Source organism: Ranitomeya imitator, chromosome 5 (genome assembly GCF_032444005.1).
Source record: "Ranitomeya imitator isolate aRanImi1 chromosome 5, aRanImi1.pri, whole genome shotgun sequence".
NCBI classification, from domain to species: domain Eukaryota; kingdom Metazoa; phylum Chordata; class Amphibia; order Anura; family Dendrobatidae; genus Ranitomeya; species Ranitomeya imitator.
Window position 1 is genome coordinate 337549309 of NC_091286.1, and position 72089 is coordinate 337621397.

General features: G+C 47.8%; 2 protein-coding genes across 2 annotated transcripts; both read right to left on the reverse strand.

The window, feature by feature from the left end:
- Window positions 1–4779: 4779 nt before the first annotated feature.
- Window positions 4780–34458, reverse strand: SMIM8 (small integral membrane protein 8). Its single transcript, XM_069726393.1, has 3 exons — window positions 34376–34458; window positions 30320–30517; window positions 4780–6294 (listed from the first exon to the last, which is right to left on the reverse strand). Exons 2-3 carry the CDS (start codon window positions 30455–30457, stop codon window positions 6136–6138), a joined length of 297 nt encoding a protein of 98 aa, XP_069582494.1. The 5' UTR covers window positions 30458–30517; window positions 34376–34458; the 3' UTR covers window positions 4780–6135.
- On the reverse strand, window positions 18578–20094 carry LOC138637587 (lamina-associated polypeptide 2, isoforms alpha/zeta-like). Its single transcript, XM_069726392.1, has 2 exons — window positions 19903–20094; window positions 18578–19813 (listed from the first exon to the last, which is right to left on the reverse strand). The coding sequence occupies exons 1-2, from the start codon at window positions 20092–20094 to the stop codon at window positions 18578–18580; spliced, it is 1428 nt and encodes a 475-aa protein (XP_069582493.1).
- Window positions 34459–72089: the final 37631 nt, after the last annotated feature.

Consider the following 72089-nt stretch of genomic DNA (forward strand, 5'->3'; position numbering starts at 1 on the left):
CTCTCGAATGAGTCATATTAGGGGTTGTATTTTGTAGGACGATTTAGCCTTATTTATACATTTTTTTTTACATATGACTTTTTGTTTGCTTTTTAATCTTTTGTGTCAGTTTGATGAAAAACGCCATTTTTGGTATTTACAGTATTCGCTGTATTGAATAAATAACATGCCCGTTTTATAGATCAGGTTGTTTCGGTCGGGGTGATACCAGATATGTGTAGTTTTATTTATCTTTGTTTTAACAGAAATGCTTCATTTTTAGTGTCAAAACAGCATTGCGTCATTTTTTTGCATTTTTTTTTTAAAACAAACACAAAGAATTGCAGTTGCATAAGTCACTGGCAGAGGTAATCTGGGTCTGCTAGGACCCAGCAGTGATGCCTTCCGACACTTGACAATACATTACATAGCCCATGAAATAGAAGGCAGAAGCGTTTACTTCTGTCTTCTCCCCTCCGCCGGGTCCTTGGCTGTGTCTTACTGTTCGAGACGGAACCTGCTAGATTGCAGGACCAGGACCTTTAAGCACTGTAGAAAGGCTTATTTTTTTGCATGACCAGATATTTTTTTTTCAATGGTTTTTTGGTATGAATGGTTGCTTAATTTTCATTACAATTCTTAGGAGAAATGCACTAAATAAACAGCAATTCTAATTTTTCTCATTCTTCACTATTCAATATAAACATGCACCAGGTCAATTTAGTACTGCGTATTAATGATGTGTAATAAGGCGGCGTGGCTCACAGGACTTTCTGTTCGCATGGTATTTTGTTTGTCCTGTATCTACCTTGTGAGTCCATCCCTTGGTAAAGACCATAAAATTAAAACTAAGTAAAAAAAAAAAGCCAGTGTTCTCTGGAACTGTGCGGTGGATTAAAAAAAACAGCCCAGAATATTCAGCAGAGCAGCGAGAATAAATTGTCATTGTTGACAGGTCCTCTAATTGACATGTAACTTTATCCTGATGCTCAATACGATAATGACAATACACAATTTAATAAAGTTTGTATTAGTGGGAGGTTACCATTTTTGTGAAGCAGGATGAACACACACAACTCTGTCACTGTTTTCCTAATATTAGTGATGTTTTATAGTGCAGAATAAATAATGATATAGTGTTATGCTATGCATTACCGGAGTAGGTCTGGTACCAGCACACACAGATTAATCGGCTTCTGCAGATGATTGCACTGTACTGAAGCATGACGTACATATCAGTAATGACGCCAGTCAGGGTCCATCCAGTGGGCGTGGCCTTACTCCATACACATGTATTGAGCAAGACCGCACCCCATCTAGGGATGTGACCATCTAGTGCGTATGGCCGACTAGAGGACGCAGCCTCGCTTCATACAAGTATATGGAAGCGAGGCTGTGTCCACTGGCCAGGAGAATGTATGACTCATACATACCCTCCGGTCCCAGGTTACAAACCACCGAAGCTGGGGGGGGGGGAATCATAAATCTTCAGTCACAGAGTGACTGTAGACTTATTGATTTGGACCAAATAACCCCTATGAAATGATTGACCCAGCCTTTAAGCACCAAGCAGCAGGACTTCGTTACAACAATCATTCTGTGCTGACAGAGACTGTTTAGGTGCACCTTCCTATTTACGCCACCCCCTCTATTTTGATTGACAGCTCTGGCTTTATAGAACCAGAGAAGGCCAGAGAGCGATGGAAAACAAGGAGGTGGAAGGGTGCACTGAACTCCTTGGCCACGCCAAATGTGCACTGAGCGCCTGTACTTGGTATGAAAAGTCATTCTGTGCTGATAAGCTCCATTAAATGGAATCTCTTGTACTGTGGATGGAGAAACTTTTGTACTATAAGACAATTTTATTTTCAAATTACTTCAAAAGTATACTTTTATGACTGCCGCAAAAACATGTTGAAATCCATTGCTGCTCCTACATCACTTTGTAATAATGCAGACATATCAATGATTAAGCAATGTTTTTTTGCATTATTATAAGTTATTGACATCTGAAACATATTATATCTGATAAGCGTACATTTACTAGCATGCAACAAAATCTCCAAAAATTATGTATTTGTCGGATTATAAGACACACTTTTTTCCTCCCAAAATGTGGAGGAAAATGGGTGCATCTTATAGTCCAGATATATTGGCTGTGGTGGGGAGGTGGGGGAGTGATATCGGAGGAGCAGCGGGTCACAGAGGCAGGAGCCGGTGGCTCCGCCTAACTCCTGTGCCTGCTGCTAAAGAGAAATGAATATACACTGCATTCCATGCCCATGGGCGTGGAGGGCAATGAATATTCATTTCATCCTGGCATGATTTATTCCATCTCCTTGCTGGTATGATTGGCCCCATCTCAGTCCTGGTATCCATGGCCCTATCAGAAAAGATTTAAAAAAACAAAACAAAAACCTTTACTCTTTCCTTGACCTTCCTCCGTTCCCTCTCAGTCACAGCATCCTGCTCCAATGCCAGCAGCTGCTTAATGCTTGTAAGCAGTGCATGGCAGGGACATCATGCCAGTCAATCGTACCAGGAACGGGATGGGGCCAATCAATCATATCAGAATAAGAATGGGACCATGAATACCAGGAATGGGATGGAGCCATGCATACCAGAATAAGGATGGGGCCATGCATACCAGGATAGGGATGAGGGGACCATATTTACCAGGATAGTTGATCTTAAGTACAGAATTTACCACATTTTTTGCTTCAGTTTTTTTCTCCCAATTTCCTCCTATAAAACAAAGATTCATCTAAGGCTATGTGCACACGTTGCGGATTGGCCGCTGCGGATTCACAGCAGTTTTCCATGAGTTTACAGTACCATGTAAACCTATGGAAAACAAAATCCGCAGTGTACAGGTCCTTCTCAAAAAATTAGCATATAGTGTTAAATTTCATTATTTACCATAATGTAATGATTACAATTAAACTTTCATATATTATAGATTCATTATCCACCAACTGAAATTTGTCAGGTCTTTTATTGTTTTAATACTGATGATTTTGGCATACAACTCCTGATAACCCAAAAAACCTGTCTCAATAAATTAGCATATTTCACCCATCCAATCAAATAAAAGTGTTTTTTAATAACAAACAAAAAAACCAACAAATAATAATGTTTAGTTATGCACTCAATACTTGGTCGGGAATCCTTTGGCAGAAATGACTGCTTCAATGCGGCGTGGCATGGAGGCAATCAGCCTGTGACACTGCTGAGATGTTATGGAGGCCCAGGATGCTTCAATAGCGGCCTTAAGCTCATCCAGAGTGTTGGGTCTTGCGTCTCTCAACTTTCTCTTCACAATATCTCACAGATTCTCTATGGGGTTCAGGTCAGGAGAGTTGGCAGGCCAATTGAGCACAGTAATACCATGGTCAGTAAACCATTTACCAGTGGTTTTGGCACTGTGAGCAGGTGCCAGGTCGTGCTGAAAAATGAAATCTTCATCTCCATAAAGCATTTCAGCCGATGGAAGCATGAAGTGCTCCAAAATCTCCTGATAGCTAGCTGCATTGACCCTGCCCTTGATGAAACACAGTGGACCAACACCAGCAGCTGACATGGCACCCCACACCATCACTGACTGTGGGTACTTGACACTGGACTTCAGGCATTTTGGCATTTCCTTCTCCCCAGTCTTCCTCCAGACTCTGGCACCTTGATTTCCGAATGACATGCAAAATTTGCTTTCATCAGAAAAAAGTACTTGGGACCACTTAGCAACAGTCCAGTGCTGCTTCTCTGTAGCTCAAAAGTGGCTTTACCTGGGGAATGCGGCACCTGTAGCCCATTTCCTGCACACGCCTGTGCACGGTGGCTCTGGATGTTTCCACACCAGACTCAGTCCACTGCTTCCTCAGGTTCCCCAAGGTCTGGAATCGGTCCTTCTCCACAATCTTCCTCAGGGTCCGGTCTCCTCTTCTCGTTGTACAGCGTTTTCTGCCACATTGTTTCCTTCCAACAGACTTACCATTGAGGTGCCTTGATACAGCACTCTGGGAACAGCCTATTTGTTGAGAAATTTCTTTCTGGATCTTACCCTCTTGCTTGAGGGTGTCAATGATGGCCTTCTTGACATCTGTCAGGTCGCTAGTCTTACCCATGATGGGGGTTTTGAGTAATGAACCAGGCAGGGAGTTTATAAAAGCCTCAGGTATCTTTTGCATGTGTTTAGAGTTAATTAGTTGATTCAGAAGATTAGGGTAATAGGTCGTTTAGAGAACCTTTTCTTGATATGCTAATTTATTGAGACAGGTTTTTTGGGTTATCAGGAGTTGTATGCCAAAATCATCAGTATTAAAACAATAAAAGACCTGACAAATTTCAGTTGGTGGATAATGAATCTATAATATATGAAAGTTTAATTGTAATCATTACATTATGGTAAATAATGAAATTTAACACTATATGCTAATTTTTTGAGAAGGACCTGTACATGCTGTGGAAAAAAACGTGCGGAAATGCTTCGGCGTTTATTCCGCAGCATGTCAATTCTTTGTGCGGATTCCGCAGCGGTTTACACCTGCTTCTCCATAGGAAACGGCAAGTGGAATCCGCACAAATACTGTGGATTTCCTGCAGATTTACTAAAATCAGTACGGAAAAATCCACACACCTTTCCGCAACATGTGCACATACCCTTATGGTCCTGTGCGTCTTGTAGTCTGAAAAATACGGTACATCTTCCAAAATCTTTACGTTGATCACACATTATTCTCACAATAAATGTATTAATCTCCCTGATACGCTTTATTAATTAAAAGAACTGTACTGAAATCAAAACACAGTCAAATAAAACATGATTTATTACATTTAATACGCTTTTCCAGAACTTCCCTAATATATTAACAGTTTAGAATAAATTTTGTTCTCTTTGATCAAATCTTTCATTTGCCTGTAGGAAAAAAAACTAAACATTTTATAGATGACAAACATTTGTGATTAGAGATGAGCGAATATGTTCAGAAAACATTCGCCAAATCAGAATTTGCCATATTTGTGCCGATTTTATGTTTGACGATTGTTTCCAAACATATTCGCTCATCTGTATTCCCACTGACTCGAATGGAGTTCGGCTAATATTGCAAATAGAGCGATTGTAATTTGTACCGAATATTGAAATATTCGCTCATCTCTAGTTGTGATAAAAAGCGGGATGTCCGGCTTTTGCATCCATCGTATAAGCATAAAAATGCCTAGTTCACAGCAGTAAGATACCTAAAGGTACCGTCACACATAACGATATCGTTAACGATATCGTTGCTTTTTGTGACGTAGCAACGAAATCGTTATGTGTGACAGCGACCAACGATCAGGCCCCTGCTGGGAGATCGTTGGTCGCTGGGGAAAGTCCAGGACTTTATTTTGTCGCTGGATCTCCCGCTGACATCACTGAATCGGCGTGTGTGACACCGATCCAGCGATGTGTTCACTGGTAACCAGGGTAAACATCGGGTTACTAAGCGCAGGGCCGCGCTTAGTAACCTGATGTTTACTCTGGTTACTAATGTAAAAGTAAAAAAAAAAAACACTACATACTTACCTTCCTGTCGCGTCCCCCGGCCTCAGCTTCAGGATCGTTGGTCGCTGGAGAGCTGTCTGTGTGACAGGTCTCCAGCGACCAAACAGCGACGCTGCAGCGATCGGGATCGTTGTCTAGATCGCTGCAGCATCGCTTAATGTGACGGTACCTTTAGTCTAGGTTCACACTTCACATCTGCAGCATTTTGCCTCTGTTGCAAATTACTTCTTCCAGAGACCGATTTTTGCATTGTCTGGATATGTTAAGGACTTGTTCACACAATGCAACTTGTGACAGTTTCCTGTGCACTGTAAGTTCAAGTGTTAACACAGCTTACAATTATATGATTGGGTTATTTTATAGGGTAACAACCATATAATTCAAAAGTCAAAACAGAGCACGTTACGCTCAAGTGTCCTATTCAGAGAAAAGTAGCAAAAATCTTCCCCATGCATGATTTTATCTTCGCCATTGAATGCCGGGACAATGTCTGCATTTTGCAGATACGATTTGCTCTCTTTATAATGTTTCTTAGGTTTTATAGCATTATTGCTTGCCGCTTATGACAAAACTTGCTAAATATTGTCGAGAAGGAGCCAATAGGGAATTCTAGTGATTCAATCCCACTTGGATGCTTTTCTTCTGGTGTATCTGTTTCCTTCACTGTCAACGGCTTCATACACTTCTCTCTTATTTTCCTCTGTTGCATGTAAATAGGCAATATAGGCAACACACGCTGTAATCGAAAAAAGTCCAAATGCCATAACTGGTTTGTTCTGCAAAATAGAGAAAAAAAACAAAATAAAATGTAAATATGTAATTTATTCAGGCTAAAATGAAAGGGTTATTCTCAAGTGATCTCCTGAGCAGCATCGCTTTTAGCACACGCTTGATGGCTCAGTCGGGGCTTACGTCCGAAACCCCCACGAAACAGGATTCGGATGTATGCAGTGACGGCGGCATTGACTGTAATGGTGCTGACAAAGGAAATGTGCACTCTGTTGTGCATAATTTTCGGGTGTGTACGTCTACTAGAGGCAGACACTCAGACGCAATCTACTAAGTCTGAGTATCCACCTCCAGTAGGCGTACACGCCTGAAAATGATGCACAACAGAGAGCATGTTTGCTCTGTCAGCACCATTGTAGCCTATGCCCCTGTCGGCACATAAGTCCAAATCCAGTTTTGCAGAAATTGATAAAAACAGCTAGTACACAGATGTGAGGGGCGGGGGGGGGGGGGGGGAATGAGTAGATACCTGCTGTATAGAAATAAATGGGGCAGAGAGAGCTGAAAGGTATTTTAAGATTTAACTCCTTTCCTAAAATGTAACTACTAAGCATACTCTGCCATGGCCCAGGCAGACACTGGTGGTGAAGCTCTGTGGAAACCAGCTGTACACTGTGAAACATAAAAGCTCTCACTAAAAAAGAATGACAGATGAAAAAAACAAATACATTTGCAAGTTTATTTTCTTGCAGTCTAACTAATTAAAGCAATTTATTAACTTGAGAATACTCTGTTAAAAAGGAACAGGTGAAAAGTAGTGACCAGTTTTTGCTCTCATTTCATTCCCAATGCTCTTCCTAGTATCTCACAAATTTCAAATCTACCACATGGTTCCAGAGATATGAGCTTTTTTTCATTAAGTGCAAATTCTTACTTTCTTTATCAAGGGAGCATGGCTTGAAGAGTAATTATACAGAGCATTCAACAGCCACGCCCCCAAAGAATCTGTACGCCAAGTAAAGACCATAACAATTAGCACCAACCAGAAAGGCCTACAATTCTGAGACCATATGGTATCCAGGAAGTATTGTTTCTCCTTGCGGAGATTGACATGCTAAGCATGCCGAGATGAGGAGACTTAAAGCCGCAATGCTCCTCTGGGAAATATGCTAATTATGCAAATTGTCTCTTCAGCGAGGAAGAGAACTAGAATTCTAGTGCCACCTATTGGAAAGTAGCAATCCTATAAGTCAATGTTGACCCTTTAAGTAGCCTTGTCATTGAGACCATATGGTGGAATTCAATGAGAAAAGTGCAATACTCAGCGGTGTGAATGAAATGAGAGCAAAATCTGTCTTTTTACCTGCGGCACGTGTTTTTTTCCCTTCCCTTCTAACAAGTGTCATCACCTTTTTGTTTTTTTCTGTAGATATAGCTGTATGTGGACCTGTATTTAGACAAGCCTACAACCTGGAGTGATCCTCAGCCTACTGAACCACTGCCGCACAACCAGCTCTACCCTCTCCTAGTGTATCCTCACCCACCCCCTGCAGACTGAGCCCTCGCGGGCAAGGTCCTCCCTCCTTCTGTACCTGTTAGTGCCTTGTTTTTTGCTCAAGGTTATTCTATTTGTCTACATTTGCCCCCTTTTTCACATGTAAAGCGCCATGGAATAAATGGCACTATAAAAAAAATGTATAATAATAATAATAATAGAGGGACGAGATACAGCTTTCAAATGACACCATTAATTTTACCATACAATGTACTGGAAAATGAGAAAGAAAAATTCCAAGTGTGGTGAAACTGCAAAAAAAAAAAAAACTCTCAGTAGTGACATTGTTTTTGGGGGTTTTTGTTTTAATGCCATACATTGTGTGGTGAAAACAAACTGGTATCATGATTCACCATGTCAGTACAATTACGGAGATACCAAACCAGATAGATACACAGGATATATATTAACACATATTTGCCGAGTTACGACTGAAAAAAAAAATGCAATTCACTCTACGCATCTAATCCCAGCGCGTCACACACTCTGTGCATCTAATCCCAGTGCGTCACACACTGTACATCTAGCCACAGCGCATCACACACTCTGTATATCTAAAACAAGCGCGTCACATACTCTGTCCATCTAATCCCAGCGCATCATACTCTGTACATCTAGCCACAGCGCATCACACACTCTGTATATCTAATCCAAGCGCATCACACACTCTGTATATCTAATCCAAGCGCGTCACATACTCTGTCCATCTAATCCCAGCGCATCATACTCTGTACATCTAGCCACAGCGCATCACACACTCTGTATATCTAATCCAAGCGCATCACACACTCTGTATATCTAATCCAAGCGCGTCACATACTCTGTCCATCTAATCCCAGCGCATCATACTCTGTACATCTAGCCACAGCGCATCACACACTCTGTATATCTAATCCAAGCGTGTCACACACTCTGTATATCTAATCCAAGCGCGTCACATACTCTGTCCATCTAATCCCAGCGCATCATACTCTGTACATCTAGCCACAGCGCATCACACACTCTGTATATCTAATCCAAGCGTGTCACACACTCTGTATATCTAATCCAAGCGCATCACACACTCTGTATATCTAAAACAAGCGCGTCACATACTCTGTCCATCTAATCCCAGCGCATCATACTCTGTACATCTAGCCACAGCGCATCACACACTCTGTATATCTAATCCAAGCGTGTCACACACTCTGTATATCTAATCCAAGCGCATCACACACTCTGTATATCTAAAACAAGCGCGTCACATACTCTGTCCATCTAATCCCAGCGCATCATACTCTGTACATCTAGCCACAGCGCTTCACACACTTTGTGCTTCTAATCCCAGTGCATCACACACTCTGTACATCTAATCCCAGCTCATCACATACTCTGTGCATCTAATCCCAGTGCATCACACACTCTGTACATCTAATCCCAGCGCGTCATACACTCTACATACCTAATCCCAGGGTGTGATACACTCCACATATCTGCGGTAATTCCACGGCGTGATACATTGCACGTATCTAATTCCAGCATATGGCATAGCGAACAGCATAAACAAACAGATTGGCGCTGCCAGCCGTCCTCGGTGACACTGCTCAAATCAGTATCACTATGAGGTCACGATCAAAATGGCTCTGCACAGCGATCCTAAACATAATCCCCCCTTATCCTTTTACAAACGCCCAGATGGAAAGAGAAGTGACGTCACACACGTCAGCAGATCCTATCTACTACACTCGGTTTTCACAGAAAATATCAGCAGCTGCTCCCCCTAGTGTTTAAAAGTGAAAATTAAGAAAACTGTTTAAATTATTTTCATATTTTATACCATTTAAAAAATATATATTTTTACTTAAAATATTCATACTTTATAATAAAAATATTATACATACTTTTTAATTTAAAAAAAAAATGTGGATGACACATTCACTTAAAATAAATTTAAAGTCTTGAAATTTTCACACTGGCTACAAAGTCTCATACTAGACTTATGCTTCCTGGGTTTTTTTTTTGCAGCAGCAACATGGACATAAAAAGCAATAGACCGCATCCAACCTACATACTTACCGTATATACTCGAGTATAAGCCGAGAATTTCAGCCTCTTTTTTTTGGCTGAAATTGCCCCTCTCGGCTTATACTCGAGTCATTCCCAGAGGTCAGCAGGAGAGGGGGAGCAGGGGCTGTCTAATAATACTCATCTGCTCCTGGCGCGGTCCCTGCACGTCCCTGGTTCTTCGGGCGCTGACAACTTCTTCCTGTACTGAGCGGTCACATGGTACCGCTCATTACAGTAATGAATATGGACCTGGCTCCACTCCCATAGGGGTGGTTTAAAAGTACACAGGAGTAAAAAAAACCCGGCCACCACCTGTGTCAAAAAAGTATAGTGGAACCACTAGAAGAGCAAAAGAAGCATTCACCGAACATGAATCAGACCAAAAAGGAAAAGGATGACAGGGAATATTTAAATATATTACTATTATTATTGTGTAGCAACAGCCAGAAATCAGTAAAATATAAGGATAAAAATACTATGTATAATTTATATCAAAGAATATTTTCTTACGTGCACATACAAAACATATCTATAATATAACGCTGGGAGCGTCACTCTGTCCGAAGCCTTTATAGACTGCGCAGGCGCAAGCGCCGGCGCAGTCTGGCCCCCACAGAGTGACGCTCCCAGGAGATCGCGGTATGCGTAAACACTGAAAGCATACCGCGATCTCCACCGGAGAGTCAGGGACCGCCAGGAGGGTAAGTATATTCACCTTTCCCCGTTCCAGCGCTGCGTGCGGCTCCGTCTCCCGGCTCCTCTGCTGTGACAGTTCAGAGGGCGCGATGACGCGCTTAATGCGCGCCGGCGCCGCCCTCTGACTTACCAGTCACAGGCAGAGGAGCCGGAGTGTGTCTTCAAGAAAATGGCGCCGGAAAGCGCGGACTGCGCAGGCGCCGATTCCTGCTGCCGGAATCGGCGCCTGCGCAGTCCGCGCTTTCCGGCGCCATTTTCTTGAAGACACACCTGCAGTGGAGCCGGACGATAGGTGAGTATGGTATTTTTTTTTTTTTTTATATGGCAGCAGCATACGGGGGCATACACACTGGAGCTTCTTATGGGGGGCATATCATGCAATGGTGGCGCAGGATGGGAGCAGCACATGACAGAACGGGAGCAGGATGGCAGCAGCACATGACAGAACAGGCGCAGGATGGCAGCAGCACATGACAGAACGGGCGCAGGATGGCAGCAGCACATGACAACGGGCGCAGGATGGCAGCAGCACATGACAGAACGGGCGCAGGATGGCAGCAGCACATGACAACGGGCGCAGGATGGCAGCAGCACATGACAGAACGGGCGCAGGATGGCAGCAGCACATGACAGAACGGGCGCAGGATGGCAGCAGCACATGACAGAACGGGGGCGCAGGATGGGAGCAGCACATGACAGAACGGGCGCAGGATGGGAGCAGCACATGACAGAACGGGCGCAGGATGGCAGCAGCACATGACAGAACGGGCGCAGGATGGCAGCAGCACATGACAGAACGGGCGCAGGATGGCAGCAGCACATGACAGAACGGGCGCAGGATGGCAGCAGCACATGACAGAACGGGCGCAGGATGGCAGCAGCACATGACAGAACGGGGGCGCAGGATGGGAGCAGCACATGACAGAACGGGCGCAGGATGGGAGCAGCACATGACAGAACGGGCGCAGGATGGGAGCAGCACATGACAGAACGGGCGCAGGATGGCAGCAGCACATGACAGAACGGGTGCAGGATGGGAGCAGCACATGACAGAACGGGCGCAGGATGGCAGCAGCACATGACAGAACGGGCGCAGGATGGGAGCAGCACATGACAGAACGGGGCGCAGGATGGGAGCAGCACATGATAGAACGGGAGCGCAGGATGGGAGCAGCACATGACAGAACGGGGGCGCAGGATGGGAGCAGCACATGACAGAACGGAGGCGCAGGATGGAGCAGCACATGACAGAATGGGGGCGCAGGATGGAGCAGCACATGACAGGATGGGGACGCAGGATGGAGCAGCAGGATGGAGCAGCACATGACAGGATGGGGGCGCAGGATGGGGGCAGCACATGACAGGATGGGGACGCAGGATGGAGCACCACATACCAGGATGGAGACCATATACCAATATAAATGCTCGCCACCCGGGCGTAGAACGGGTTCAATAGCTAGTAAGTATATAATACTATAGGCAGGTCACAAAGTATATATGAATATGTGAGCTGGATACCCCAATAAGTAAAAGAATTGTATCCAAGTATAAAAGCCGAGATCATATGTAAAAAAAAAAATTATAGGAGATGACTTCCTATGTGGATACTATATGTAGAATTCACATGCAGGCATTGCTGGCCAAAAAGTGCAAAGTGTAGGATAAATACAGTGTGAGAAGACCATATGGGAAAGTGCACTGTGCCAATATATAAGGGATAATATATTATGTGAAAACTCACATGTAAGCAATACTGACCAAAAGTGCAGAGTGTTAAATATATATAAAGGAAGGTATGCCAGGTATACCATGCACAATCTACATGGGAAAATTTGCTCAGTATTCATATGATCCAATGCTACTTACTATAAAAGCTGGGGGAGATATCTCCAGGACCGCCAAGTGTGTAAGGATGTGCACCCCGATGCGCGTTTCAGACCCAAAAGTTCACCCCTGACGAAGGAACTTTTGGGTCCGAAACGCGCGTCGGGGTGCACATCCTTACACACTTGGCGGTCCTAGAGATATCTCCCCCAGCTTTTATAGTAAGTAGCATTGGATCATATGAATACTGAGCAAATTTTCCCATGTAGATTGTGCATGGTATACCTGGCATACCTTCCTTTATATATATTTAACACTCTGCACTTTTGGTCAGTATTGCTTACATGTGAGTTTTCACATAATATATTATCCCTTATATATTAGCACAGTGCACTTTCCCATATGGTCTTCTCACACCGTATTTATCCTACACTTTGCACTTTTTGGCCAGCAATGCCTGCATGTGAATTCTACATATAGTATCCACATATATTATATATATACATAAATTATTATTATTTTTTATATATGTGTATGTATATATATATATATATATATATATATATATATATATATATATATATATATATATATACTCCCCCTTTTTTATATATATATATTTTGTATATACAGTATATACTCGAGTATAAGCCGAGATTTTCAGCCCAAATTTTTGGGCTGAAAGTGCCCCTCTCGGCTTATACTCGAGTCAAGGTGGGTGGCAGGGTCGGCGGGTGAGGGCGCTGAGGCATACTTACCTGCTTCCAGCGATCCTGACGCTCCCCCTGCCGTCCCACGGTCTTCGGTGCTGCAGTTCTTCCACTGTTCAGCGGTCACGTGGGACCGCTCATTAGAGAAATGAATAAGCGGCTCCACCTCCCATAGGGGTGGAGCCGCCTATTCATTTCTCTAATCAGCGGTGTCGGTGACCGCTGATAGAGGAAGAAGCTGCGGCACCGAAGACCAGCTGTCCGGGAAAAGGAGCCGGACGCCGGGAGCAGGTAAGTATCGCATATTTACCTGTCCGCGTTCCACCCGCCGGGCATCGCTCCATCTTCCCGGCGCCGCTCCATCTTCCCGGCGTCTATCTGCATTGACTGTGCAGGTCAGAGGGCGCGATGACGCATATAGTGTGCGCGGCGCCCTCTGCCTGATCAGTCAGAGCGGAGACACGCCGGGACCGGACGCTGGGAGCTGCAAGCAAGAGAGGTGAGTATGGCTTTTTTTTTTTTTTTATTGCAGCAGCAGCAGCAATGGCACAGATATATGTGGAGCATCTATGGGGAAATATGAACGATGCGGAGCACCATATGGGGTACAGCTATGGGGAAATATGAACGGTGCAGAGCACTATATGGCACAGCTATGGGGAAATATGAACGGTGCGGAGCACTATATGGCACAGCTATGGGGAAAAATGAACGGTGCAGAGCTCTATATGGCACAGCTATGGGGAAATATGAACGGTGCGGAGCACTATATGGCACAGCTATGGGGAAATATGAACGGTGCAGAGCACTATATGGCACAGCTATGGGGAAATATGAACGGTGCAGAGCACTATATGGCAGAGCTAAGGGGCAATATGAACGGTGCAGAGCACTATGTGGCACAGCTATGCGGAAATATGAACGGTGCAGAGCACTATATGGCAGAGCTATGGGGAAATATGAACGGTGCAGAGCACTATATGGCACAGCTATGGGGAAATATGAACGGTGCAGAGCACTATATGGCACAGCTATGGGGAAATATGAACGGTGCAGAGCACTATATGGCACAGCTATGGGGCAATAATGAACGGTGCAGAGCATTATATGGCACAGCTATGTGGCAATATGAACGGTGCAGAGCACTATATGGCAGAGCTATGGGGAAATATGAACGGTGCAGAGCACTATATGGCAGAGCTATGGGGAAATATGAACGGTGCAGAGCACTATATGGCACAGCTATGGGGAAATATGAACGGTGCAGAGCACTATATGGCAGAGCTATGGGGCAATATGAACGGTGCAGAGCACTATATGGCACAGCTATGGGGAAATATGAACGGTGCAGAGCACTATATGGCACAGCTATGGGGCAAGAATGATCTATTTTTATTTTTGAAATTCACCGGTAAATGCTGCATTTCCACCCTAGGCTTATACTCGAGTCAATAAGTTTTCCCAGTTTTTTGTGGCAAAATTAGGGGGGTCGGCTTATACTCGGGTCGGCTTATACTCGACTATATACGGTAAATTTTTTTTTTACATATGATCTCGGCTTTTATACTTAGATACAATTCTTTTACTTACTGGGGTATCCAGCTCACATATTCATATATACTTTGTGACCTGCCTATAGTATTATATACTTATATGTTTTGTATGTGCACGTAAGAAAATATTCTTTGATATAAATTATACATAGTATTTTTATCCTTATATTTTACTGATTTCTGGCTGTTGCTACACAATAATAAAAGTAATATGTTTAAATATTCCCTGTCATCCTTTTCCTTTTTGGTCTGATTCATATTCGGTGAATGCTTCTTTCCCATAGGGGTGGAGCCACATATTCATTACCGTAATGAGGAACAGGTGAATAGAGGGATTTTTGGTTCTTACCGTAAAATCTCTTTCTTGGAGCCTTCTTTAGGGGACACAGGTAACCATGGGTATATGCTGCTGTCGCTAGGAGGCTGACACTATGCAAATAAAGAAGAAATAGCTCCTCCCCGGCAGTATACACCCTCCGACAGGCACCAGGCAACTCAGTTGGTGCAAAAGCAGTAGTAGGAACAGGGAATATAAAACTCAACCTCTGTACCAACCTACAACAACGGCACGTTAGCCAACACGGTACAACTTCAAGGGAGGGTGCTGTGTCCCCCAATGAAGGCTCCAAGAAAGAGATTTTACGTTAAGAACCAAAAATACGTACGCTACTCACCTGGTAGCAGTGTTTTTTCAGGAGCCATGACAGCACAACGAGAGAGGGGATCCGCCCTTCAGGGACAGGAAACCTACAGACATAAAAAGGGCGGCACCTCTCTCCCACGTCAGTTGTTTCCAGAGCATGAGAGGACCACCTTGGTTAATAACACAGATGCAGTATATACATGAATACTTTTTATTATGCAAGTGAACATAAACTTTAACTCAAGATTAACAGGGTGTTGCATCCTCCAAAAATATAGGGTAGGGAATCTAAGGGTGCTGTCATGGCTCCTGAAAAAACACTGCTACCAGGTGAGTAGCGTACGTATTTATTCAGTCGCCATGACAGCACAACGAGAGACTTTCAGAGACGAAAGATTTAGGGGGGGATAATAGCTTCTAGCACTCTTCTCCCAAACGTAAGGTCTGAGGAACTACCCAGATCTAATCTGTAATGTCTAAGAAAGGTAGAAGGGGAAGACCATGTGGCCGCCTTACATATGTCTTCGATTGACACTTCTGACCTCTCCGCCCAGGAAGATGCCATGGCCCGCGTGGAGTGTGCCTTTATACCATCTGGAACTTCGTTGCCACCTGCGGTATAAGCGAGAGAGATTGCCTCCCTAATCCATCTGGCTAGAGTGTTTTTAGATACTCTAAGACCTTTCCTTACCCCTTGATAGGCTACAAATAAAGAGTTATCTTTTTTCCAGGAATCTGAAACTGTAATATATCTAAGGAGGCATCTCCTCACATCTAAGCAATGGAATTTACGTTCTTTATCGTTAGTAGGATTGGAGCAAAAGGAGGGAAGGACTACCTCCTGAACCCTGTGAAATTTAGACGCAACTTTAGGCAGATATAGGGGATCGGGTTTTAATATGACCCTATCCTCCCTAACTTGCATGTATGGTGGATGTCTGGAGAGTGCCTGCAGATCACTAACCCTCCTAGCAGATGTGAGAGCAACTAACAGGGCTGTTTTGATTGACAGGATCTTCACAGGAATAGTATCAATGGGCTCGAATGGGGCTTGCGTCAGGGCTGAGAGTACCAAATTCAGGTCCCATGGGACCAACCTTTGTTTAATAATTGGTCTAGACCTGGTGACTGCTTTAAAGAATCTAGCAATCCAGTGATTACTGGCTAAATTAAGATTATATAACGCTCCCAGCGCTGACACCTGAACTCTAAGAGTACTTGTGGCCAAGCCCATTTCCAGGCCTTTTTGAAAAAATTCAAGAACCTGGTTAATACATGGTTCTTGGTCAATTTGAGCCCCTGAAAAAGATAAAAATTTTCTCCATACTCTCACATAAATGCCCGTTGTAGATGGTTTTCTACTTTTAAGGAGAGTATTAACCAGATTCTGAGAGAATCCTTTCCCCCTCAGTAAGGACCTCTCAAGTTCCATGCCGCTAGGTGTAAGTTGGCTACTTGAGGATGGAGGATTGGTCCCTGGGAGAGCAGATCTGGTAGCTCTGGAAGAATCCATGGTTGGCAGACAGACATCTTTCTCAGCCAAGGAAACCAAGCCCTCTTGGGTCAAAATGGAGCTACCAAGATTACCCGGGCCTTGTCCTCCCGAATCTTCCTCAGGACTAGGAGAATTAGATTTAGAGGGGGAAAAGCATACGCGAGCCTGAAGTGCCAAGATATCAGCAGAGCGTCCACAGCGTATGGGTTGTCTTTTGGATTTAGGGAGCAGAATTGATGTAATTTTTTGTTCCCTCTGTTGGCAAAAAGGTCTATCTCCGGACAACCCCATAACTGGATGATCTGACTGAAAATGGCTGGATTTAACGACCACTCCCCCTGTCTGAGCATGTTGCGGCTTAGATAGTCGGCTTTGGTGTTGATACTTCCTTTTATATGAAGCGCCGTCAGGGAGAGAAGATGTACTTCGGCCACCTGAAAGATATGATTTGCGACCTCCATCAATGTACTGGATCGCGTGCCACCTTGACGATTAATGTAGGCCACAGTTACCCGATTGTCTGACAAAAGCCTGACGTGTCGACCCTGTAGGGGTACAAGGAATCTATTTAAGGCATGTTTTACTGCCAACAGTTCTTTCAAGTTGGAGGAAGAGTCCTGTTCAGACAGAGACCATAGTCCCTGAACCCAATCCTCCCCTAAGTGAGCCCCCCACCCTTTGGGGCTAGCGTCCGTAGTCAGCACCCTAGATATGTGATTTATCCAAGGGACCCCCCTGTGTAAATTCGAAGTGTGAGTCCACCAACCAAGCGAATGTACAGTCTCCGCAGAAAGTGTGAATTTACTGTCGAGGTGAGCATTTAGGCGACGGGAATTGTGTAACACGTCCCACTGTAAAGCCCTCGTGTGGAACTGTGCCCAGAGAACTGCCGGGATGCAGGACGTAAGAGAGCCCAAGATTGACATCGCACCCCTGACTGATACTAAGGGATTATTTATTGCCCTGGTGACCAAATGCTTAATCTTCGCAACTTTTGTGTCCGGCAGGCGACATTCCTGCTGACTAGAGTCTATAACATATCCCAGGAATTCTTGTACTTTTAGGGGCTGAAGGCGCGATTTTTTTATATTGATCATCCAGCCCAATTTGTGTAACGCATCCATAACTTTCTGTAGTTGGTCTGAGCAATGCGACTCAGAATGACCCACAATTAGCAAATCATCCAGGTACGGGACTATTAATATATCCTGTTCATGCAAGTGCGCCATAACCTCCACCATGATTTTTGTGAACACCCTGGGTGCAACTGCGACTCCGAACGGAAGTGCCTGATATTGAAAGTGTTCTACTGTGCCAGCTAGTGAGACCGCCACCCTAAGAAATCTCTGATGATCAATATGAATTGGTACATGGTAATAGGCGTCTTTGAGATCTAAGACAACCATAAAACAGTGGTGAAAGAGTAATTTTATTGCTGTCTTGACCGACTCCATTTTGAAGGAGGGTATGAACAGAAAATTATTCAGGCCTTTTAAATTAATAATGGTGCGATATGAACCATCAGGTTTTTTGACCAGGAACAGAGGGGAATAAAACCCCCTACCTTCCTCGCCTGCAGGGACTCTGACTAGAACATTCTTCTGTTGGAGCTCCCGGACCTCAGACTCTAGTGCCAACTGCTCTGTAGAGGAGGAACGAACAGGTGTTAACATAAATTTGTCCCGAGGAGTATGGTGGAAGTCTAAGGTTAGGCCTTTCTCCACAATGCCTAGAATCCATGGATTGTTTGTAATCTGCACCCAGGCTGGGTAGAAGGCCGAAAGCCTACCCCCCACCTGGTCCGCTAGTCATTGTGGTTTCTTAACCTCTCGTGAAGGATTAAACATAAATCCTCTACCCCTTCTTCTGCTGTTGTCATATCTAGTAGATTCTCTGTTGGAGTCTCTATATGGTCTTCTGCGGTTGGACCATCCTCTATTATAGTCCCGTCTGTAGAAGGGTCTTCCTAGGAAGGGAAAGCGTTTTTTACTATCCCCTGCTTTTTCCAATAGCTCGTCTAGGACTGGTCCGAACAAGTGAGCCCCTTCACAAGGAATGCTACATAATTTTGTTCTAGCTTGTAAGTCCCCTGGCCAGCATTTTATCCATAGTGCTCTCCTGGCTGCATTGGATAATGCCGAGGACCTGGCGGCCAACCTGACCGAATCTGCTGAAGCATCTGAGAGGAAGGCTGCGGCATCCTGGATTGTGGACATAGAGGACAATATTTCCGACCTAGGGACTTTATCTCTGAGCTGATCTTCGAGGTGACCCAACCAAACCATCAAGGATCGAGCGGTACAAGTGGCTGCAATGGCTGGCCTCAGAGACCCTGCTGAAGTCTCCCAAGCTCCCTTAAGGAAGATGTCGGCTTTCCTATCTAACGGGTCTTTCAAATTTCCCAAGTCGTCGAAGGGGAGAGACGACTTTTTGCATGCCTTAGCGACTGCCGCATCCAACTTCGGGACTTTATCCCATGAGGACGAAGCCGCTTCTTCAAAGGGATACCGTCTTTTAAAGGCTGGCGGAAGCGACCCCTTCCTTTCTGGTTTCTTCCATTCTTTTGAGATTAACGATTTGATCTTGTCAATCACTGGAAAGGCTCTTCGGGATTTTCGCTCAATACCCCTGAACATAACATCCTGAATGGAACATTCCGATTGGGTATCTTCTATCCCCATTGTGCTGTTAACTGCTTTGACCAGATGGTTAACCCTTTCTAGGGACAAACAGGCTCGAGCAGACTCCTGATCCTCAGAGGAGGAAGTGGACGGAAGAGACCCTGAGCTCAGCTCACCCGAATCCGAATCTACCTCAGATAAAGGGGATGACCTTTTAGCTTCTGCCCCCCGAGATTTGGATCTCTCGGCACCTTTAATTTCCTGTCTCACCATCTCTCTTATTGTAGAGGTTAGATCAGGCGCCTCCTCCTCCAGTAAACGTTGAATACATATTTTACATAACTTCCTCAAATGTCCATCTGGAAGCGGCTCTGCACATTCGGCACACTGCCTATGTTTGGCTTTGGACAAACTTTTCCTCCCCTGATAGAGGAAAAAAGACAAGGGGAACACAACCATCACTAAGTGGACTTTCACGAAGCTCACTTACCCCGTCCAGTAATGAGTGGTACCGTAGATGGGGGATCCTTCGAAGCCGGCAAATCTTTACGGGCTGAGGATTTTGGTATAGAGATCCGTGCCTCCTTAGCTCCACCAGCGCGGCTACTGCCACTAGACCGACGCTGGGAGCTTCTACGAGGCTTATCTGACAGCTGCTGCGGCTCCTGCTGCTGCTGGCTGGTAGTTCCTTCTGGCGACTCCATTATGGAATGGGTGAGGAACTCTGATTATCCCAGCTTGCCGCATTAAATACCCCCAAGGTACCGCCCCCGGATGGGAGCTAGCAGGGAATCCCAGGTGGCCATTAAACCGTCTGCCGCTGTGCTGCGCTACCCCTCCCTGAAGCCCAGACTGATCCCGCAGCTGGGCGCCGCCATTAGCCGGAGATGACGCTACTGCGCATGCCCAGCCGCGTCATCCGGCCGCGCCGCCCGCCGCGTCATCCGGACACGCCCCCTTCAGGATGCGGCGGCGGCGCCAAGCCGACACGCGGACCAGGACGCCAGCAAACCCCCCGGACCAATGCCGCGTCCCCGCCCGGACCAGCCATGACTCCCGGGACCCTGAGCAGCCAAGCACCTCCATAGGTATGTGCGGTTGCCTGAGAAGCTAGCCTACCAGAGGCTGCTTCCTCCTGCTGTCACCTACACCGCGAAGTGCCCCTGCCGTGTGGTGCTTCCTGCCCCCTGGACGGGCCGAGGTAGGGGACCCCCGCTACCTGTACCGGGCCGCCAGGAGTGGGGAGTCTTCTTACTTCGGCCCTCTTGTCAGGGCCTGTCTGCAAGAGGTTCCGCTGTCAGGGACAGGAAACCAAAACTGACGTGGGAGAGAGGTGCCGCCCTTTTTATGTCTGTAGGTTTCCTGTCCCTGAAGGGCGGATCCCCTCTCTCGTTGTGCTGTCATGGCGACTGAATAAATCCCTCTTTATTTCTCGCTTCATTGGGGGACACAGGTAACCATGGGACGTCAAAAAGCAGTCCCTAGGGTGGGATATTCTGCAGAAAAAAAAGGAGTTAGGTCGGCCGGTGAGAAACCGCTGCCTGCAGTATCTTCCTACCCAGGCTCGCGTCCGCAGAAGCCTGAGTATGCACCTTGTAGAATTTGACAAAGGTGTGAATGGATGACCACGTTACGGCCTTGCAAACCTGCGAGGCCGAAGCTTGGTGACGAACTGCCCAGGAAGCTCCCACAGCCTGGGTAGAGTGAGCCCTCACCCCCAAAGGGTGTCGCTTGTCGTGGACACGGTATGCCTCCAGAACCGCCGAACAGATCCAACGAGCAATTGTGGACTTTGAGGCGGGGAGCCCTTTTTCGACGCCCTTCCAAGACGATGAACAGAGGATCGGCCTGACAAAAGGAAGCAGTTCTGGAAAGATAGCCCTGACCACATTCAACTTGTGAAGAGATTTCTCCAAGGGATGAACTGGGGAAGGGCACAAGGAAGGGAGGACGATGTCCTCATTGATGTGAAAAGCAGAAACTACCTTTGGTAGAAAGGAAGGAACCGGTCGAAGAACCACCTTGTCCTTGTGCAGGATTAGAAAGGGAGAACGACAGGATGATGCCGCCGGCTCCGACACTCTTCTAATGGAGGTGATGACGACCAACAAGGCTACCTTCCAGGATAGAAGTGAAAAGCAAATGTCCTGAATCGGTTCAAAAGGCGCACGCTGGAGGGTGTCTAACACGAGGTTGAGATCCCAAGGCTCGACAGGAGCATGATAAGGGGGAGCTACATGAGCGACCCCCTGAATAAAGGTCCACACCTGAGGAAGGGAGGCCAGGTCTCTTTGAAAAAGGATGGAAAAAGCGGAAATCTGACCCTTCAAGGTTCTAAGGGAAAGTCCCGAATCGAGACCCGCTTGAAGGAAACTGAGAAGGGATGGAAGGGAAAAGGTCATAGGAAACAGACACTTGTACTGACACCACCGGAAAAAGGCCTTCCAACATCTGTGGTAGATATGCGAGGAGGCCGGTTTTTTCGCTCTTATCATAGTCTGGATGACACGGTGAGAAAAACCCGCGTCCTTCAGGACCGCGGCCTCAAGGGCCATACCATTAAATTCAGAGACCGAGAATTCGGGTGGAAGAGGGGCCCCTGCGAAAGAAGAACCGGACGATCCGGAAGTCTCCACGGAACGTCCGATAGCATGTTCACCAGTTCCGCATATCAGGCCCTGTGAGGCCAATCTGGAGCTACCAAGAGCACGGGGACCCCTTCCGACTTGATCTTTCTTATGACCCTTGGGATCAAGGGGAGGGGTGGAAACAGATATGGAACTGGAACTGGGCCCACGAGATCACGAGTGCGTCGCATCCGACAGCCATCGGATCCCGAGATCTGGAAACGTACTGGTAAACCTTATGGTTTGACCAGGAGGCCATTAAGTCGATGTCTGGAACGCCCCACCGCTGGCAAATCTGGCTGAAGATTGAGGGGAGGAGAGACCACTCGCCCGCCATGATGCCCTGGCACTTAGAAAGTCGGCTTCCCAATTGTCCACCCCTGGGATGTGAACGGCTGAATGAGAGGGAACGTGGCTCTCCGCCCAACGAAGAATTTTTGCCACTTCCGTCATGACTTGTCTGCTGCGAGTCCCTCCCTGATGGTTTATGTAAGCCACGGCTCTGGCTTTGTCCGACTGAATGCGGACCGGTTTTCCTGAGAGGAGAGACTCCCAGCGGATTGAGGGCTAGGAAGATGGCCCTGATTTCCAAGAGGTTGATAGGGAGGCACGCCTCCTGAGCAGTCAAGCAGCCGTGAGGTGGAGAAAAAACGCTCCCCAACCCTGGAGGCTGGCGTCGGTGGTGATAACTTGCCAGCGGGGAGGGAGAAATGACCTCCCGCGCAGAATGGAGGTGCACAGTGTCCACCAAGAGTGTCCACCCTGGGAGATAGGCGAAACGGGCGATTCAGGGAAAGTGGATTCCTGTCCCAGGCAGTCAGAAGGGCCAGCTGGAGGGGACGAGAGTGGAACTGGGCATAGGGGACCGCTTCCATAGAAGCGACCATTTTCCCCAGAACCCTCATGGCGAGGCAAAGGGACAGAGGGTTCAGGCCCTTTAGTGCTCTGACACCCCGACGAAGAGAAAGGAACTTCTCCTTGGGGAGGAAGACCTGAGCCTGAGAGGTGTCGAATTCCATGCCCAGGAACTCCAGACGCTGGGTTGGAATCAAGCTGGAGGCTCTGGCTGCAATCCCGACGGGATGAGCCCTTGATCGAGAGGTCGTTGAGGTATGGGATTACCAGAATCCCTTTTGAACGCAGAATGGCCATGACAGCTGCCATGACCTTCGTAAAGACCCTGGGAGCAGACGCCAGCCCGAAAGGGAGAGCCGTGAACTGGTAATGATGTTCTTGGATCGCGAACCGGAGGAACCTCTGATGCTGTACGCAAATCGGAACGTGTAGGTACGCATCCCGAATGTCCACGGAACACAGAAACTCTCCTGGTTCCATGGACACGACCACCGAGCATAGAGATTCTATTCTGAAGTGCCGAATCCGGAGATGGTGGTTCAATCGCTTGAGATCCAAAATTGGACGGAGAGAGCCGTCCTTTTTTGGAACCACAAACAGGTTCGAGTAAAAACCCGAAAACCGCTCGCGATAAGGGACCAGAACTACAACTCCTGAGGCGAGGAGCGAATTGACGACCCGGAGAAGCCCTGGGAGGTGGGAGGGCTGTTTGGGAGGACAAGATAGCAGGAAACGTCTTCCTGGGGGCGAAGAAAATTCTATCTTGTAGCCTGAAGTAACGATCTCCCTGACCCAGGCGTCGTCGACTACCGATAGCCAAACTCCTGAGAACAGAAGAAGCCAGCCTCCCACCCTGGAGGGATTTTCAGGTGGGGGCGACCCGTCATTTATTAGAAAAAATGTGGCCACGAGGTCGAGATGGTTTTGAGGGGTGGCTCTTAGCTCTCCAGCGCGGGGGAGGCCTGAAAGAAGGCTTCCTCCGGTCTCCTTGTGAGGAAGAGCAGTCCTGATTGGGGTTTCCTGCGGAGGTAAAGGACCGAAAGGGATGAATGGACTGGGGGCCCCTCCTGTTGAAGGAACGTTTAGGCTTGGACTGGGGTAAGGAGGTACTCTTACCACCCGTAGCGTCTGAGATCATTTGATCCAACTGCGTGCCGAAGAGTCTAGAACCCTGGAAGGGCAGACCAGTGAGGGATTTCTTTGAAGCAGGATCTGTGTTCCACACCTTTAGCCAAAGAACCCGACGAATGGCCACAATGTTACTGTTAGCCCTAGCCAAGCAGGCCGCATCAAGGGAGGCATTCATGCGATATTTACCCGCAAGAGAAATCTGATCCGCTAAATCAGACAGTCCTTCAGCAGGAGCAGAGGCCAAAATGCCTCTGCGCAGGGTTTTGGCCCAGGCTGACACAGCCTTGGCTACCCATGAAGAGGTGAAACTAGGACAGAAGGAGGCTCCAGAAGCCTCAAATGCCGATTTGGCTAATGCCTCGATTTGTCTGTCCGTGGGGTACTTAAGAGAAGCCGCGTCCGGAATAGACAGAACCGTCTGAGAGGATAGCCTGGACACAGGCGGGTCGACCTTAGGAGACTCAGACCATTTGCTGACAAGGTCGGAGTGAAAAGGGTATAAAACATCCAGCCGTTTCCTGCTAGGGAAATGCTTACCAGGGTTTTCCCAGTGTGTAGACGTAGTGTTGTCGAACTCCCTGTGAATAGGAAAAACCCTAGAGGGATGTTTAATCCTGAGAGCTTGCCTCATCCTCTTTAAAGTTCAAGCGTCTGAATAATAGCCGAGATAAGGCTATTGACCATATCCTGTGTTCCGGAAGTCTGATCTGCATCCGAGTCAGACTCCGACTGAGAGGTTAAGTCTAGACCCGACGTTCGCCTGCAAGGAGGGGGAACGGGCAGATAGGGGTATCCCGGTGTGGTCCGGGGAACTGGAAGCGGATCTAGATAGGGTCCTCTTTCTGTCTCTTTTGTCAAGTCTGCCTCTGTGAGGGTCTTGGACAGGTGCGAGCAAATCGCCGTGCGAGGCATTCGTGGCACTGGTGACATTAGAGAGAAGTGAGATACGTTCAAGTGCCTGGACCAGGGACTGAGACACCTTAGTCAGGTCTGACACTGATTGAGACCTTGCAACAGCCCAAACCAGGGGAGGGGGGGGTGCACTCATCCCGAGACCTAGGAGCTTCCCGAGGGACGGACATGATGGGAGGAACGCAGGACGGGCAGAAAGGAGAAGGCTGACCTGCGGCCCACTTTTTCTTACAGTGAGCGCAGGCGTAGTGGATGACTATAGTGGAATAGCCTGGAGTGGGGTCGGACATAGGTAGAGGTATTACCTTGTACAGGCGCGGAGAAGTACTGCCGGGAGGAGTAGAGCCCGAGAGAGCAGTAGCGCCGAGCCTACCAAAAAAAACAGTGACAGCCGCAGGAGTCTGCGTCCCCCAGGGATCCTTGTGTCCCACGCAATGCGACGAGACGCTGGCAGGAAGAGGAAGTCGGCCTGTGGAGAGCGGGAACGACGCGACGGAGGTGGGCGTGTACAAGCGCCGAAGGGGGGAGAAGGACGCCCCCGAGAGCGCTGAACTCAGGGAAAAATGTGGCCGCAGGTATGCAGGGCGGGACAATGTCGCAAGGGGGCGTGGTCAGCCGGGTGCCGAAAAGCCAGCTGTAGAAAGAAAAAAATGGCGCGCACAGGTTTGAAAAAGAAGGGGGAAGATTAAGGATGCCTGCTGTGCGGGCAAATGAAGCGACTGGGCGCAAGAATCACAGGTGACTCCGTAAAAAGCAAAGGCCCTCCTAAGAGATCGCTGGGGGAGGGGAAAGGGGGGTGTTTAAAAACCGCAAAGCGGCTTGCCTTGTCAAAGTGCACGACTCCGGTAACATCCCCGGTGCCCTTCAGGATGCAAATTGCTTTCACCATGTCTGTAGGCTGCGCGCTCACACTGACTGACAGTCCCTACTGGTCAAACTGTTACTAAATGTTGACTGAAGATTCCCAAACTGAGGTTGAGGAACACATCAGGAGCCCTTGTCTGAGGAGAGGGTCCTGGGATGAAGTCCTCCTTCCTGTGCCACTAACTCCGGCGCAGAAGACGGCGTCAACCCCTAAGCAGGGGGAGAGGGTCACTGGAAGTGACCGCCGTCTTCCTCTCAGCCCACTCCGAGGAGAGGGATGAGGAGGGAAAACGAGCAAGGACTGGCCACCGAAAAAGGTCACCCTGAACACCCGAAGGGGTGACAGGGGACGAAGTCCTGCCCAGCGGGTCCGAGAGGGTGCGATGTGGGTGAAACCACACTGCTGTCTCGGTCGCTCAAAGTGGGGAAAACAGGGTGAGACAAACTGCACCCTGTTCCCCTGAAGAAAGTATCTGAAAAAGAAAGGGGGAAATGATTAATAACACACAACAAATCCCTGCAAAAGAAATACGGATCTGGGGTTAGATTCAGGTCCGCCTCCTACACACACTAAGCAAAAACTGAGTTGCCTGGTGCCTGTTGGAGGGTGTATATTGCCGGGGAGGAGTTACTTCTTCTTTATTTGCATAGTGTCAGCCTCCTAGTGACAGCAGCATACACCCATGGTTACCTGTGTCCCCCAATGAAGCGAGAAAGAAATAGTAAATGCCGGGGGCCTGAGAGGTGAGTATGTGATTTTTTTTTTTTATCGCAGCAACAGCAAATGGGGCAAACGACTGTATGGAGCATCTTATGGGGCCATGTGCAGCATTATATGGGGCCATGTGCAGCATTATATGGGGCAAATATCTGTATGGGGCCATGTGCAGCATTATATGGGGCAAATATCTGTATGGAGCATCTTATGGGGCCATGTGCAGCATTATATGGGGCAAATATCTCTATGGGGCCATGTGCAGCATTATATGGGGCAAATATCTGTATGGGGCCATGTGCAGCATTATATGGGGCAAATATCTGTATGGAGCATCTTATGGGGCCATGTGCAGCATTATATGGGGCCATGTGCAGCATTATATGGGGCAAATATCTGTATGGGGCCATGTGCAGCATTATATGGGGCAAATATCTGTATGGAGCATCTTATGGGGCCATGTGCAGCATTATATGGGGCAAATATCTCTATGGAGCATCTTATGGGGCCATGTGCAGCGTTATATTGGGGCAAATATCTCTATGGAGCATCTTATGGGGCCATAATCAGCATTTGTGGAGCATTCTATGGGGAAAATGTCTGTATGGAGCATCTTATGGGGCCATAATCAACATTTGTGCAGCATTATATGGGACATATTTTAATATGGAGCATCTTATGGGGCCCATCATAAACTGTATGGAGCATTATATGGGGCTCCTGATTCAATATCGATATTCAAAAACACAACCTACTGATGTCTCAATTAATTTTACTTTTATTGGTACCTATTTTTATTTTTGAAATTTACCGGTAGCTGCTGCATTTTCCACCCTAGGCTTATACTCGAGTCATTAAGTTTTCCCAGTTTTTTGTAGCAAAATTAGGGGGGGGGGGTCGGCTTATACTCGGGTCGGCTTAGGGTATGTGCACACGATGCGGAAAACGCTGCAGATCCGCAGCAGTTTCCCATGAGTTTACATTACATTGTAAACTTATGGGAAACAAAAAACGCTGTGCACATGCTGCGGAAAAAAACGCGCGGAAACACAGCGGTTTACATTCCGCAGCATGTCACTTCTTTCTGCGGATTCCGCAGCGGTTTTACAGCTGCTCCTATAGAAAACAGCAGTTGTAAAACCGCAGTGAAATCCACAGAAAAACGCGGTAAATCCACGATAAATCTGCAGCAAAAACGCAGCGTTATTGCACTGCAGATTTATCAAATCCGCTGCAGAAAAATCCGCAGTGGACCAGAATATGTGTGCACATAGCCTGATACTCGAGTATATACAGTATATAGAAGCCATTTGTGCTCACAATGTGATTGTGAATGGAGGTGGGAGCAGGCGAGCTGTGACCATCATCTAATGGGGGGACAGCGATGATAATGTGTGCAAACTGTAAAGCGCTGCGGAATATGTTAGCGCTATATAAAAATAAAGATTATTATTATTAACCCCTTTCTGACCTCGGACGGGATAGTACGTCCGAGGTCAGAAGCCCCTCTTTGATGCAGGCTCCGGCGGTGAGCCCGCATCAAAGCCGGGACATGTCAGCTATTTTGAACAGCTGACATGTGCCCGTAATAGGCGCGGGCAGAATCGCGATCTGCCCGCACCTATTAACTAGTTAAATGCCGCTGTCAAACGCTGACAGCGGCATTTAACTACCGCATCCGGCCGGGCGGCCGGAAATGACGGCATCGCCGACCCCCGTCACATGATCGGAGGTCGGCGATGCTTGTACCTTGTAACCATAGAGGTCCTTGAGACCTCTATGGTTACTGATCGCCGGTAGCTGTGAGCGCCACCCTGTGGTCGGCGCTCACAGCACACCTGATTTTCTGCTACATAGCAGCGAACAGCAGATCGCTGCTATGTAGCAGAGGCGATCGAGTTGTGCCTGCTTCTAGCCTCCCATGGAGGCTATTGAAGCATGGCAAAAGTTAAAAAAAAAGTTAAAAAAAATGTGAAAAAAATAAAAAAAATATAAAAGTTTAAATCACCCCCCTTTCGCCCCAATCAAAATAAATCAATAAAAAAAATCAAATCTACACATATTTGGTATCGCCGCGTTCAGAATCGCCCGATCTATCAATTAAAAAAAAGCATTAACCTGATCGCTAAACGGCGTAGCGAGAAAAAAATTCGAAACGCCAGAATTACGTTTTTTTGGTCGCCACGACATTGCATTAAAATGCAATAACGGGCGATCAAAAGAACGTATCTGCACCAAAATGCTATAATTAAAAACATCATCTCGACACGCAAAAAATAAGCCCTCAACCAACCCCAGATTATGAAAAATGGAGACGCTACGAGTATCGGAAAATGGCGCAATTTATTTATTTTTTTTAAGGAAAGTTTGGAATTTTTTTTCACCACTTAGGTAAAAAATAACCTAGACAGGTTAGGTGTCGAACTCGTACTGACCTGGAGAATCATAATGTCAAGTCAGTTTTAGCATTGAGTGAACCTAGCAAAAAAGCCAAACAAAAAACAATTGTGGGACTGCACTTTTTTTGCACTTGGAATTTTTTTCCCGTTTTCTAGTACACGACATGGTAAAACCAATGATGTCGTTCAAAAGTACAACTCGTCCCGCAAAAAATAAGACCTCACATGGCCAAATTGACGGAAAAATAAAAAAGTTATGGCTCTGGGAAGGAGGGGAGTGAAAAACGAACACGGAAAAATGAAAAATCCCAAGGTCATGAAGGGGTTAATGTGAATGATGAATCCTGTGTCATCTACTGCGTATAGAGAGCGGATACCTGTATTGTAATGACAATCAGACAGATGAAAATGTAACTGTAAGAAGCAGGAAGTGCTGGTCTAATATTGGGCTTAGTGACCATTTAACAATGGCAAGATTTTAGTTTTTTAATATAGTGACATGTGAAATTAACCCCTTCCCGATATAAAACGTATATACGTCATGTCTCCTTCTTTGATGCAGGCTCCAGTGCTGAGCCCGCACTTTTCTGGCATACAACAGCTGATTTTAACAGCTGTCAAGTACCCACCCACGGCTGTTAACATGTTAAATTCCACTGTCAATCTCTGACAGCGGCATTTAACATGATTGAGCCAGAAGCGCGTCACTAGCTCTGCCCATTGGCTCCCAGGTCACATGACCGCGGGTCACTGATGAGTTGGCATGAAAACTTGGGGTCTGCAGGAGCCCCCTGTGGTTGTCATTGCAGATCTGCTATGAGCACTGCCCAGTAGCCGGTGTTCTGTTACACATAGCAGGGCTTAAGCACAAGCAATCATATGATCACAGCTTCAATTCTCCTAAGGAGACTTGAAGCAAGTTAAATAAAAAAGTTTTTAAAAATGCTAACTTTTTTTTTTAAATTATAATAAGTTCAAATCACCCCACTTTTGCCTAACTCAAAATGAAAAAATATGAAAAAAACACATATTATAGTATCGCTACGTTCAGTAACGCCCGATCTATCAAAATACAAAAATAATTAATCCGATCAGTAAACAGAGTAACAATTAAAAAAAAATTTAAAACACCAGAATCATTGTTTTTGGTTGCTGCAACATTGCAATAAAATCCAATAACGGGCGATCAAGATCAAATCTACCCCAAAATGGTATCAATAAAAACGTCAGCTCGGCACCAAAAAATAAGCCCTCACTCAGCCCGAGATCACAAAAAATGGAGACGCTACGGGTCTCGAAATACGGCGCCGTTCTTTCTTTAAGAAACTTTGGATTTTTTTTTTCACTACTTAAATAATAAAATTGGTAAGAACAGGCATGGATGTGGTATTACTGTACCAGAACCATAATCGAGACTATGCCTTACAGGTTTGATAAACAACTCTGGGTTCACGGCTCGGAACAGACTGGTCGTCTTCACCCCTCTAAATCCAGGTGTCCGATAGTCCTTGTCTTTGGGGACATCATCTTTAATGCCAGAAGGTTCAGAGGATGAGGAGGACATCTTCACGGGTAGAAATGGCAGCAGGTTCTGGGTCCTTCTGGGATATGGTTAACTTTTAGTCTGATTTAAAAACAAAATGAGAAAATTAGGCATTGGGGGGGGGGAATCAATTACCAGAACAAAACACAAAGACACTACATTGATAAACTAAAACAATACCGCCAGAAGACTAATAAACTTTCATAAACTGGTGATTTTGTTCACCACCAAAAACTAAATCTAGGGCTCGTCCAGACAAACACATTGTACTGATGTTTGCTGTCCGGAATCATCGGACACCGCACTGACCTATGTTATTCAACAGGCTGATCAGATCATGCAATATCCTCTTCCATATATTGGATAAGACGGCTAATCAAATCTATGGGGGTGTGAAAATTATATATAAAAAAATATTGGATCCCTAATGTATTCAATTTTGATTGGATCCGCAACCCCTCGCCCCTAGCAGCCATGAACGGAAGTACTGGATTAAGAAGAGTACGCTCCACCTGTGCTCCTGCTCAGATCCATGGGATTTCTGGAGTTTCCTAGCACCTTACACCCTCCATTTTTTAGGAAATGCTATGACGTAAGGCATCTTCACCTACTGCAGTACATTGCATTTGGAAGTTCCACGTAATTGGTTCAAGATGTGGTTTTAAGTTAGTGCCGTAGTTCGGTGGCAAAGTATGGCCCAACGTTAGCCATGAGTGAAAACATTAAAACCACTTAGGAAAAAAAAACTGGGATATCATTTATTATCTGGCGACAACAGCACCTGTCAAGTGGTGGGATATAATAGGGTTAGGGCTCATCCAGACAGGTTTGCAAATCGGCCTGAACACAGACAGCAAATGCCCAGACTGGCTGCGGGTGCCCCCATTCATTTCAATGCGGCTGTCAAGTTCAGGTCGGGAGACTAATCTGTGCGATGCGATACGCCTCTGTACAAAAAGATATCGCCGCTTCTGTAACAGTCAAAATATCAAATTAACACAATCAATAAATGCCAGAACGAGAAAAAACAAAACACCATAACTGTGGTTTACAGTCACCACTGCTCCCTAAAGAAAAATATAAAAAAGCCATCAAAATACAAAACGGTGACACAAAGCATTTTTGTTTTCACTCCATAAATAAAAAAGAAAAAAAAAGTTTGACAAAAGCAGTAATGCTGGAGAAACCAAATAAAAACAAAACCCAATAAACTGTCGGAATTGCATATTTTTCACCGCATTTGAGTTTTTTCCTCATTTTCCAGTACACTGTACAGTAAAACGATTGGTATAATTTAACCTCTTCATGACCTATGACATATAGGTACATCATAGGTCGTGTCCCGGCATTTGGTGCGCCTTTCAGCACTGAGCCCGCATCTTTTCAGGCACATGACAGCTGATTTGATTTTTTTTTTTTTTACAAACTTTGGATTTTTCTTTCACCGCTTAAATAAAAAAGAACCTAGACATGTTTGGTGTCTACGAAATCGTAATGACCTGGAGAATCATAGGGGCTGATCAGTTTTAGCATGTCGTGAACATACTAAAAAAGCAAAAAACATTTAAAAAAAAAAAATTGTGGAAATGCACTTTTTTTTGCAATTTCACCGCACTTTGAAATTTTTTCCCGTTTCCAGTACACTGTATGGTAAAACCAATGGTGTCGTTCAAAAGTACAACTCGTCCCGCAAAAAACAAGACCTCACATGGCCATATTGACAGAGAAAAAGTTATATAGCGTTGGGAAGAAATCATACTAGGTAAGTATAGCCTAACTATATAATTAATAAAAAAGTTTTATTTGACATGCACATGAGGGCACTTTGGTGCACACTTGGCTTGGCTATGACTTGGTGCACCGTCACACCCTTGTATTTGCTTAATAAAGTCAGTACCTCACGTTGACTGACTTGTCTCTAAAACCCAGAGTGAAAACTGTACCTCCAGCCTGCACTGTGACAATGGATGACTGCGGCGGCTCGCTCATAGTGTCAAGTGTGGATGGGCACACAATGGCTGCAGGCCAGACAGCTGTCTAGGGCCCCGCTCCTCCGCACACCACATGGTTGGTACCTGGCCCATAAGAGGGGACAGGCGCCGCCGCCCGCATTCAACTTACCAGCATCAAAGATGCCAATACAGTTGAAGGCAGTGATGGAGGCAGAGAGCATCAGATGGCGCACCCTCTCCCATCTCTGCCTCGGCGTGTGCCAGCAGTGGAGCCGATGAGACACTACAGAAGGCCGGGATCACACTTGTGAGAAACTCGCACGAGTCTTGCACCTCAATATCCGCCACTCGGACCGCTCCGCTGCATAGAAATACATGCAGCCACACACTCCGATCCGAGTGCTGGCGCCAGTGCTGGGTATTGAGATGCGAGTTTCTCGCAAGTGTGACCCCGGCTGAAGCCAGAGCAGCAGGGAAACCAGGAGAGGTAAGTAGTGTTTGTATATGCTGTACTATACTGTGTGTGGGGGGGGCTGCACTATACTGAGTGTGTGTTTGTGTGGGGGCTGAATTATACTGTGTGGGGGAGCTGCATTGTACTCTGTGTGTGGGGGGGGCTGAATTATACTGTGTGGGGGAGCTACATTGTACTCTGTGTGTGGGGGGGCTGAAATATACTGTGTGGGGGAGGCTGAATTATACTGTGGGGAAGCTGTATTGCACTCTGTGTGTGGGGGGCTGAATTATACTGTGTGGGGAAGCTGCATTGTACTCTGTGTATGGGGGGGCTGAATTATACTGTGTGGGGGAGCTGCATTGTACTCTGTGTATGGGGGGGCTGAATTATACTGTGTGGGGGAGGCTGAATTATACTGTGGGGAAGCTGTATTGTACTCTGTGTGTGGGGAAGCTGCATTGTACTCTGTGTGTGTGGGGGGGGCTGAATTATACTGTGTGGGGGAGCTACATTGTACTCTGTGTGGGGGGGCTGAAATATACTGTGTGGGGGAGGCTGAATTATACTGTGGGGAAGCTGTATTGTACTCTGTGTGTGGGGGGCTGAATTATACTGTGTGGGGAAGCTGCATTGTACTCTGTGTATGGGGGGGCTGAATTATACTGTGTGGGGGAGCTGCATTGTACTCTGAGGAGGGATGCATAATGCTCTATGATGGGACTACAGTATTCTTTATCAAGGACCACAGTCAGTGCATTATGCTATATGGGAGCTGCATTATACTGTATCGAGGACTATCTGTTCCCATCATTTTTACTCCGGCCGAGAAACAAGCGTCAAACAACTTCAATATTGTCAATCAGCCCATGTAAATACAACTGAAATGTTTCTGTGATTGTGCAATATGTGAGCATTTGGGGCCCCACTTTGTCTAAAACTGGCTCTGCTGCAGACATGCCCTGACGGCTGGCTGTGGCCGCCACTTGCTACACTTCCGGTTGTGAAACATCACTACACAGACGGCAACCATCGAAGCCTGCAAAGACACTATGAGCATGTGGCCGCGATCATCCGGTGACAGTGCGTAGACAAAAGGCACAGCGTTCACTCTGGGCTTCAGAGACAAGTCACTCACTGACTTTATTATGCAAATAGGAGGATGTGAAGGAGCACCCAGGCACAGGCCACGCCCAGGGTGCACCCAGACACAGGCCACGCCCAGGGTGCACCCAGGCACAGGCCACGCCCAGGGTGCACCCAGGCACAGGCCACGCCCAGGGTGCACCCTCACTGCATATCAAATAAAGTTTAGGGAGTTTGCCATTTTGGGAGTGACAGACTCGCATTAAACCTACGAATCGTCCTGTAGGAAACACAAGCCCTCAGATGTCTAGGTGGCTGTAAATACAAAACAATAAAGAAAAAAACGAAAGCACAGAAACTCAATATTGCCAGAGAGTGAATGGGTTAACGTAGCTTGGTAATGACAACCGCTGAGCTAATCCCTCACAGCAGCCCGTGCACTTGTACCATTACTGCAGAGAAGCCCCGGGCACGTTACATCCACCGTGTAGGGCTCCCGGGAGGTCACACGTCACGTGGTCACGCCGTGCAAACACCGGAAGTGTAGGAACCAGGGCTAACTGTGAAGTGCACAGCGACATCTTGTGGCTGGAGTGTGAACAGCATCTTACTCACTGATCTGGCAGGGAGAGTTCATGAGAAGTCCTGACTCTGGCCACCGGAGGGCGCTCTCCTCATTGAGGTTGGGAACACGATAAAGACTTGTCTGTGTGCTCAATGTTGTGTCATTTTATTATTTGATATCCATGTGTATTAAAGATGACGTCATGTTCACATTATTGTTCCTAAGAATTGGACTGAAGGGGGTCTGTATAACCCAACAAGGTACAGCACCATTAATGAGGGGCCCCTGATTGGTGCTGATTGTGACATTTGCTATCAATAAAAAGCGTTTTAAAGATACCAGCCACAATCGGAATAACCCGTATTGTTTTATTGCGAGAGGAGTCGAAGCTGTGACTGACGCCATTCATGAAATATCGGGGGTTGGGATCACAATTCCCAAATAGTTTTTTTGGGTATTGTTTTTCTGTTTACGGTAAACGATTACTGTGAGACGAAACTTGCCCAGGATTTTCTGTTATTTTCTGGGACCCATAACTAGTTTGTTTTTCCCTCCATATTCCTTTGTGGGGGCGGTATTGTGTGATGAGCTGGCTTTTCATGGAAACCCTTTTGCAGTACATATGAAGTTTTGATCCTTGTTATTGTATTTTTTTGAGTGAGGTGAGGAAAGTTAAAAACAGCCATTTTGGTGTTTCAACTTTTTTTCTCTTTACAGCATTTACCTTATGGGTTAAAGAGGACCTGTCGCTCTTAATTTATTCCTAAGGTTTCCTTGGCTATTCTGTTTTATTTAATTATTATTATTTATAACAACCATTTTTTCTAGTGTTAATTTTTATTGTTGTTACAGGATTTTCTGCGGATGTTTCTTTAGGCTGCTCTGCATAATTATTCTGTGAGCAACACCCGCTTGTAAAGACAATATTAGCATATTAGGTACATCAAATAAAAAGTCTCATATCTCTGGAGCCCTGTGGTGGATTTTAAAGGGAACTTGTCACTTAAATCATGGCACAGGCGTATCTAAGGCTGGTTTCACACGTCCTGATATTTCCAGTACCTGTGTGTGAATGTAATACCTGTGGCACATGTGTGGCAACCGTGTGCCGCATCAGTACCACACGGACGGCTTCCAGGGAAGAAGCGCTACAGTAAGCGCTGTTCCCTGGTGGCTGGAGCTGAAGATGGCTCTCATCAATCTCCCCTGCTCTGCCAGCGATCGGCACAAGCTGAGGAGAATGATGAGAGTTATATTAAAGTTCGAACGATGACAGCAGGCATGGGCTTTTGGGACTATTACTCCCATTATCCAACACCTGCTACCACTAATAACAGTGACAGCAGGAGCGGATGATCGGAGTATTCCTCAGCTGCCGCCTGTGATCTAACAAAATAAATGAATGGAAAACCCCACGTGGGTTCCCCCTGTTTTCTTGAACCAACCAGACAAAACTCACAGCTGGGAGCTACAACCCTCAGCTGTCAGCTTCAGCAAGGTTCGTTATCAAGAATAGAGGGGTTCCCCCCATTTTTGAAAACCATCCTTGCTAAGGCTCACAGCAGGGGGCTGGTATTCTTAGGCTGGTAAGGGACCATTGATATAGGCCCCCCAGCCTAAAAACAGCAGCCCACAGCTGCCCAGAAAAGGCACATCTATTAGATACACCTTTTCTGGCGCTTTGCCTGGCTCTTCCCACTTGCCCTGTATCGGTGGCAAGTGGGGTTAATATTTGTGGAGTTGATGTTACCTTTGTATTGTCAGGTGACATCTATAAGACACCTATCCATTACTAATCCTATAGTTATATGTTAAATACACAGCCAGAATTAAATCCTTGAATAGAAAAAATGACACAGACTCCTTTAACCCCTTTCTACCATTGGACGTACTATTCCGTCCATGTGGGGTGGGCCCTACTTCCTATGGACGGAATAGTATGTCCAGCGCGATCAGCCGCGCTCACGGGGGGAGTGCGGCCGGGTGTCAGCTGACTATCGCAGCTGACACCCGGCACCATCATCTTGTCCCGCAAAAAACGAGCCACCACACAGCGTCATCAATGAAAAAATAAAAAAGTTATAGTCCTCAGAATAAAGCGATGCAAAATAATTATTTTTTTATATAAAATAGTTTTTATCGTATAAAAGCGCCAAAACATAAAAAAATGATATAAATGAGGTATCGCTGTAATCGTACTGACCTGAAGAATAAAACTGCTTTATCAATTTTACCAAACGCGGAACGGTATAAGCGCCCCCCCCAAAAGAAATTCATGAATAGCTGGTTTTTGTTCATTCTACCTCACAAAAATCGGAATAAAAAGTGATCAAAAAATGTCACGTGCTCGAAAATGGTACCAATAAAAACGTCAAGTCGTCCCGCAAAAAAACAAGACCTCACATGACTGTGGACCAAAATATGGAAAAATTATAGCTCTCAAAATGTGGAAACGCAAAAACTATTTTTTGCTATAAAAAGCATCTTTTAGTGTGTGACGGCTGCCAATCATAAAAATCCGCAAAAAAAACGCTATAAAAGTAAATCAAATCCCCCACCATCACCCCCTTAGTTAGGGAAAAATCATAAAATTTTAAAAAATGTATTTATTTCCATTTTCCCATTAGGCTTAGGGTTAGGGTTGAGACTAAAGTTAGGGTTGGGGCTAAAGTTAGGGTTAGGGATGGGGCTAAAGTTAGGGTTAGGGCTACAGTTAGGGTTGGTGTGAGGGTTAGGGTTGGGGCTAAAGTTAGAGTTAGGGTTGGGGCTAAAGTTAGGGTTTGGATTACATTTACGGTTGGATTAGGGTTGGGATTAGGGTTAGAGGTGTGGTTAGGGTTAGGGTTGGGATTAGGGTTAGGGGTGTGTTTGGGTTAGGGTTTCAGTTAGAATTGGGGGGTTTCCACTGTTTAGGCACATCAGGGGCTCTTCAAATGCGACATGGCTTCCGATCTCAATTCTAGCCAATTCTGCATTGAAAAAGTAAAACAGTGCTCCTTCGCTTCCGAGCTCTCCCATGCGCCCAAACAGGGGTTTTCCCCAACATATGGGGTATCAGCGTACTCAAGACAAATTGGACAACAACTTTTAGGGTCCAATTTCTCCTGTTGCCCTTGGGAAAATACAAAACCGGGGGCTGAAATATAATTTGTGTGGGAAAAAAAAGGATTTTTTATTTTCACGGCTCTTTGTTATAAACTGTAGTGAAACACTTGGGGGCTCAAAGTTCTCACAACATATCTAGATAAGTCCCTTGGGGGGTCTAGTCTCCAATATGGGGTCACTTGTGGGGGGTTTATACTGGTTAGGTACATCAGGGGCTCTGCAAATGCAACGTGACGCCTGCAGACCAATCCATCTAAGTCTGCATTCCAAACAGCGCTCCTTCCCTTCCGAGCTCTGCCATGCACCCAAATGGTGGTCCCCCCCACATATGGGGTATCAGAGTACTCAGGACAAATTGGACAACAACTTTTGTGGTCCAATTTCTCTTGTTACCCTTGGGAAAATACAAAACTGGGGGCTAAAAAATAATTTGTGTGGAAAAAAAATTATTTTTATTTTCACGGCTCTGCATTATGAACAGCAGTGAAACACTTGGGAATTCAAAGTTCTCACAGCACATCTAGATAAGTTCCTTGGGGGGTCTAGTTTCCAATATGGGGTCACTTGTGGGGCGTTTCTACTGTTTAGGTACATCAGGGGCTCTGCAAACGCAATGTGACGCCTGCAGACCAATCCATCTAAGTCTGCATTCCAAACAGCGCTCCTTCCCTTCCAAGCTCTGCCATGCGCCCAGACAGTTTTCTCCCACATATGGGGTATCAGCGTACTCAAGACAAATTGAACAACAACTTTTGGGGTCCAATTTCTCCTGCTACCCTTGGGAAAATACAAAACTGGGGGTAAAAAATAATTTCTGTGAAAAAAAAATTTTTTTTTATTTTCACGGCTCTGCGTTATAAACTGTAGTGAAACACTTGGGAGTTCAGAGTGCTCAACACATCTAAATAAGTTCCTTAGGGGGTCTACTTTCCAAAATGGTGTCACTTGTGGGGGGTTTCAATGTTTAGGCACATCAGGGGCTCTCCAAACGTGACATGGCGTTCCATCTCAATTCCAATCAATTTTGCATTGGAAAGTCAAACGGCGCTCCTTCCCTTCCAAGCTCTGCCATGCATCCAAACAGTGGTTTACCCCCACATATGGGGTATGTATCAGCGTACTCACGACAAATTTCACAACAACTTTTTGGGTCCCATTTCTTCTGTTACCCTTGGGAAAATAAAAAATTGGGGGTAAAAAAATCATTTTTGTGAAAAAATATGATTTTTTATTTTTACAGCTCCACATTATAAACTTCTGTGAAGCACTTGGTGGGTCAAAGTGCTCACCACACATCTAGACAAGTTACACAATTTTGCATTGAAAAGTCAAATGGCGCTCCTTCCCTTCTGAGCTGTGCCATGCGCCCAAACAGTGGTTTACCCCCACATATGGGGTATCAGCATACTCAGAACAAATTGTACAACAACCTTTGGTGTCCAATTTCTCCTGTTACTCTTGGTAAAATAAAACAAATTGGAGCTAAAGTAATTTTTTTGTGAAAAAAAGTTAAATGTTCATTTTTATTTAAACATTCCAAAAATTCCTGTGAAACACCTGAAGGGTTAATAAACTTCTTGAATGTGGTTTTGAGCACCTTGGGGGTTGCAGTTTTTAGAATGGTGTTACACTCGGGTATTTTCTATCATATAGACCCCTCAAATTGACTTCAAATGTGATGTGGTCCCTAAAAAAAATGGTGTTGTAAAAATGAGAAATTGCTGGTCAACTTTTAACCCTTATAACTCCCTAACAAAAAAAAATTTGGGTTCCAAAATTGTGCTGATGTAAAGTAGACATGTGGGAAATGTTACTTATAAAGTATTTTGTGTGACATATCTCTGTGATTAATGGCATAAAAATTCAAAGTTGGAAAATTGCGAAATTTTCTAAATTTTCACCAAATTTCTGTTTTCTTCACAAATAAACACAGGTAATATCAAAGAAATTTTACAACTATCATGAAGTACAATATGTCATGAGAAAACAGTGTCAAAATCACTGGGATCTGTTGAAGCGTTCCAGAGTCATAACCTCATAAAGTGACAGTGGTCAAAATTGTAAAAATTGGCCCAATCATTAACGTGCAAACCACCCTTGAGGGTAAAGGGGTTAATATTCTCAAATAAACCATACTTACGACTTCGCCTAATTCAACCAAAGTCCTTGATCTCCTGTAAAAAAATAAAATAAAAAAACAACAATATACCATACCTGTCCGTCATTCTATCCCACGCTGTAATCCTTGTCTGGGGGCGATCTGCTGTGAAGACACTGAGCTTGAACGGCGGTGACCTCATCACTGACTTTTTCCCACGGTCCTGAGGTCACCGAAGTTCAGGCCAGCTGGGAACGCAGCCTCAGTGACGTCACTGAGGCTGCGCTCTCAGCATCTCATTCCCCAGTGGTTTTCAGCCTGGACGGTCGCATCTTGGAACCGTCCAGGTTGAAAACTAATTTGCCCTGATACGATCAAATTTGCTCATCTCTAATTACCACCACATGGAGACCAATAATACCACATACAAGGAACAAATACCACCACACCATGATTAGACTACACATTAACATCACAGTGACCAAATAATAGCACATACAAGGAACAAATACCGCCACATCATGACCAGATCACATATTACCACCATATAGTGTCCCAATACTACAATACTGATCATTTATTTAAAAAAAACAATACTAATGCCATTATACACAGAAGATCTGTACTTATTATACATTGTCCGTGTACAGGTCATACAGTGATCACCGGTGACATTATACACAGGAACTCTGTATAGAGTGTCAGTGTACAGGTAATACAGGGATCCCCAGTGACATTATACTGAGGATCTCTGTATATAGTGTCAGTGTACAGGTAATACCGTGATCACAAGTGACATTATACACAGGAGCTCTGTATATAGTATACAGTAGTGTAAGTGTACAGGTAACACACTGACTCACCGGTGACGTCTCTAATTGAAGTCCTTCATCTTCGCTTTTCTTTTTCATCTAGTTCAGACCACCATCACTTCTTCCAGCCAGGTCTCGCTTCTGCAGAAAGTAACACAGTTATCTAGAGCAGAGGTCCCCAACTCCAGTCCTCAAGGCCCACCAACAGGTCATGTTTTCAGGATTTCCTTTGCATTGCACAGGTGATGCAATTATTACCTGGGCAAAACTAAGGAAATCCTGAAAACATGACATGTTGGTGGGCCTTGAGGACTGGAGTTGGGGACCTCTGATCTAGAGCACATTCCCCAATTTTTCCCCAACTTCTATACTAAGCCAGATGAAGAAAAAAGTGACCGTGTGGCCCTGCACAGTAACAGGACCTCTCCTCCCCCACACTGAAAACAGTATGCTCAAAAATAATATCCTTTAATTAGCCCCTACAGTAATATATCCCACATTCTGGACCTCACATGTCCTCCTATTCTGGACCTCACATGTCCTCCCATTCTGGACACCACGTGTCCACCCATTCTGCCTCATGTCTCTCCATATTGCCTCCATAGTCATCCATAATAGTATAAGGCAGCCCCATAGTCATATATAGTTGTATAATGCAGTCCCATAGCAGTATAATGCAACCCATAGCGGTATAATGCAACCCCATAACGGTATATTGCACCTCCAAAGTATAATGCAGCCACATAGCAGTATAATGCACCCACATAGTATAATGCAGCCCCACAGCAGTATAATGCAGCCCCATAGGGGTATAATGCCGCCTCATAAAATAATGCCCCCACATAGAATAATGCACCCCCATAATATAATGCTCCCCCATAGGGGTATAATGCACCCCACAATATAATGCTCCCCCATAGGAGTATAATGCACCCTCATAGGGGTATAATGCAGCCCCATAAAATGATGCTCCCTATAGGGGTATAATGCACCCACATTTTATAATGCTCCCCCATAAGAGTATAATGCACCCACATAGTATAATGCACCCCATAATATAATGCTCACACATAGGGGTACAATGCATTCACATAGTATAAAGCACCCCCATAATATAATGATACCCCATATGGGTATAATGCTCCCCCATAGGAGTATAATTCACCCCCATAGTATAATGAACCCCCATAATATAATGTTCCCCTATTGGGATATAATGCTCCCCCATAGGGGTATAATGCAGCTCCATATTATAATGCACTCCATAGTACAGTATAATTCTTCTCCGTAAGGGTATAATGCTCCCCCATAATATAATGCTCCCCCATAGGGGTACAGTGCAGTTCCATAGTGGTATAATGCACCCCCATAGTACAATGCAGCCCCATAGCAGTAAAATGTACCCCCATAGTATAATACTGTGAGACTTGTGGAGCTCCTAAGGTGAACCTGCAGGACCGCGACAACGAACCTCCCAAGGGTGAGCTGACCTAATGGGCCACTCCCAAATACAGGGAGCGTCCGGGGCAGGCCCAAGGGAGACTATTGCAGTGGAAGCTGATCTCCGGGACAGGAAGTAGGAGACACAAGCCAGGATGGACCAAGAACTGATGGCCAGGACGACAGAATGAACACTCTAGAGGTGGGAGGCACGGAGATAGCAAGGAGCAGGCGGGGATGAACGGCAGTAGGAAGGAAGACAAAGAGGATACAGGGAGGGATGGTGCAGGATACAGGGTAGAGCACGAGGCAAAACAGACTGGAAGGTAGACAAGAGAGCGCAGGGAAGCGTGGAGCCTGGTTCAAACGTGAAACACAATTGACAGGCATAGAGCAGGGGGAGAGGCTACCTGAAATAGGATGCATGTGGCAGGACTTCCGGGTCAAGATCCTCCTGGATCATAGCGTGGAGGAACGGAGCGACCGCAGGCCAGACCGAGGAAGTGCGCGTGCACAGCTGAGACTGGAGTGAGCACGCGCACCCGACAAGACCCAGGAGCCGGCGGCGAGACAGGCAGAGAGATCGGGTGATGAGCGCACACTCCAGGAGCGCGTCTAAGTATGCCGGGGTTCAGGGGAAGGAGCGGCAGGCGCGTCGGCAGGAGGAGACGTGACAAATACAGCCCCATAGCAGTATAATGCAGCCCCATAAGGGTATAATGCACCCACATAGAATAATGCACCCCCATAATATAATGCTCCCCCATAGGGGTATAATGCACCCCCATAATATAATGCTCCCCCATAGGAGTATAATGCACCCCCATAGGGGTATAATGCACCCCCATAGAACAATGCAGCCCCATAGTATAATACAGCCCCATATCAGTATAATGCACCCCCATAGTACAATGCAGCCCCATAGCAGTATAATTCACCTACATAGTATAATGCAGCCCCATAGCAGTATAATGCAACCCCATAGGGGTATAATGCAGCCCCATAAAATAATGCTCCCCCATATGGGTTTAATGCACCCCCATAATATAATGCTTCCCCATAGGGGTATAATGCAGCCCCTTAAAATAATGGTCCCTCATAGGGGTATAATGCACCCACATAGTATAATGCACTCCCATAATATAATGCTCCCCATAGGGGTATAATGCACTCACATAGTATAATGTACCCCATAATATAATGCTCCCCTATAGGGGTATAATGCACCCACATAATATAATGCACCCCCATAATATAATGTTCCCCCATAGGGGTATAATGCAATGCCATAGAGGTATAATGCACCCCCATAATGTAATACTCACCAGTAGGGGTATAATGCTCCCCCATAGGAGTATAATGCACCCCATAGTATAATGCTCCTCCATAAGGGTGTAATGCTCCCCCATAAGGGTGCAATGCTCCCCCCATAGGGGTATAATGCTCCCCCATAATATAATGCTCTCCCATAGGGGTATAATGCTCCCCCATTTGGGTATGATATAATGCACCCCATACCACGGTTTTACAAAAAAAAAAAAAGTTCTCCTTACCTGGCCGAGATACAGTGATGTTCTCAGCTAGATACATCCAAGGCGCGCAGCGTCGTTCTGGCGTATGATAGTGATGTCATACACCGGCGATGTACCCGATGACGTCAGTTGCCGGCCTGTGATTGGCTGGCGGCTTTGAACTGTTGCCGTGCGGGACAACAAATTTTAACTGTCCATGGGTCTGAGGTCTCAGTTACTGAGCAGAGGAGAAGGGGCCCGCTGCTGGCCCCTTCTGCTCATCGGGCCCCATGCACCAGTAAGGGCAGTAATGCCCTGCTTGCGCAAGGGAGAATCGCAGTGCATGCTGTGTGAGAATTCAGAAGCTTGCATCTCAAAGACTTTCATCTCAAACCTAGACAAACCCTTTAATTACAAAATAAAGCCCTGCAGCCATTCCTAAAAGCATGTAATATACTCACTGTCAGGGTTCCAGCAGTCATCACATGGCCACATCACTCATGCGATTTTCATATTTACGGTCACGTGACAATGAACTTCACTTTCTGCTTCTCTCAGTTTTTCACTGAGAATTGAATTAGGGCGAGCAGGTTGTCAGCATGTGACCAAGGGCAGAGACAGACTGCCGTATTTCTCGTGTGAGAATCGCATCTTAAACCTCGTACTGGCTGTCGGCTCCCCCGACCTGAGCTTGACAGCTGCATAGTAATCCATTACACTGTCTTGCTCAGGTCAGGAGAGGTGCCAGGCCAGTCTTTGCAGTGCGATGTGACGGTCGCACGAGAAATACGGCAGTCTGACTCTGCCCAAAGTGTGCAAATTGCATATGTTCTTGGGGGAGGGGAAGCCAAAACAGAATTGTTACCAAGGGTGCCAGAAAACCTAGATACACCTCTGCATAGAGCTGACATCTGCACCTGATCGCGGCGGCTCTAAGCGTGAGCTTGTGCGATCGCGGCGCCATACATGTACAGCGAACATCGGGAAGCGGTTAATCAATGAAGTTTGGTCAATAAAATATATGTAACCCAAAAGGGTTTTGTTAGAAAAACAGAAAATATAAAAGTATTGGCTTTTAAAGTTTACAACACAAAAACAATTTAAGTGTTTTTTATTGTGTAAAAGTAATAAAACACAACAAAACCCTATTATTATCATTTTTATTATTATTTATTTTTATAGTGCTCTTACTTATTTGTAATCATACTGATGCACAGAATAATGATAATACATTATGAGCAATATGGTGAACAGCGCAAAATTTTAAACACAAAAGAATATTTCAAAATTGCAGTTTTTATCCCATTTCCCCCAGAGTTAAAAGGTTGTATCCCCCCAAAATGCCAAGTTATTCCCTCTGCAATGGATAGGAGATAACTTGCAGGTCTAGGAGCTGGAGAAGTGGAGGATTTCTAACCACTGATAATGGACTTCGTAACTCTGAGAAGGTGGACCTACAGCCCTGTCCTGAATGCTGACCATGGATAAGACATCATTTTTTTCTCTTTAACATTCAAACAGAGATAACAATAAACTTGGAAAAGCAAATTAAGTCTTTATCTAATGTCAATGTACTGTTCACAACAGCGGTGCACCCAGTATGAGGAGCCACCACGTAAGCTCTCCCTCTGCAGTTCTGGCCCTTACGGGGGTCACCGGGTTTTTCCGCGAGGCAGCAAGTCTCTCTCTGACGTAGTCTATCAAAGCCCGTTGAGCCTCCCATGCCCCAACCAGCCCTCTCCCAACCTGATACCCTAATCCTAGCCGAGCCTGGTACTGTAGAGGATAGCTGCAAGTGACGGCCCTGCTCACACGCACTCTCCTTCCGTAATCACAGTAGTGTCCCGCCTGTTGCAGTCTCCTCATGGATCTTCTCGGCTTAACTGTCATCGAACTGTCTTTCAGGATTGGACTGGAGTTGACCAGACCTCGGCTCTTAATGGGTGACGTCTAGCCTCTTGAGCTTTACGGTCAAGTGGCACAGATCCTGGCCCCAAGTACAGCAGGCGGAACTCCAAGTCCTCCTGTGCGGAATACGGGCCTTGTCAGATGATAGCCAACACCTTATTGTAGTAGGCTTTCCGCTGAGGCCTGTTACACTGGCCTCAGAGACATCCCTGGAACATGTCTCCTCTGCTCTCTTCTCTGGCACCAAATCTGACTGCAGTTTGGCACGCAGGGCTTTCTTATCTAGCAAGACTTTCCTGTGGGTCATCTGATCAGGTCCAGCACAGAAAGTCACTCCCCCAGCAAATCTTCCAGGTCGGCTGGCCAGCAGATGGCAGTCTCTCCTCACTAATGGCTAGTGTTGAGCGATACCTTCCGATATCGGAAAGTATCGGTATCGGTTGGGATCGGCCGATATTCAAAAAATATCGGATATCGCCGATACCGATACCCGATCCCAATGCAAGTCAATGGGACCAAAATATCGGAATTAAAATAAACCCTTTCTTTCCTTGTAGGTTCATTCTACATCAAGGAAAACAACTAAGAATAATGTAGGATGTATTGTGGGAGGTGGCGGAGACATTAAAGGCAATGAGGTTTAGCCCAATCAAATAGAATAGCATGTTTTTTTTTTTTTTAAAGACGTTCGGAGTGAAAAAGATATTGAGTATGTAAATTTTTTTTTATTTTGTCAGATATTGATGTTTCACTATTCCACGCCCTTCCCCTTCTTTTTTTTCTTTTTTTTTTTACTTTTCCCACACTTTCATCTTCATCATCATCAGCATCTTTGACATCAACTTCTTCTTCACCTTATTCATCTTCTTCTTCATCTTCTACCTATTTTTTTTTTTAATTACATTCTTCATATTCATTTTATTCAACTATTATTATTCTTCCTATTCTACATATTCTTTTTATTCCACTGTTATTATTCTTCCTATTCTACTTCTTCATCATATTCTCATTTGTGACAGGCATTCCCGTAGTTGTTATCTATAAAATTTGGAAGATTACACCTTCCGTTCTGCCAGTCACAAAAGTTACATTTGTCCGCGTTCAGTTTGGCCTGCAGCATCAGGCTTTATCCAGGGGCACCACGAGGAGGAACGGACTCACCCCCATACACTGCTTAGTCTTCTTCTGCATATAATTTAGATAATATCTTTTGCTCTGATATTAAGTCTTATGCTTAATGTTCTTCTGCTCTTTGTTCTGCAGCCTCTTGTTCTTCTGCTTCTCGGTCTTCCATGTCGTCGTCTCCAGGGTCGTCGTCTCCAGTGTCGTCATCTCCGCCGTCGTCGTCTCAGCCGTCGTCGTCTCCGCCGTCGTCGTCTCCGCCGTCGTCATCGGGGTGGTCTTCCGGGTCGTCGTCATCGGGGTGGTCTTCCGGGTCGTCGACTTTAGGGTCTTAAACTTGGAAATGTAGCAGAAGGTACAAGAAGGCTGAGAAAATGCCAAGAACCAGCTGATGGAACTGGAACTCGGATGGCTACCCGAAGGTTCAAGAGCCTATGGAACTACCGAGGACCAGCTGACGTTACTGGAACCCGGTTACTAAGCAGGAGGTACCCGTGCTAAAAAGCACTACCAAGGACCGCCTGGCGTTGGCGGAACTCGGATACCCAGAAGGAGGCACCTAAGCCAAAGGCTCTGCCCGGAACCAGCTGACGTTACTGGAACCAGGATGGGGAGCAGAAGGTACAAGAGCAAAAGACACTGCCGAGAACCAGCTGACGGTACTGGAACCCGGATGGGTAGCCGAAGGTCCAAGAGCCAATGGAACTACCGAGGACCAGCTGACGTTACTGGAACCCGGTTACTAAGCAGGAGGTACCCGTGCCTGAAAGCACTACCAAGGACCACCTAACGTTGACAAGAGCAAAAGACACTGCCGAGAACCAGCTGACGGTGCTGGAACCAGGTGGTGGACCCGAAGGCCCACAGGAGAGGAGAGGACAGCTAGGCCGCGAGGCAGCCGCAGTTACCGAACCCCAACAGTCCTACAGGGGGAGCTGGGCCTACTGGCACTACAGAACCAGCCTTGACTACCAGTTCACGCAGCCCACATAGGAAGCTCCTAAACTGGAGGCACCCTGGAGTTGGCTAACCCGACTGCAACACGACGGGGCAAACATAGGCGTCTCAGCGAGTTTGACACACCCCGGAAACAGCTGACGGTGCTGAAACCAGGTTTGGCACGAGGGAGTACCTGTGACAAAAACACTGCCGAGAACCAGCTGGCGGTGCTGGAACCCAGATGCGTTGCCCCAGTGTGCAAGAGCCAATGGCACGACCGAGGACCAGCTGGCGGTGCTGGAACACGGTTACTAAGCTGTAGGTGCCCGCGCTTAAAAGCACTACCAAGGACCGCCTGACGTTGGCGGAACTCGGATACCCAGGAGGAGGCACCTAAGCCAAAGGCTCGGCCCGGAACCAGCTGACGGTGCTGGAACCAGGTGGTGGACCCCAAGGCCCACAGGAGAGGAGAGGACAGCTAGGCCGCGAGGCAGCCGCAGTTACCGAACCCCAACAGTCCTACAGGGGGAGCTGGGCCTACTGGCACTACAGAACCAGCCTTGACTACCAGTTCACGCAGCCCACATAGGAAGCTCCTAAACTGGATGCACCCTGGAGTTGGCTAACCCGACTGCAACACGACAGGGCAAACATAGGCGTCTCAGCGAGTTTGACACACCCCGGAAACAGCTGACGGTGCTGAAACCAGGTTTGGCACGAGGGAGTACCTGTGACAAAAACACTGCCGAGAACCAGCTGGCAGTGCTGGAACCCAGATGCGTTGCCCCAGTGTGCAAGAGCCAATGGCACGACCGAGGACCAGCTGGCGGTGCTGGAACACGGTTACTAAGCTGTAGGTGCCCGCGCTTAAAAGCACTACCAAGGACCGCCTGACGTTGGCGGAACTCGGATACCCAGGAGGAGGCACCTAAGCCAAAGGCTCGGCCCGGAACCAGCTGACGGTGCTGGAACCAGGTGGTGGACCCCAAAGCCCACAGGAGAGGAGAGAACAGCTAGGCCGCGAGGCAGCCGCAGTTACCGAACCCCAACAGTCCTACAGGGGGAGCTGGGCCTACTGGCACTACAGAACCAGCCTTGACTACCAGTTCACGCAGCCCACATAGGAAGCTCCTAAACTGGAGGCACCCTGGAGTTGGCTAACCCGACCGCACCACGACGGGGCAAGCATAGGCGTCTCAGCGAGCTTGACACAACCCGGAAACAGCTGACGGTGCTGAAACCAGGTTTGGCACGAGGGAGTACCTGTGACAAGAACACTGCCGAGAACCAGCTGGCGGTGCTGGAACCCAGATGCGTTGCCCCAGTGTGCAAGAGCCAATGGCACGACCGAGGACCAGCTGGCGGTGCTGGAACCCGGTTACTAAGCTGTAGGTGCCCGCGCTTAAAAGCACTACCAAGGACCGCCTGACGTTGGCGGAACTCGGATACCCAGGAGGAGGCACCTAAGCCAAAGGCTCGGCCTGGAACCAGCTGACGGTGCTGGAACCAGGTGGTGGACCCCAAGGCCCACAGGAGAGGAGAGAACAGCTAGGCCGCGAGGCAGCCGCAGTTACCGAACCCCAACAGTCCTACAGGGGGAGCTGGGCCTACTGGCACTACAGAACCAGCCTTGACTACCAGTTCACGCAGCCCACATAGGAAGCTCCTAAACTGGAGGCACCCTGGAGTTGGCTAACCCGACCACACCACGACGGGGCAAGCATAGGCGTCTCAGTTAGCTTGACACAACCCGGAAACAGCTGACGGTGCTGAAACCATGCTTGGCACGAGGGAGTACCTGTGACAAGAACACTGCCGAGAACCAGCTGGCGGTGCTGGAACCCAGATGCGTTGCCCCAGTGTGCAAGAGCCAATGGATGGCACGACCGAGGACCAGCTGGCGGTGCTGGAACCCGGTTACTAAGCTGTAGGTGCCCGCGCTTAAAAGCACTACCAAGGACCGCCTGACGTTGGCGGAACTCGGATACCCAGGAGGAGGCACCTAAGCCAAAGGCTCGGCCTGGAACCAGCTGACGGTGCTGGAACCAGGTGGTGGACCCCAAGGCCCACAGGAGAGGAGAGAACAGCTAGGCCGCGAGGCAGCCGCAGTTACCGAACCCCAACAGTCCTACAGGGGGAGCTGGGCCTACTGGCACTACAGAACCAGCCTTGACTACCAGTTCACGCAGCCCACATAGGAAGCTCCTAAACTGGAGGCACCCTGGAGTTGGCTAACCCGACTGCAACACGACGGGGCAAACATAGGCGTCTCAGCGAGTTTGACACACCCCGGAAACAGCTGACGGTGCTGAAACCAGGTTTGGCACGAGGGAGTACCTGTGACAAAAACACTGCCGAGAACCAGCTGGCGGTGCTGGAACCCAGATGCGTTGCCCCAGTGTGCAAGAGCCAATGGCACGACCGAGGACCAGCTGGCGGTGCTGGAACACGGTTACTAAGCTGTAGGTGCCCGCGCTTAAAAGCACTACCAAGGACCGCCTGACGTTGGCGGAACTCGGATACCCAGGAGGAGGCACCTAAGCCAAAGGCTCGGCCCGGAACCAGCTGACGGTGCTGGAACCAGGTGGTGGACCCCAAGGCCCACAGGAGAGGAGAGAACAGCTAGGCCGCGAGGCAGCCGCAGTTACCGAACCCCAACAGTCCTACAGGGGGAGCTGGGCCTACTGGCACTACAGAACCAGCCTTGACTACCAGTTCACGCAGCCCACATAGGAAGCTCCTAAACTGGAGGCACCCTGGAGTTGGCTAACCCGACCGCACCACGACGGGGCAAGCATAGGCGTCTCAGCGAGCTTGACACACCCCGGAAACAGCTGACGGTGCTGAAACCAGGCTTGGCACGAGGGAGTACCTGTGACAAGAACACTGCCGAGAACCACCTGGCGGTGCTGGAACCCAGATGCGTTGCCCCAGTGTGCAAGAGCCAATGGCACGACCGAGGACCAGCTGGCGGTGCTGGAACACGGTTACTAAGCTGTAGGTGCCCGCGCTTAAAAGCACTACCAAGGACCGCCTGACGTTGGCGGAACTCGGATACCCAGGAGGAGGCACCTAAGCCAAAGGCTCGGCCTGGAACCAGCTGACGGTGCTGGAACCAGGTGGTGGACCCCAAGGCCCACAGGAGAGGAGAGAACAGCTAGGCCGCGAGGCAGCCGCAGTTACCGAACCCCAACAGTCCTACAGGGGGAGCTGGGCCTACTGGCACTACAGAACCAGCCTTGACTACCAGTTCACGCAGCCCACATAGGAAGCTCCTAAACTGGAGGCACCCTGGAGTTGGCTAACCCGACTGCAACACGACGGGGCAAACATAGGCGTCTCAGCGAGTTTGACACACCCCGGAAACAGCTGACGGTGCTGAAACCAGGTTTGGCACGAGGGAGTACCTGTGACAAAAACACTGCCGAGAACCAGCTGGCGGTGCTGGAACCCAGATGCGTTGCCCCAGTGTGCAAGAGCCAATGGCACGACCGAGGACCAGCTGGCGGTGCTGGAACACGGTTACTAAGCTGTAGGTGCCCGCGCTTAAAAGCACTACCAAGGACCGCCTGACGTTGGCGGAACTCGGATACCCAGGAGGAGGCACCTAAGCCAAAGGCTCGGCCCGGAACCAGCTGACGGTGCTGGAACCAGGTGGTGGACCCCAAGGCCCACAGGAGAGGAGAGAACAGCTAGGCCGTGAGGCAGCCGCAGTTACCGAACCCCAACAGTCCTACAGGGGGAGCTGGGCCTACTGGCACTACAGAACCAGCCTTGACTACCAGTTCACGCAGCCCACATAGGAAGCTCCTAAACTGGATGCACCCTGGAGTTGGCTAACCCGACTGCAACACGACGGGGCAAACATAGGCGTCTCAGCGAATTTGACACACCCCGGAAACAGCTGACGGTGCTGAAACCAGGTTTGGCACGAGGGAGTACCTGTGACAAAAACACTGCCGAGAACCAGCTGGCGGTGCTGGAACCCAGATGCGTTGCCCCAGTGTGCAAGAGCCAATGGCACGACCGAGGACCAGCTGGCGGTGCTGGAACACGGTTACTAAGCTGTAGGTGCCCGCGCTTAAAAGCACTACCAAGGACCGCCTGACGTTGGCGGAACTCGGATACCCAGGAGGAGGCACCTAAGCCAAAGGCTCGGCCCGGAACCAGCTGACGGTGCTGGAACCAGGTGGTGGACCCCAAGGCCCACAGGAGAGGAGAGAACAGCTAGGCCGCGAGGCAGCCGCAGTTACCGAACCCCAACAGTCCTACAGGGGGAGCTGGGCCTACTGGCACTACAGAACCAGCCTTGACTACCAGTTCACGCAGCCCACATAGGAAGCTCCTAAACTGGAGGCACCCTGGAGTTGGCTAACCCGACCGCACCACGACGGGGCAAGCATAGGCGTCTCAGTGAGCTTGACACAACCCGGAAACAGCTGACGGTGCTGAAACCAGGCTTGGCACGAGGGAGTACCTGTGACAAGAACACTGCCGAGAACCAGCTGGCGGTGCTGGAACCCAGATGCGTTGCCTATTAAAGATTGTCTTCCTAGAGCCCCAACTAGCGGTGTTGGAGCTAAGGGTAAGCAGGGGGAGCAGAGTGTAGGCCGAAGCCTGCACTGGAGGCAGCTTTGTGTCTGCGTTGCGTTAGCAGGACACTTTGCCGGCTACACAGTGGGGGAACAGCTGGCGTTGCTGAACCCCACTAACACAATGGCGTGTGTTTTTCTCTGTGCAGCTAGCACTTGCGGTCAAAAACTAGCGATGTTAGAGCCCGTGTTGAAGCAGGAGGAGGAGGAGAGGAGCAGAGTGTAGGCCGAAGCCTATTTGAACCAATTTCAAAGGAAACCTTTAACCCCCCCTCAGGTGTTACAAAGTACAAGAGACACACCTTGTGCAGTATTAATGCTGCACAAGTGAAAGGTTGCTCTATTAATTTGTCTACTTGCACACGCTGAATGAAAGACGTACACAATTTAGCCCATTCTACAGTCAAACTGTAGTGGATGCGTGACTTGGCTTTTTAAGGAGACGCAGCACAGGTGTCCCAAATAACGCCTTGGTGTTTGGCGCAGCTTCCTGAGCGTTGTTATTTGCTGTACAGGAGTCTGCGCTCTTGTGTTATCCCTTGGCAATGCCCTGTTAGAGCTGCCCGTCTTATGACCTCATTTCATGTTGGCCGGTGCGGTTAACGATGGCCATAAATCCCAGACCCACAGTGCCTTTTCATAAAGTCACACTGCGGTGCTGTGATTCGTGGCCTTGAGCAGTAAATATTTTGGCTGCTCACACACGTCCTTACACCTGCTTCAGACTGGGCGGCCTCTGCTGATCCCTTCTCGCATGCCGCGGCCATGAGGCTGCACAGTCTGAAGAAGGCGGAAGGAGATGAGTTAAGACAGGTGAAGATATGCACTGCTCGTGCCCATCAATCACACCCTCGCAGTCAAAATAAGACAACGAGGAGCATTGTTTCAGGCAGGGCGGACGCACAGGCGCAACAAGCCAACCAATGATGTCAGAAGACGGGAAGCACTACCAAGGGGGGTGCTGCGTATCATTAGAAAGGAAAGTCACACCTCAGGGACAGTGGAATGGTCTCAATGAGACACATTTTGTACGTTTTGAGTTCCACGTGGGCAAGGACAAAAAGTCAGCCACCTTGTACAAATGCAGCAGTACTGCTGTACAAGGTGGCTGTTATACATAGAAACACCTGGGGGTGGGGGGCAGGCTCCCTTCAATTTCAGTTCATGTGCCTGCGTGGCGTTTGCAGGACACGTTGCCAGCTACACAGCAGGGGAACAGCTGGCGGTGCTGAACCCCACTAACACATTGGCTGGTGTTTTTCTCTGTGCAGCTAGCATGTCCGGGCAGAAACTGGCGTTGTTTGAGCCCAGGGTCAGCAGGAGGAGGAGAGGAGCAAAGTGTAGGCCGAAGCCTGCACTGGTGGCAGCTTTTGGTCAGTTGTGCCAGCGTGGCTTGTGCTGGACACGATGCCGACTACACAGCAGGGGAACAGCTGGCGGTGCTGAACCCCACTAACACATTGGCTGGTGTTTTTCTCTGTGCAGCTAGCATGTCCGGGCAGAAACTGGCGTTGTTTGAGCCCAGGGTCAGCAGGAGGAGGAGAGGAGCAAAGTGTAGGCCGAAGCCTGCACTGGTGGCAGCTTTTGTTCTGTTGTGCCAGCGTGGCTTGTGCTGGACACGTTGCCGACTACACAGCAGGGGAACAGCTGGCGTTGCTGAACCCCACGAACACATTGACTGGTGTTTTTCTCTGTGCAGCTAGCAGTTCCGGGCAAAAACTAGCGGTGTTTGAGCCCAGGGTCAGCAGGAGGAGTAGAGGAGCAGAGTGTAGGCCGAAGCCTAGTTGAACCAATTTCAAAGGTTACCTTTAACCCCCCCCTCAGGTGTTGCAAGGTACAAGAGCCACACCTTGAACAGCATTAATGATGCACAAGTCAAAGGTTGCTCTATTTAATTTTGCTCCTTGCACACGCTGAATTAAACACGTACACTATTTAGCCCATTATACTGTCAAACAGTAGTGGAGGCGTGACTACTAGTCTTTTTAAGGAGACGCAGCACAGGTGTACAAATTTACACCTAGGTGCTGTGCGCAGATTCCTTACCGTTGTTATTTGCAGTACAGGAAACTGCGCTCTTGTGTTATCCCTTGGCAATACCCTGTTAGTGCAGGCCGTCTCATGACCTCATTTCATGTTGGCCGATGCGGTTAACGATGGCCATAAATCCCAGACCCACAGTGCCTTTTCCTAAAGTCACACTGCGGTGCTGGGATTCATGGCCTTGTGCAGTAAATATGTTCGCCGCTCACACATGTCCTTACACCTGCTTCAGACTGGGCGGCCTCAGCTGATCCCTTATCGCATGCCACGGCCATGAGGCCGCACAGTCAGAAGAAGGCGGAAGGAGGGGAGTGAAGACAGGGGAACATATGCACTGCTCGTGCCCATCAATCACACCCTCGCAGTCAAAATATATGAGACAACGGGGGGCGTTGTGTCGGGCAGGGGGGACGCACAGGCACAGCCAGCCAACCAATGATGTCAGGAGACGGGCAGCGCTAACAATGGGGGTGCTGCGTGTCATTAAAAAGGAAAGTCACACCTCAGGGACATTGTAATGGTCTGTAATGAGACACATTTTGTACTTGTTGAGTTCCACGTGTGCAAGGAGAAAAAGTCAGCCACCTTGTACAAATGCAGCAGTACTGCTGTACAAGGTGGCTGTTATACATAGAAACACCTGGGGGGGTGGGGGGCAGGCTCCCTTCAATTTCAGTTCATGTGCCTGTGTGGCGTTTGCAGGACACGTTGCCAGCTACACAGCAGGGGAACAGCTGGCGGTGCTGAACCCCACTAACACATTGGCTGGTGTTTTTCTCTGTGCAGCTAGCATGTCCGGGCAGAAACTGGCGTTGTCTGAGCCCAGGGTCAGCAGGAGGAGGAGAGGAGCAGAGTGTAGGCCGAAGCCTAGTTGAACCAATTTCAAAGGTTACCTTTAACCCCCCCCCTCAGGTGTTGCAAGGTACAAGAGCCACACCTTGAACAGCATTAATGATGCACAAGTCAAAGGTTGCTCTATTTAATTTTGCTCCTTGCACACGCTGAATTAAACACGTACACTATTTAGCCCATTATACTGTCAAACAGTAGTGGAGGCGTGACTACTAGTCTTTTTAAGGAGATGCAGCACAGGTGTCAAAATTTACACCTAGCTGCTGTGCGCAGATTCCTGAGCGTTGTTATTTGCTGTACAGGAGTCTGCACTATTGGGATCCCTTGGCCATTCGCTGTGAGCGCTTCCTGTCTTCTGACCTCATTTAATGTCGGCCGTTACGGTTATTAGCGATGGACATGAATCCCAGACCCACAGTGTGTTTTCAAAAAATCACACTGCGTGGCTGGGATTCGTGGCCTTGTTCAGTAAATATGTTTGACGCTCACACATGTCCTTACACCTGCTTCAGACTGGGCGGCCTCATCTGATCCCTTATCGCCTGCCGCGGCCATGAGGACACCCAGTCTGAAGAAGGCGGAAGGAGATGAGTGAACACAGGCAAACATATGCACTGCACATGCCCATCAATCACACCCTCGCTGTTCAAAAAAATAAGACACCGAGGGGCGTTGTTTCGAGCAGGGCAGACGCACAGGCGCAGCCAGCTAACCAATGATGTCAAAAGACGGGCAGCGCTAACAAGGGTGGTGCTGCGTATCATTAGAAAGGAAAGTCACACCTCAGGGACAGTGGAATGGTCTCAATGAGACACATTTTGTACGTGTTGAGTTCCACGTGGGCAAGGAGAAAAAGTCAGCCACCTTGTACAAATGCAGCAGTACTGCTGTACAAGGTGGCTGTTTTACATAGAAACACCTGGGGGTGGGGGGCAGGCTCCCTTCAATTTCAGTTCATGTGCCTGCGTGGCGTTTGCAGGTCACGTTGCAAGCTACACAGCAGGGGAACAGCTGGCGGTGCTGAACCCCACTGACACATTGACTGGTGTTTTTCTCTGTGCAGCTCGCATGTCCGGGCAAAAACTGGCGGTACAGAACAGAAGCATACATAGTCTGTCAAGGATAATTAGATCGTGTAGTGATAATAGATTATAACAGTCATATCAACCAAGACAGATATAGGACTACAAAAAAGGACAGCTGCATATATATATATGTAATAAACGACAAAAGCACCAAAAAACGCAACCGAAAAACGTCCAGTAATGAAAATATTGAACAACTTTATTGATTAAAAAATAGACACACAGGTATGCAGCATGGCAGGCAAAACGAATCCCCTATACGAGCCCACATACGCTTCTAAAATACAGGAACCGAACTAAGGTGCACAACTAATAATCATGGACCATGTATATACCAAATCCATATGTATGAATAACATCAATGGCACAACATCATCAATCATTAGTGCCCATGACCCTGAAGACAAGTGTCAGATAATAAATATCATAAATGGTATACAGGCTTCAATCAATGGCACTCATGGTCCTGCACACAAGTATCGGATATACAGTACATACCACAGTGGTGGATCAGTGGAATGTGCACCGAAGTCCAGTCCTCCCCGACGCGCGTTTCGGCGGGTGGCCTTCCTCAGGGGGGCAGGCTCCCTTCAATTTCAGTTCATGTGCCTGCGTGGCGTTTGCAGGACACGTTGCCAGCTACACAGCAGGGGAACAGCTGGCGTTGCTGAACCCCACTAACACATTGGCTGGTGTTTTTCTCTGTGCAGCTAGCACTTCCGGGCAAAAACTAGCGGTGTTTGAGCCCAGGGTCAGCAGGAGGAGGAGAGGAGCAGAGTGTAGGCCGAAGCCTGCACTGGTGGCAGCTTTTGTTCTGTTGTGGCAGCGTGGCTTGTGCTGGACACGTTGCCGACTACACAGCAGGGGAACAGCTGGCGGTGCTGAACCCCACTGACACATCACCTAGTGTTTTTTCTGTGTAGACAACACTTCCAGGTGGCAACTGACAGTGTTAAAACCCAGGGAATCAAAGAGGAGCAGAGTGTAGGCCGAAGCCTGCAGTGGAGCAAGTTGAAAGGGAACCTTTAACCCCCCCCCCCCAGGCATTTGTTGCTGAAAGAGCCATCTTGTACAGCAGTAATACTGCACATGGAAAATGGTGGCTCCGAAAATTATGCTCCTTGCAAACGCTGAAGTACACACTCATATAATGTGTCCCCTCACACCGTCAAACCATCCCGGAAGTGGGACTTTCCTTTGTAATGTGACACAGCACAGCCGTCATTCCAACCCCCTTGGTGCCGGGCGCCACCTCCTCAACGTTGTTTGGTTCTGTCACGGAGCCCGCGCTGTAATGTTATCCCTTGGCCATGCACAGTTAGCGGTGCCCGTCTTCTGACATCATGTAGGTGTCAGGCTGGCAGTGCCTGTGCGTCCAAGCTGCCCGAGATCCAACCTTGCAGTGTCATCTAATGTAGTCCCACTGCGGGCCAGGGATCCATGGGCGTGCGCAGTGCATATCATCGCCTCTCACTCACCTCCTTCCTGCTTCTTCAGACTGTGCGGCGTCACTGCCGTGGCATGCTATTAGGGATCAGCTGACGCCGCCTAGTCTGAAGAAGCGTGAAGAAGGGGAGTGAGAGGCTAGTATATGCACTGCGCATGGCCATGGATACCAGGCCCACTGTGGGATCACATTAGACGACACTGCGAGGTGTGATTTCGGGCAGCGTGGACGCACAGGCGCAGCCAGGACGACAACAAATGATGTCAGAGGACGGGCAGCGCAAACTGTGCATGGCCAAGGGATAACATAACAGCGCAGGGTCCATGACGGAATCAAACAACGCTAAGGAGGCAGCGCACGGTGCCAAGGGGGTAGCAATGACGGATGTGCTGCGTCACATTACAAAGGAAAGTCCCACCTCCGGGACGGTTGGACGGTGTGAGGGGACACATTACATGAGTGTGTAGTTCAGCGTTTGCAAGGAGCATAATTTCAAGAGCGACCTTTCCCTTGTGCAGTATTAGTGCTGCACATGGTGGCTCTTTCAGTAACAAACGCCTAGGGGGGGGGGGGGACAGGTCCCCTTACATTTTAGTTGTGCCAGCGTGGCGGTCGCATGACACGTTGCCGGATACACAGCTGGGGATCAGCTGACGTTACTGAACCCCAATAACAGAGGAGCGACTGTTGACTGTGCACACAGCACTTCCAGGCACCAACTGGCAGTGTTAGAGCCCAGGGACAGCAGGAGGAGCAGATTGGAGGTATTGCCGCACACACAGCTGGGGATCAGCTGACGTTACTGAACCCCAATAACAGAGGAGCGACTGTTGACTGTGCACACAGCACTTCCAGGCACCAACTGGCGGTGTTAGAGCCCAGGGACAGCAGGAGGAGCAGATTGGAGGTATTGCCGCACACACAGCTGGGGATCAGCTGACGTTACTGAACCCCTATAACAGAGGAGCGACTGTTGACTGTGCACACAGCACTTCCAGGCACCAACTGGCGGTGTTAGAGCCCAGGGACAGCAGGAGGAGCAGAGGAACAGAGTGTAGGCCGAAGCCTGATTGGAGCAAGTTGAAAGGAAACCTTTAACCCCCCCCCCCCAAGACGTTTGTAGCTGAAAGAGCCATCTTGTGCAGCACTAAGGATGCAAAAGGAAAAGGTTGCTCTTTTAATTATGCTCCTTGCAAACACCGAAGTAAACACTAAAAATGTGTCCCTTTATACCGTTAAACCGTTCCGGAGGTGCGAATTTCCTTCGTAATGGGACACAGCACAGCTGTCATTCCTATCCCCTTGATGCCGTGCGCTGCCTCCTCAGCGTTGTTTTAAGCTGTCACGGAGCCTGCGTTGTTCTGTTAGCCCTTGGCCATGCCCAATTAGCGCTGCCTGTCTTCTGACATAATTTGGTGTCAGGCTGTCAGTGCCTGTGCGTCCACGCTGCTCCAGATCCCACCTCGCAGTCTCGTCTAACGTAATCCCACTGCGGGCCTTGGAACCATGGGCATGCACAGTGCATAACCTCGACTCTCACTCCCCTCCTTCCCTCTTCTTCAGACTGTGCGGTGTCACGGCCGTGGCATGCTAGGGATCAGCTGACGGCGCACAGTCTAAAGAAGGCGGAGGGAAATGAGTGAGAGCCCGAGGGGAAGATATGCACTGCGCATGCCCATGGATCCCAGGCCCGCAGTGTGACTCAATCAGAAGACACTGCGAGGCGGGATCTCGGGCAGCGCGGCCGCACAGGCGCAGCCAGCCTGACACCAAATTATGTCAGAAGACAGGCAGCGCAAATAGGGCATGCCCAAGGGATAACAGAACAGCGCAGGCTCCGTGACAGCTTAAAACAACGCTGAGGAGGCAGCGCATGGCACCAAGGGGGTAGGAATGACGGCTGTGCTGCGTCACATTACGAAGGAAAGTCCCAGCTCCGGGACGGTATAACGGTATCAGTGAACACATTTTATAAGTGTTAAGTTCTGCGTGTGCAAAGAGCTAAAAAAAAAGAGCTACCTTTTCCTTGTGCAGCATTACTGCTGCACAAGATGGCTCTTTCAGTAACAAACGACGGGGGGGGGGGACAGGTTCCCTTACATTTAGGTTGTTGTGCCAGCGTGGAGGTCGCAGGACACATTGCCGGCTACACAGCTGGGGATCAGCTGACGTTACTGAAACCCAATAACACTGGGTCGTATGTTTTTACTGTGCAGCCTGCACTTCTGAGCCGCAACTGGCGGTGTTGGAGCCCAGGAATAGCAGTTCAGGTGGTAGAAAGATGAACACAGCAGGAGACCTGGATGACACCCAATTACTTAATCAGGCAGAGGAGTGGCAAATTCCTGCGAGATCCAGGCCTGGTTCATTTTCAGGAAAGTAAGCCGGTCAACGTTATCGGAGGATAGTCGCATGCGACGGTCTGTTAGTACACCACCTGCGGCACTAAAGACATGTTCCGATAAGACACTAGCCGCAGGGCAAGCCAGCACCTCCAATGCATACTGGCTTAGCTCTGGCCATGTATCCAGCTTAGAGACCCAAAACTTGAACGGGGAAGAGCCGTCTGGGAGTACAGTAAGAGGGCAAGCCATGTAGTCTGTCACCATCTGACGGAACCGTTGCCTCCTGCTGACTGGAGCCGCCGGTGATGGTGTAGACATTTGGGGCGGGCACACAAAAGTGTGCCAGAGTTGTGCCATACTGGGCTTGCCTTGGGCAGAGGCACTGCTTCTGCTCCCTCTTTGGGCAGAGCCTCCCCCACTGCCTCGACGCACTGAGCTGCTTTGTAAAGCACTAGCAGCACTCCTCTCAGTTGGACAGGAGAAGATGATGGAATTCACCAGTGTGTCGTGGTACTCCCGCAATTTACGCTCCCGGGTCAACGCAGGGATGAGGTTTTGGACGTTGTCCCGGTAGCGAGGATCGAGGAGGGTGAACACCCAATAATCAGGCATGTTGAGAATGTGGTCGATGCGGCGGTCGTTTCTCAGGCACTGCAGCATGAAATCCACCATGTGCTGCAGAGTGCCAACTGGCCCAGAAACGCTGTCCCCTGCTTGAGACATGATCTCTGCCCGCTCGTCATCACCCCACCCTCGCTGTACACACTGACTACTGGACAATTGTGTCGCTCCCTCCTCTGGACGGAGCTCTTCCTCCTCCATTGACTCCTCCTCATCCTCCTCACAAATTGGCCCCTGCGTACCCCTTTGTGAGGAACCACGTGGCGCTGACTCTCCAGAAGCTGATGGAAAAGGTGACTCCTCATCCTCCACCTCTTCCACCACATCATCCCTTAACCCTTGCAAAGTTTGCTGAAGCAGGCAGATAAGGGGGACAGTCATGCTGACTAGTGCATCATCTGCACTTGCCATCCGCGTGGAATAATCAAAAGGACGCAAAACCTGGCAGACGTCCTTCATAGTGGCCCACTCTGTGGTTGTGAAGTCTGATCGGCGCTGACTGCGACTTCTTTGCGCCTGATGCAGCTGGTACTCCATAACTGCTTGCTGCTGCTCACACAACCGCTCCAACATATGTAACGTGGAATTCCACCGGGTAGTAGGTCACATATGATGCGGTGTTCCGGAAGGCGGAATCGGCGCTGCAGAGCAGCAATGCGGGATCTGGCCAAGCTGGAACGCCGCAAGTGAGCACACTCTAGGCGGACCTTGTGCAGCAGGGCATCAAGATCCGGATAGTCCCTCAGAAAACTCTGCACAACCAAATTGAGCACATGTGCCAGACATGGGATGTGAGTGAGGTTGCCAAGGGCCAAAGCTGCCACCAGATTTCGGCCATTGTCACACACTACCATGCCTGGCTGGAGATTCGCTGGCAGTAACCACACATCGCTCTCCTGCTTGATGGCATTCCAGAGCTCCTGCGCTGTGTGGCTTCGATGCCCCAATGAAACTAGTTTCAAGACGGCCTGCTGACGTTTGGCCACGGCTGTGCTCATGTCGGTCATAGGTAAACGTTCACGGGTCCATGTGGAGGTGGACTGTGACGGATCCTGCAGAGAGGAATCAGAGGAACTGGTGTAAGAGGAGGAGTCGATGCGTACAGACTGGATTTCTGCAATCCTTGGAGTGGGCAGGACACGTCCTGCGCCACTCGCACGATCTGTACCTGGCTCAACAACATTAACCCAATGGGCAGTGAGGGAAACATATCGCCCCTGTCCATGCTGACTGGTCCACGCATCGGTGGTGAGGTGGACCTTGCTACTGACGGCGTTCAGTAGCGCATGTTTTATGTTTGCCTCAACATGCCTGTGCAGGGCAGGGACAGCCTGCCTGCTGAAGTAAAAGCGGCTGGGCACCTTGTACTGTGGGACTGCCAATGCCATCAAGTCACGGAAGCTGTCAGTCTCCACCAGCCTGAACGAGAGCATTTCCAGGGACAACAGTTTGGCAATGCCTGCATTCAGAGCCTGTGCTCGGGGGTGGTTGGCCGAGAATGCCCGCCTTTTCTCCCATGCCTGGACTACCGATGGCTGTAGAGTAGACTGGGAGTGTGAGGATGACTGGGAAGGTGGTGCTGTGGGTGGAATTACACTAGGTCTCTGGACAACAGTGGAGGAAGAGGCAACACGAGATGAAGAGGTGGTAGCTGCCGCTGTTGGTTGGCCTACGTCTTCACTGTGTTTCTGTAACTCCACCGCGTGCCTGTTCCGCACATGTTTCCACATATTTGTGGTATTGAGGTTGCTGACACTTTTACCTCTTTTTACTTTCTGATGACACAGCTTGCATTTGACAAAACAAATGTCATCTGCAACTGTGTCAAAAAAGGACCAGGCACTGCAAGTCTTGGGAGCGCCCTTTTTGGCTCTGGAAAGAGACAGGCTCCTAACGGGTGCCAAAGTGGAGGCTACAGGCTCCGCAGTCTTCCCCCTCCCTCTCCCTCTTTGGCCCGTAAGGGGAAGCTCTTCCTCAGAGCTGCTCCCACCACCTTCCTGTTCCTCACGCCACGATGGGTCAAGGACCTCATCATCTCCACTACCCTCTGCCACCAACTGCTCCTCCTGGGTAGTCTCGGCAGCACAGTACGCATCAGAAAGCGGCACCTGAGTTTCATCATCAGATGCGTACTGCGCTGTGGTCACCGGAGGCACTGGCCCACCTGCCTCTTCAGAGTCAGAGAGATAAAGCTTTTGGGCATCACTGCACACTGCCTCTTCTTCCATTTCTCCAATGCTGCTTGGCTGGCCCCCTGTTTCCAAGCCAAGAGATTCAGAGAACAGAAGTAGAGACGGCTCCTGTCCTGGGCTCTCTGACTGCCTGGCCAATTTGGCAGGTGGTGAAGAGACAGATGGCTGCTCTCCAGTGCTCTGTGCCTGAGAGGATGTGGCACTAACTGAAGTCGATGCCGAGGCGTTAGCTGCCATCCACCCGACAACGGCTTCAATTTGGTCTTCACGTAGCAGCGGTGCACGGCGCTCTCCGACAAAGCTGCGCATGAAGGACTGTTCCCTGCTGAAACTGAGTCACGACGAGTCACCGGCGCCCGCAGCAGGCACAGAATCACCACGTCCTCTCCCTGCTCCTCTCCCTGCTCCGCGCCCACGCCCACGTGCCTTACTCCCTGCCCTCTTCATCTTGGTTGACAGATAAAGATAAGCAGAAAAGTACTAAGGCCTTAGTGTGCTTATTCCTAAAATGCTCCTCCTAACAGGTGTAAGAAACACTAATGTTGTAAATTGTGGACTAAACTTTATTATTTTTCAAATGTGGCCTACACAAGTGTTAAGTTGTGTTTGGTGAACTTAACTTTTTTTTTGGTGCAGATCGGGCTACAGAGCTAGTTTAAATCACACGGAGACCGTGCAGACAGCCGTAAACGGCGCTGCAAGGCCAAAAAACCCTCCTCTCGGTTATCCTATATAGTGTTTTTCCACTATTTAGCTGGATACGAGTGGAAAGACACTAATAGGAATTTTTTTTTTCAAATTTTAAACAGGCTGCACTATTTGAAAAAAAGTAAAATTTTTCTCAAGGTATGAGGCAGTAACGAACCCTGACCTGAATCCAACCGGCTATGGCTGCACACAGACTACAGGGCGAGCTGGGCTCACACGGAGACCGTGCAGACAGCCGTAAACGGCGCTGCAAGGCCAAAAAAACCTCCTCTAGGTTATTGTTGTGAATTCTGTGGCTGAATTCACTCCTGTGGTCACAAGTGGTACTGCAGCTTCTGAGCTTCCTCCCTCAGGTGTTCTGGTGAGCTCGTTAACTGCTTCATTACTTAACTCCGCCTGATGCTGCTATCCTTGCTCCTTGTCAATGTTTCAGTGTTGGATCTGAGCTTCTCCTGATTGTTCCTGTGACCTGCTGCTCTGTATAGCTAAGTGCTTTTTGCTTTTTTGTTGCTTTTTTTCTGTCCAGCTTGTCTTTTGTTTTGCTGGAAGCTCTGAGACGCAAAGGGTGTACCGCCGTGCCGTTAGTTCGGCACGGTGGGTTTTTTTTGCCCCCTTTGCGTGGTTTTGCTTTAGGGTTTTTTGTAGACTGCAGAGTTCGCTTTACTGTCCTCGCTCTGTCCTAGTATATCGGGCCCCACTTTGCTGAATCTATTTCATCCCTACGTTTTGTCTTTTCATCTTACTCACAGTCATTATATGTGGGGGGCTGCCTTTTCCTTTGGGGAATTTCCCTGGGGCAAGTCAGGCCTATTTTTCTATCTTCAGGCTAGCTAGTTTCTTAGGCTGTGCCGAGTTGCCTAGGTAGTTGTTAGGCGCAATCCACAGCCGCTTTTAGTTGTGTTTAGGATAGGATCAGGTGTGCAGTCTACAGAGTTTCCACGTCTCAGAGCTCGTTCTTGTATTTTTGGGTATTTGTCAGATCACTGTGTGCGCTCTGATCGCTAAGCACACTGTGTTTCTGGATTGCCTTCATAACACCTGTCATTAGCAAACATAACAGTACAAGGAGCCTAACTAATGATTCTCAATAGAGGGAAAGAAAAAGTTCTGACATAATTTTTTTTTTTTTTTCTGCTCTGTGTTCACTTTTTTTTTTTCCTCTAGACATTTGGGTGATTCTGGACACAGGTGTGGACATGGATATTCAGGGTCTGTGCTCTTCAATGGATAATCTCGTTATAAATGTACAAAAAATTCAAGATACTATTGATCAGAAATCTATGTTAGAACCAAGAATTCCTATTCCTGATTTGTTTTTTGGAGATAGAACTAAGTTTCTAAGTTTCAAAAATAATTGTAAGCTATTTCTGGCCTTGAAACCTCATTCTTCTGGTAATCCTATTCAACAGGTTTTGATTATTATTTCTTTTTTGCGCGGCGACCCTCAAGACTGGGCATTTTCTCTTGCGCCAGGAGACCCTGCATTGAGTAGTGTCGATGCGTTTTTCCTGGCGCTCGGATTGCTGTACGATGAGCCTAATTCAGTGGATCAGGCTGAGAAAAATTTGCTGGCTTTGTGCCAGGGTCAGGATGATATAGAAGTATATTGTCAGAAATTTAGGAAATGGTCAGTACTCACTCAGTGGAATGAATCTGCGCTGGCAGCTTTGTTCAGAAAGGGTCTGAGGCTCTTAAGGATGTCATGGTGGGATTTCCTATGCCTGCTGGTTTGAATGAGTCTTTGTCTTTGGCCATTCAGATTGGTCGACGCTTGCGCGAGCGTAAATCTGTGCACCATTTGGCGGTACTGCCTGAGGTTAAACCTGAGCCTATGCAGTGCGATAGGACTATGACTAGAGTTGAACGGCAGGAATACAGACGTCTGAATGGTCTGTGTTTCTACTGTGGTGATTCCACTCATGCTATTTCTGATTGTCCTAAGCGCACTAAGCGGTCCGCTAGGTCTGCCGTCATTGGTACTGTACAGTCCAAATTCCTTCTGTCCATTACCTTGATATGCTCTTTGTCGTCGTTTTCTGTCATGGCGTTTGTGGATTCGGGCGCTGCCCTGAATCTGATGGATTTGGATTATGCTAAACATTGTGGGTTTTTCTTGGAGCCTTTGCGGTGTCCTATTCCATTGAGAGGAATTGATGCTACACCTTTGGCCAAGAATAAACCTCAATACTGGGCCCAGCTGACCATGTGCATGGCTCCTGCACATCAGGAAGTTATTCGCTTTCTGGTGTTGCATAATCTGCATGATGTGGTCGTGTTGGGGTTGCCATGGCTACAAACCCATAATCCAGTATTGGATTGGAATTCCATGTCGGTATCCAGCTGGGGTTGTCAGGGGGTACATGGTGATGTTCCATTTTTGTCGATTTCGTCATCCACCCCTTCTGAGGTCCCAGAGTTCTTGTCTGATTATCAGGATGTATTTGAAGAGCCCAAGTCCGATGCTCTACCTCCGCATAGGGATTGTGATTGTGCTATCAATTTGATTCCTGGTAGTAAATTCCCTAAAGGTCGATTATTTAATTTATCCGTGCCCGAACACGCCGCTATGCGCAGTTATGTGAAGGAATCCCTGGAGAAGGGACATATTCGCCCATCGTCATCACCACTGGGAGCAGGGTTCTTCTTTGTAGCCAAGAAGGATGGTTCGCTGAGACCGTGTATTGATTACCGCCATCTTAATAAGATCACTGTTAAATTTCAGTATCCCTTGCCATTGTTATCTGACTTGTTTGCTCGGATTAAGGGGGCTAGTTGGTTCACTAAGATAGATCTTCGTGGTGCGTATAATCTGGTGAGAATCAGGCAAGGAGATGAATGGAAAACTGCATTCAATACGCCCGAGGGTCATTTTGAGTATCTAGTGATGCCGTTCGGACTTGCCAATGCTCCATCTGTGTTTCAGTCTTTTATGCATGACATCTTCCGTGAGTATCTGGATAAATTCCTGATTGTTTACTTGGATGACATTTTGATCTTCTCAGATGATTGGGAGTCTCATGTGAAGCAGGTCAGAATGGTTTTTCAGGTCCTGCGTGCTAACTCTTTGTTTGTGAAGGGATCAAAGTGTCTCTTCGGTGTGCAGAAAGTTTCATTTTTGGGGTTCATCTTTACCCCTTCTACTATCGAGATGGATCCAGTTAAGGTCCAAGCCATCCAGGATTGGATTCAGCCGACATCTCTGAAAAGTCTGCAAAAGTTCCTGGGCTTTGCTAATTTTTATCGTCGCTTCATCTGTAATTTTTCTAGCATTGCCAAACCATTGACCGATTTGACCAAGAAGGGTGCTGATTTGGTTAATTGGTCTTCTGCTGCTGTGGAAGCTTTTCAGGAGTTGAAGCGTCGTTTTTGTTCTGCCCCTGTGTTGTGTCAGCCAGATGTTTCTATTCCGTTCCAGGTCGAGGTTGATGCTTCTGAGATTGGAGCAGGGGCGGTTTTGTCACAGAGAGGTTCTGATTGCTCAGTGATGAAACCATGTGCTTTCTTTTCCAGGAAGTTTTCGCCCGCTGAGCGTAATTATGATGTGGGCAATCGAGAGTTGCTGGCCATGAAGTGGGCATTCGAGGAGTGGCGTCATTGGCTTGAAGGAGCTAAGCATCGCGTGGTGGTATTGACTGATCATAAGAACTTGACTTATCTCGAGTCTGCCAAGCACTTGAATCCTAGACAGGCCCGTTGGTCGTTATTTTTTGCCCGCTTCGACTTTGTGATTTCGTACCTTCCGGGCTCTAAAAATGTGAAGGCGGATGCTCTGTCTAGGAGTTTTGTGCCCGACTCTCCGGGTTTATCTGAGCCAGCGGGTATCCTCAAGGAAGGAGTCATTGTGTCTGCCATCTCCCCTGATTTGCGGCGGGTGCTGCAAAAATTTCAGGCGAATAAACCTGATCGTTGTCCAGCAGAGAAACTGTTCGTCCCTGATAGGTGGATAATAAACTTATCTCTGAACTTCATTGTTCGGTGTTGGCTGGTCATCCTGGAATCTTTGGTACCAGAGAGTTAGTGGCTAGATCCTTCTGGTGGCCATCTCTGTCACGGGATGTACGTACTTTTGTGCAGTCCTGTGGGATTTGTGCTAGGGCTAAGCCCTGCTGTTCTCGTGCCAGTGGGTTGCTTTTGCCCTTGCCGGTCCCAAAGAGGCCTTGGACACATATTTCGATGGATTTCATTTCTGACCTTCCCGTTTCTCAAAAGATGTCAGTCATTTGGGTGGTCTGTGATCGCTTTTCTAAAATGGTCCATCTGGTGCCCTTGGCTAAATTGCCTTCCTCCTCTGATTTGGTACCTTTGTTCTTTCAGCATGTGGTTCGGTTGCATGGCATTCCTGAGAATATTGTTTCTGTCAGAGGTTCCCAGTTTGTTTCAAGGTTTTGGCGAGCCTTTTGTGGTAGGATGGGCATTGACCTATCCTTTTCCTCGGCTTTCCATCCTCAGACTAATGGCCAGACCGAACGAACCAATCAGACCTTGGAAACATATCTGAGATGTTTTGTTTCTGCAGACCAGGATGATTGGGTGTCCTTTTTGCCGTTGGCTGAGTTCGCCCTTAATAATCGGGCCAGCTCGGCTACCTTGGTTTCTCCATTTTTTTGCAATTCTGGGTTCCATCCTCGTTTCTCTTCAGGACAGGTTGAGTCTTCGGACTGTCCTGGTGTGGATTCTGTGGTGGATAGGTTGCAGCAGATCTGGACTCAGGTAGTGGACAATTTGATCTTGTCCCAGGAGAAAGCTCAACTTTTCGCTAATCGCAGACGCCGTGTGGGTCCCCGACTTCGTGTTGGGGATCTGGTTTGGTTATCTTCTCGTCATATTCCTATGAAGGTTTCCTCTCCTAAATTTAAACCTCGTTTTATTGGTCCGTATAGGATTTCTGAGGTTCTCAATCCTGTGTCTTTTCGTTTGACCCTCCCAGACTCCTTTTCCATACATAATGTATTCCATAGGTCGTTGTTGCGAAGATACGTGGCACCTATGGTTCCATCTGTTGAGCCTCCTGCCCCGGTTTTGGTGGAGGGGGAATTGGAGTATATTGTGGAGAAGATTTTGGATTCTCGTGTTTCTAGACGGAAACTCCAGTATCTGGTTAAATGGAAGGGTTATGCTCAGGAAGATAATTCCTGGGTTTTTGCCTCTGATGTTCATGCTTCCGATCTTGTTCGTGCCTTTCATGCGGCTCATCCTGGTCGGCCTGGGGGCTCTGGTGAGGGTTCGGTGACCCCTCCTCAAGGGGGGTGTACTGTTGTGAATTCTGTGGCTGAATTCACTCCTGTGGTCACAAGTGGTACTGCAGCTTCTGAGCTTCCTCCCTCAGGTGTTCTGGTGAGCTCGTTAACTGCTTCATTACTTAACTCCGCCTGATGCTGCTATCCTTGCTCCTTGTCAATGTTTCAGTGTTGGATCTGAGCTTCTCCTGATTGTTCCTGTGACCTGCTGCTCTGTATAGCTAAGTGCTTTTTGCTTTTTTGTTGCTTTTTTTCTGTCCAGCTTGTCTTTTGTTTTGCTGGAAGCTCTGAGACGCAAAGGGTGTACCGCCGTGCCGTTAGTTCGGCACGGTGGGTTTTTTTTGCCCCCTTTGCGTGGTTTTGCTTTAGGGTTTTTTGTAGACTGCAAAGTTCGCTTTACTGTCCTCGCTCTGTCCTAGTATATCGGGCCCCACTTTGCTGAATCTATTTCATCCCTACGTTTTGTCTTTTCATCTTACTCACAGTCATTATATGTGGGGGGCTGCCTTTTCCTTTGGGGAATTTCCCTGGGGCAAGTCAGGCCTATTTTTCTATCTTCAGGCTAGCTAGTTTCTTAGGCTGTGCCGAGTTGCCTAGGTAGTTGTTAGGCGCAATCCACAGCCGCTTTTAGTTGTGTTTAGGATAGGATCAGGTGTGCAGTCTACAGAGTTTCCACGTCTCAGAGCTCGTTCTTGTATTTTTGGGTATTTGTCAGATCACTGTGTGTGCTCTGATCGCTAAGCACACTGTGTTTCTGGATTGCCTTCATAACACCTGTCATTAGCAAACATAACAGGTTATCCTATATAGTGTTTTTCCACTATTTAGCTGGATACGAGTGGAAAGACACTAATAGGAATTTTTTTTTTCAAATTTTAAACTGGCTGCACTATTTGAAAAAAAGGAAATTGTTTTTCAAGGTATGAGGCAGTAACGCACCCTGAGCTGAATCCAACCGGCTATGGCTGCACACAGACTACAGGGCGAGCTGCGCTCACACAGAGACCGTGCAGACAGCCGTAAACGGCGCTGCAAGGCCAAAAAACCCTCCTCTAGGTTATCCTATATAGTGTTTTTCCACTATTTAGCTGGATACGAGTGGAAAGACACTAATAGGAATTTTTGTTTTTCAAATTTTAAACAGGCTGCACTATTTGAAAAAAAGTAAAATTTTTCTCTAGGTATGAGCCAGTAACGAACCCTGAGCTGAATCCAACCGGCTATGGCTGCACACAGACTACAGGGCGAGCTGGGCTCACACGGAGACCGTGCAGACAGCCGTAAACGGCGCTGCAAGGCCCAAAAACCCCCCTCTAGGTTATCCTATGTAGTGTTTTTCCACAATAGAGCTGGAGACTGGTGGAAAAACACTAATAGGAAATTTGAGAAAAAATGTGCAGCAGGCTGCACTAAGAGCAAAAAAGGACAACTGTGTGAGGCAGTGTGAACCCCCCCTGAGCTGAATACAACCGGGTATATGGCTGCACACAGACTACAGAGTGAGCTGCACACACACACACACACAGAGACCTTGCAGAACGCTGTTAAAACAGCGCTGCAAGGCAAGAGCAAGGTGAACAGTGAAGAACACACAGCGTTTTGCTAAATTAGCCTTTGGAAAGGAAAATAAAGCAATTAGCTAGCTCGACTGGCCCTCAGTTAGAACACAGCGTCCTGTCCCTAACTGAAATCACAGCAGAGTGAGCGCAAAATGGCGGCAGCGTTTTTTATAGTGCAGAGTGACATCATTTCAGCAGCCAATCCAAGCCTTGCCAGAACTTACATGCCCACCATGCTAAACAGGATGTGCCCACACTTCCAATCATTCCTCATTGGCTGCTGCGTTCAGTTTGAATTCTGGGAACTTCCGATTCCGGTATCCGATACGCGGGAAGTATCGGAATTCGGTATTGGAATTCCGATACCGCAAATATCGGCCGATACCCGATACTTGCGGTATCGGAATGCTCAACACTACTAATGGCACATTCCAAGGGCTCGTTGTGGTTTTTGCTCAAACAACGCTATACATGATAGTATGATTAGGTATCTGCCTGGAGTGTTACAAAAATGTTAACAATATTTATATATGATAAAGTGCATTGTGCAAAAAAGTAATTACTATATTAGTAATATGATAAAGTGCTTTCACTAGTTATTAACCAAATCAGTATTTAAGATTGCCACTAGAGGGTAGTATTGCTCACTAAGAGTCAGACATCGCTACATTTATATAATTAGTATATTTTAATCTCTGCCATTAAAACCAGTTAGACTAGTGCAAATCCTACTATAATGGCAAAGAAGAATGAAATAATTTAGGGAAACATCACATGAAAGTAAGAACACTAAGGTTCATTGATACCTGGATGTCACAATGCTCACAAGCCTTAATCTCCCGCCCCGACGCGCGTGTTTCGCCACCCTGCTTCTTCGGGAGACATGTGTATTTGATTGAATAAAAACTAATATTGTTTTAAAACCAATCTTGTTGTCATTTCTAAATTTTTCTTTGGCATCTATTTTTCTGAATTTGGTGTATAAAGAGTAAGGTTTTGTAGTCTGTTTGTGATTGAAGTGTTTCCCCTTGGATATGGGCTTATTAATTATTTAAGGACTCCTTTTGTCTTGATTTAACACCCATATACTTGTATGGTTGTGCGTTATTGGATGCACTTACAGCATGTAGCGATTTTTTGCTGAATCGGCATGAAAAATAATCGTAGATCTGCACTGCCCCATAGTATAACATTGGGCTGAGTGCTATCCGATGAAAGATCGGATAGTACTTGGCCATGTTATACGACAATGTGCGTGAACCCTTAAGGTGTTAATTTCCAATTTCTTCCTCAGAATGACTACTGTCAATTCCTGAAGTCCACCAACACTAACCAATGGCTACAGCTGTGCTTCCTTTTTCAGGCACCAGTTTAGCTTATTATGAGTACTGAGTAAAGGGGTTGTCTAATCAAAAATACATTGTCACCCATACACAGGATGATTAATGATTTGATGATTGGTGAGGGAACAACAACTGGGATCACCACTGCTTGGCAGCACGGGGAACTTTTGTCTCCTTCAAACTGGAGCGTCAGTGCACATGCTCCATTAGTTTTCTATGGGACTGGTGAGCACTGCACTATGGTCGGCTTTTTTTACAGCCCTACAGCCTGTCAATTTCTAACAGCAGCATTTAGCTCGTGCTTACCGCATGCGTGTCACTAATCCTGCCCATCGGTGACCCGGTCACATGATCACGGGTCACCGATGGGTCAGCATGACAACCAGAGGTCTCCAGCAGACCTCTATGGTTGTCATTGCAGGATTGCTGTGAGCGCCGCCCAGTGGTCGGCACTCATTGCAAGTGAGCATTTCTGCTATACATAGGCGATCTGATCATCGTCTGTCTGTAGCAGAGGTGATCAAAGCAATGCAGCTTGTAGTCTCCCATGGATACTATTAAAGCATGCAAAAAGTAAAAAAAAAGTTTTTAAAAATTTTAAACAAAAAAAGATAAAAGTTCAAATCGCCCCCCTTTC

What these genes read in the sequence shown, in the direction of transcription:
- LOC138637587 (XM_069726392.1), bottom strand. Translation starts at nt 20,094, where the DNA reads ATGGAGTCGCCAGAAGGAACTACCAGCCAGCAGCAGCAGGAGCCGCAG. An exon ending in CGAAGGATCCCCCATCTACG is followed by an intron (nt 19,814 to 19,902) that starts GTACCACTCATT and finishes TTCCTCTATCAG; the next exon opens with GGGAGGAAAAGTTTGTCCAA.
- SMIM8 (XM_069726393.1), bottom strand. Translation starts at nt 30,457, where the DNA reads ATGTCCTCCTCATCCTCTGAACCTTCTGGCATTAAAGATGATGTCCCC. An exon ending in CAGAGTTGTTTATCAAACCT is followed by an intron (nt 6,295 to 30,319) that starts GTAAGGCATAGT and finishes TCTATTTTGCAG; the next exon opens with AACAAACCAGTTATGGCATT.